We start from the raw sequence: 72,089 nt of genomic DNA, 5'->3' as shown, positions 1-72,089 counted from the left end.
ACCTATAATACTTTCTATCTGTTCTTCCCTTCTTTGGGGGATGGGGAATATTCATTAAAATAAGAATAAAAATACAATTTAAAAAGAATTGAAGGTAATGCAAATACAAAGAATATGAAGAAAATTTGGGAGAATATTTAAGTTGAGGGGTGAGGCTAGAAACCAAACTATAATGGTCTGAGAAATGAAGAAGAGGGGAAGTTGAGGTAAGAAAAAAAAAAGAAATCTTTTTGGGGGGAATTTCTGATAGGAACAAGACCTACAGAAGACAGCTTGGGGGTAATTCTAGAATGAAATGATGGTTCTTTAAGGTTGAAGAAGTGCTGAGAGTCTAAACTTATCTTCTCAGCAGTCCCATGCCATTTGATGTTTATGGGAGTTTTAGTGGACTGAGAGATCAATGTGTCAGTGCTGTGTTTCGAAAATCTTTTGACAAAAAAAAAATACCATACTATCCTTAGCTATACTAATAGAAGAAAAATGTTTTAATGAGGAAGACACTTGTCCAGCTGTTCTTAGACCTAGTCAGACAACATCTGGAGTTTTGTGGTGATTTCTGGGCACCCCACTGACAAATTAAACAACATCCAGAGATTACCATCAAAAGATGGTTAGAAAAAGATGAGATCACAGTCTTTAAATATTTAAAATACTTTTCCAAAAAGAGGAGGAATAAGACTTAATTTTTACTTTCCCTTAGAATGGGTAAACTGGAGTCATGAGAGGAAGCTCAAAATTGTGAAGAGCTTTATGGGTCTTAGTTTTCTCATCTGCAAGATGAGAGGGGTATAGCAATCTCATTACTTGGAGGAAAGGAAAGAGGGAAGGGGAGAGGAAAGAATGAAGAAAGCAAGATAAGAAAGAAATCCTAAGGATATTAGTTCAAGAAGGGGAAAAGATCTATTTATACAAAAATGGCTCTTAGTTGACTTGAAAAAACACCATAACAACAAAACCTTAGAAATAACCTTTAGATCCACGATTGAAATATACTTGAATTGTGTAACATCAAAGATGAGATGATACCATAAAAAAATAGAAATACAAAGAGTTCAAAGAGATAGAAAGATGTAGAAGTTTGAGCAGGCTCTTGAACTTCTCTATCTCACAAGGTTGCTGTGGAGAATTAAGGAAATGGGGGGGGGAGGAGTGTGGACTATCACTTATTCAGGGCATTCCTTATAGGGGCAGCTAGGTGGTGCAGTGGATAGAGCACTGGCCCTGGAGTCAAGAGGACCTGAGTTCAAATTCTACCTCACACACTAAATAATACATTGCTGTGTGACCTTGGGCAAGTCATTGAACCCCATTGCCTTGCAAAATCAAAAAAAAAAAAGAATCATAGTGATTTTGGTGAAGTGAGAAATGAGTTATGGGGCATCCATCTCCCAGAATTCTAGGATTTGGGTTTTTCTTTACCCTTGGAGAATATGACCCAGACTTTTTTATAGAGCAAGATGGACAAGAAGTGGAAAAAATGACAGAGTCCCTGAGTTTCTTGCCACACAGAAGTGGGCATAATAGCCCTACAACTGAAGTAAAATTTGTTCAAAGAAGTCTTTCTGTTCATGGAAATGAGTAGATGAGCAATGCATAACAAATTAGACCAAAAGTAGCAGCTTTCATTGATCAGATGGAGCAGAATTTTAGTCCCCAAATCTTTTGTCCTTTTTTTCATTAGAAACTTTGGAGAAATTCCCACAATTTAGGGAAAAAAACTCTTTGCCATCACAAAAGTGAGAAGAATGAGCTGGGGGAGGATGTTTGAGAGGACAGTGGTTATTATGTTGTTGCAGTCCCCTCTTGAATAATTATATTATTGTTTATTTGTATTTTATTACCTCTCTGACCAACTTAAAAAGTCACATAGTGATTAGCCAGTGGGTAGCCAATGCTAACTAATGAAAGAGAGAAAATTTTGAAAGTTGAGGTAAGTTTTTTTAAAGCAAGTACTAAACCCTATCTTCCCTCTTCCAACTACCTCCCACCATCTAGAGAGTTGTCTAGTGACCAAACAACAGTCTTCCCCTCCTGTTGACAAAATAATTAATAGATAAGTGATGTTAACTTTTTTCTAGAATGGCAACTAGCAAGAGAACAGACTATTGGTGGAAAGGGAGTCATATTTGTCACTATATGCAAATTTTAGGATCACATCTAGCACTAATCTGCTAAGCATACCCTGATTATATTTTCATTGCTATTATTATTGATAATTATGCAACAGGAAGTCAGAAGAGTAAAATATCTACATTAAAGTTATTTAACTATGGTAACCTCAGTTTCTTTATCTGTAAAATGAGATAGAGAAGGAAATGGCAAACCACTGCAGCATCTTTGCCAAGAAAACCCCAAATGTACTAATCAAGCTGGATGGGACCAACACTTCCTTCTCTCTCTGCCCTCACTCCACAAACTGAAGTCAAAAGGGACTTACGTTAAAGGTAGAGAGAAAAAGAGAAAGAGAGGCAGAGAAATGGAGAGATGGAGAAAGCCAGAACCAGAGATACAGGCAGAGAAAATGGGAAGCCATTATTAACTACATTAATTAGGGCTGCCATCACAGAAGGCTAAAATATGTGATCGCCTATAAGTTGTATTCTGAAAACTAAGGAAAGGGTCTTTCTATCCCCTAAATCTTCTGATAGCTTAAGATCGTGCCTAAAAATTTAATATTAGATCTTAATTCATTTAGCATAAGGTTTTTTCTCCTATTAACAAATTTCCCTTTAAGTAGTTGCACACTAAACCCTTACTGGCCATCAGCATCCCATTGTAATTCTATTTGTCAAGTCCTTTCCTGAAAGCCAAGCTTGACTGAGGGCAGAGCAGAAGAATATAACTTTTATTAGAGGGAGGAAGGGATAGAAAGGACATGGGTCCCACCCATTACTTGGGGATTAAGATTTAGAGAAAGGCAGACTACAGTGGCAAATATGACCAAATTCTTTTGGTTGAGACTGATGCAGGTGAGAACTGTGTGGCCCATATATGATCTCATTTGATCAACATAATCCTGGGAAGTAGGCACTAGGCTTATCCCCATTTTGTAGTTGAGGAAACAGGTTGAGTTGGTCAGTGACTTGGCATGGGTCCCACAGCAAATATTTGGGGAAGAACTTGAACTCAGATCATCCTAACTCCAAGTCTGGTACCTTTTCCACTTTGCAGCCTAACTGCTTGATGTGAACCTTTCCTAAAAGCTAATTACATTTTAGGAGTTGGGAGTGGAAGTATGTTCCAGACTAAAATTTTCAGATCTTAACAAGTGCCTGTTGGCAAGAGCTGTCCACCTAATGCAGTCCTTCAGCAATAAATGTCTTATGTTACAGATCAGCTTTAGCTGGACCCTTTTCAATGTTCCCAGGCATCTGAACAATGTTCCCAGCACCTGGACAGGACTCTGTTTGAACCTGTATAATGTAGTCTGGATAACTGAGTCCCAGAGGTTCCTTCATGCAGGAGGGTCAGGTCTCCAAAAGCCTGGTAGACTCTAACCTTAGAATAGCTGTAGTGATCATGGTAATGGGCCAGATTTCAGTCAGACTGTACTAAAAACTGAGGTCAGGTCTCCATTCCTAACCCCTCAAGATTTGTTCCTATCCCAGCAGATGAAATCATAGGAGCAACTTGGAGATTGGAATATGGGAAAGGTGGAGGGAGAAGAATCTCTCTAGTAGGGACCCAAAAGTTCTGAGCATAGTTAGCATGATCTTTAGACATTGATGAATCAGAGGAAGATGCAATTAAAAAGATTCTACATTAACAATAGAGTGAAACTTAGCTTGTGACTCAATCATTGAGAAACCTGATTCTGCAAAGGGTTCCCCAAAGTATCATCAAATAGTCAAAGGGTCCATGACACAAAAGGGGTCAAGAATCACTGGCTTAAGCTAAAAGGGTGAAGGTCCAATACTGAGATGTAAGGAGAAGGATTGGGAGAGAGAGGACAGGAGAAAATTTTCCTCATCTCTCATTGTCAGCTTTGGGAATGACTATTGGCAAAATGAAAAGTAGAGTAGCCTAATCAGTAGAGTGCAAGACTTGGAGTCAGAAAGACCTTCATTATGAAACTACTGGATGACCCTGAGCAAGTCAAAGGTTTAGCTTCCTCATTCCTTAATTGGGTGAAATACCATGGCTAGTACCTATCTCACAGAGTTGTTATAAGACTCAGATGAAATCATATATTCAAATGATATCACATATTTTAAAATTCTATGTAAATTGAATTCACTATCATTGATACCCTTAGCAATCTTATGACTACAGACAACACTGTTGGTTAGCCTTTTCACAAGATCCTTTGGTCTGAAGATGAGAATAAGATTGGATGGAGAAAGAAGAGATGGCCACATCTATCTGCATTGTGACATTGAGTTAAGCCACAGATACTTGCATTTCACCAAGGAACCCACTTAGGAAGCAAAGACACTGGCAAACACATTACCCCAGAACTTTGGCTGTTTGTATCCCAGGGAGCAGAACATCAGTTCACTCTCTGGCATGAGGAAGATCCCCAGGGCTATATAGAGTCAGCCCTCAGGGGTTCAATGGATTCTACCCCAGTCCTGAACTAAAGACCAGCTAAAGGCCAGAAACATTTCCTAGAATTAGAGATGGAAGAATTAGAAGGGAATCTGTTGTTCTGAGGATTTGAATCCTGGGCCTGGTACCAACTGAAACTGTATGAAACTGGTCAAGTTACTTAACCTACCTTGCCTTTAGTTTCTTAATCTCTTAATAAAATATAAATAAAAGCAGCTAAGTGGTGAAGTGAATAGAGTACCAAGCCCTGGAGAACCTGAGTTCAATTATGATCTCAGACACTCTACTTGCTGTGTGACCTTGGGCAAGTCACTTAACTCCATTGCTTCACACATATAGAAACCTCTCAACATAAAATATAATCATTATTATAATAATTACACTTAGTATTTCCTTAAAATAAGGGTACAAAAACTATAGCCTACATGTCAAGTCTAGCCAATGGCTATTTTTATATGGTCCTTGGGCTAAGAATGGCATTTATCTTTGTAAAATTCATTCATAGTTGGAAGGCCATAAAAAAGGACTGCCAGGATAGTTTGTTAACCTTGGTATTAGAACTTTATGGTCACAAAGTGCTTTCCATATATCATTTTATTTTCTCTCCAGCAGGGGATTAGTTGATGGGCAGCTGAAAGCAAGAATTGGAATTGGAAGAATTTACAAGTCTGACTTTAAGACCCTATATTTATTGAATTTTATTAGCAAACATATTAGAGAAGTTTGTTATTTCATTCTCTATGGTGCTCATTTTACAGTTAAGGAAACTGAAGCAAACAGAGGTTTAAGTGGCTTGCCCAGAATCACACAGCCAGAAAGCATCAAGTTGAATTTGAACTCAGATCCTCAGCACTCTACTGCATCACCTGATTAACCCAATCCTAAACTGATATTATTGCACAAAAAATGAATTTTTCTATGTGCCAAATCAATGGTCAAGTGTATGTTTGATAATGATTCCATTAAGAAGCTAGAAAAAATACCCAAATTTAACAGCATCAGATCTAACACTATCAAGTCTTAATAGATAAATGATATGTCCAATGATGTTGAATCAGTGACTGTAGAAACAATTTTTGAAAAGTGACATTTCTGCTCTACAATTTGATAAGATAATGATGTATATACAAACTAGCTATTTTATTATATTTTTAAGAAATCGACATGGAAGAGATTAAGCCATTTTGTCATCAGTGAATACCAATAGGAAGACATTTTTAATCTAATTAATTTAATGTAATTAATTTTAATCTAATTAATTTAATCTAATTAGTTCATGCTTTTTAGGAAAACAAATTATTTGATCCTCATATAGTAGAATTTGTATGGATGGAGCAAAAGGGATAAGTGGGAAATATTGGGGTCCTGTTTCATCCATTAGAAAAATGAATGTGTCTGCAGCATGGACAGACTGCAGCATACACAAACAAATTTAGCATCAAGAACATGCCTCAGCAACATAAAAGTCTATTATACTGTGCTGTCAAAATAATTGATTTTTTTCAAAATCAAGGACCACTAACTCTTGATTGCTTATATCTCAAGTAGAAAGACTATTCTTTGGCAATCCATTTGATTAAGAGAAATATCTTCTTCACTAATGTTTATACCTGAGTGAATGTACAAAGGATGTGATGTGGCTAATAAGATTAATATCTTTAGCAAACATCTTTTCAAAAATTAATAAACTCATCATATGCAGGTGCAAAGAAAAATTGACTGTTCTAGACAAACTATAAAGTATCATTAAGAAACTAAATTTGAAATAACAAAATTGAGAAGAGTTCTGTAGCCTTACACAATTTCTTGGTGACATTAGATAATTTCTTATTAGAAAATGAGCTATCTTTGGATCAGTATGTCAAGAAAGACATAGATGATCATCTGAAAATTTTAGAACTGTTTTTTAATTTATATTTTCTTGAAGTTTCCAGTAAATTAGATTGGATTTGTAAACTATTTGATGTCATTTATATCTCTGACTGAGGAATTGACAAAGGATGATAAAAGAAAACTAAATTAGCATATCCATTGATTCTGGACATTGATTCTGCCTTACAGGGCAGCTAGGTGGGGCAGTGGATAGAGTATGAGTTTGGAGAATCTGAATTCAAATGTGACCTCATACTTGATGCTTACTAGCTGTGTGACCTTGGTCAGTCACAATCCCATTGCCTCACAAAAACAAAAAAACAGTCAGTCTTAAATATTTTTAGCTAAAAATAAAGAATGAATATCCATAAAGAAAGTTCATAAAATTCTACCATTTTGCCCTACATATTTTGATAAACTGACTTAAGAATGAATTAGATTCTTAAATCAACTCAAGTTGAAGAGTGGTCAGTTTAAGGATTTTGAGCAGCTCTGCATCACTTAAATGCGATTCATGTGCAAGGCAAAATATAACTCTCTTCATGTCCTCATTAAGAATGAAGGACAATCTAAAAAAAACATAAAAAAATTTTAAAAAGGGGCAGCTAGGTGGCGCAGTGGATAGAACACCGGCCCTGGAGTCAGGAGTACCTGGGTTCAAATCCGACCTCAGACACTTAATAATGACCTAGCTGTGTGGCCTTGGGCAAGCCACTTAACCCCATTGCCTTCAAAAATCTAAAAAACATAAAAAAATAAAAAGAATGAAGGACAAGGGGCGGCTAGATGGCGTAGTGGATGAAGCACCAGCCCTGGAGTCAGGAGTACCCAGGTTCAAATACAGTCTCAGACACTTAATAGTTACCTAGCTGTGTGGCCTTGGGCAACCCATTTAACCCCGTCTGCCTTGCAAAAACCTAAAAAAAAAAAAAATGAAGGACAAACAGTTTAGATGGCAAAACATTTTCAATTTATTTTTGTTTTACTCAATCAAAATTCAGAAATAAAATCTATTGGCAACATTTGAAACCATATTTGTCCTGTGGGAAGCCTTAGTTTAAATAATAAAAAAAATCAAAGATCAATTGTGTTTACAGGCATTGCTATATTATATTAAATATGTTTCAAGTTGTAATTTATTTCATTAAAACTGCTACTGATATATGAAAAATTTTGTATAATGATAAAATTGAATATGAAATTTTACAAATAATAGTGAGCAAGTAATATGAAATCTTGTATCTTGGATACTTCTTTTAAAAATCTTGTAGAAGGTCTTCTATAAGATAATAATTTTTCTTCATTAGTTTCACTACTTTACATTTAAAATTTTCATAAATACGAGAAAAGAAAATTTCAGATTTTATTATTATAATTGTATAATATAAATTTTAATTTGGATCTTTAAGGAGAAAAAGGTATCATTGCAATTATTGTACTTAATGAATCTAAAATAATATTATGAGAAGTATGCTAAATGACCCTGAGGATTCACAATACATTTTTTGTTGTTTTTTACACAGGTACAAAGAACAAAAGATATTAGATCAAAAGGAAGAGAACGTCCATGGTCACACAGATTGGCAGAACTGAGAACAGGCCCCACGTAGATTTCCTGACCTCAAGTTCAGTGCCTTTTCCCCTTATATGTTACAAACTCTGTTCCTGCCTTCAATTATGTGGAGAAAGAAAAAACAGTTCATTGAATATCTTTGTGCGAAGAAGAGAAGCAAGGATCTTAAAAATGACCCACAAGATGGATCTGAGGTGACATTCCACCAGCTTACATTCACATTTATATGGTGGATCCCCAGAGGGCAGCTGGTACTCTGGGTTCTAGGATGCTTGTGAATCCTAAAACTATGATAGAATAATTTGTTAGGGGATGCAGAAGCACAGGATTATCTCCATAAATTTCAAGTCTTTGTTCAGTCCCCAAAGATAGATAAAATGTTTGTCCCTTTTTCAATCTTTCAGCAGGCCCTGTAACTCCATCAAGGTGAGAGGATTTGAGCAACTCAGGTTTTTGCAAAAGGTATCTTCTTCTACTTTGCCAAGGGATTATAAAGAAAGCCACAGATTAAAACACCTGACCTGCCCTTCCCCTCTGTCCTCCATGGCCCTATAAAGAACATCTTGGAAGGAAAGGAAGACATGGAGCCCCAGACTAGCTGAGAAAAGATGGCGAGTCTGGGGAGAAGCCTTCTGCTGCTATATGTGGCCTTGGCCATTACAGCACTTTCTGCTCAGCATAAGAAGAGATTGAGTGACAAAAAGCTATATCCAGATTAGTGAATCACTAGAACAAAAGGCATCTACAGGCTCGTTGATGCCAGAGCTGAAGATGGCAGGATGAATCCCCTTCCCACTTGTCTCCATCTCCTCAAGCACATAATTTGGGGTGATATATTCTAAGTTAAAGGTGCATGCTTCCATGCACACTTCCATGCTCCATCTCTAATCTTTAAGGTCATTCCTAAACCATGATGGAGCATCCTCTGAGTGCCTTTCAAAGAGGTTCATTTGGAAGTAATTCTGGTCATTGAAAGAGCAGGCCTCAGAATCTAGGGCAGAATAAGGTGGCTCTAGAGTCCCCTAGAAAAACTCCCTGGGAGAGGCAAGTCTTAAACTACAGGTTTTTGTTGTTGTTGTTTTATATCTTTGTTTTTAAATTAGTGCAGTTTCCAAATATATTCTTATCATCCTTCTCTACCCTTTGTCCTATGATAAAGAAAAGCAGTTCAGCAAAACCACTTGCTGACAGTTCTATCTACTAGTGTTTGCAAAATTCTGTGCCTCTACTTCTCCAGTAAAGGAGAGAAATGCATTTCTTTCTCCAAAACCAAGATTGTTCAATATTTTCATACAATAGTATGCTTCATTTTGGGATAATTTCCATTTAAAATTATTTTAATCATATTTGTTGTTCTCTGGTTCTGTTCATTTTATTCACCAAACATATCTTTGCTTTTCTGAATTTCTTTGAGTTAAATTTTTAAGAAGAATGTGACTTCACATAAGGGGAAGGGACTCAGGGATGAAGTGGGATTCTATTTTTCAAAGGGAATGATGGGTTACAAGGTGCAGGATCTGTTCAAAAGCGAGAATAAGGATAACTGTGAAAGACAGAATAGAGTGCCCAGAGCCCCAAAGAGCTCATTCTAACCTGGGAAAGCAATAGAGTCTAATAAATGCTGTAGAAGGGAGAGTGCTCCTGGACTACCATTGCCCACAGGGGCTGATCTTAGGCAGAGAAAATGGACTGACTACAAGTGATTTAAAAAAAAAGTTCCAGGGTGCCAAAATATTCCACCCTCATTTCCTATGCTATCTATGGTTTATTAGAATGACTCTTCTTAGTGGGGGTACAGTCTTCAGAGAGCTCCTGCTAAAACTCCCCAAGATCACATATTAGCTCAATTGTACCTGTTGCTCCATTGGAGAGGAAGAATTAAGGGACTTTCATATTTTCTAGCAAGAGACTGTTAGACAATGGATAGTTTTGATGGAGGAGGGGAGGAGCCTGAACAGTGGGTGCAAGGTCACAAAAGAATTAAATAGAAAAGCTAGGCTTCAAACCCAGGTCTTCTGACTCTAAAGCATATTGTTCGAATACTGGATCCTAGAAGCTGGGAGAGGGCAAAGTTTTGAATCCAAGGAGAGTCTTCAAGGACAGACTTTGTCTATGTTTCATTGTACGGTCTCATCCTCACTCCTCTCACCCTTATCCTTTATGCTTCCTTCAGCTCTCTCCCTTCCAGGATGGGAACCACATTCTGATTTTCACCATCCAAGAAACTAAGTGTCTTAATATGGAGAACCAGAACCCTCACCAATGTGAATTCAAGGAATATGGGGTGAGTACTCCTTCCTGTGAGATACCCAACCATATTTCCTCCAACTCCAAGTAAATATGCCAACCCCTAGGTATTCAGAAACAAGTTTTATTTTTTGGGTTTTTTTTATGTTTTTGCAAGGCAAATGGGGTTAAGTGGCTTGCCCAAGGCCACACAGCTAGGTAATTATTAAGTGTCTGAAGCCTCATTTGAACTCAGGTACTCCTGACTTCAGGGCCCGTGCTCTATCCACTGTGCCACCTAGCCACCCCCAGAAACAAGTTTTAACCCAGCCTTGTATATAAACTGCTAACCTCAAGCCCAAACATCCATATAGGCTTGAGCAAATATTAAGGTAGTTTACTAATCTTTTTACTTTGGGAAGGGAAGTTAGACTGGTACCACTTGTACTGACCAAGGATGGAATCTGATACACACTACCTCTTCACATTCCTTTTCCCAAAATGAATAGATTTTGAAGGGAACACAGCAAAGGAAAGGTCAACCTTGACTTTCATGCAATGCTTCTAGCTCCTAGAGTCTCAAAAAGAACTTATTAAAATGTAATCTGATCAACGAGAATGCCAGAACTCAGAGCCAGAGGACAATCTAGGATTTAGACCCTAGCTTTTGTACATTATTTGGCAAGAAAAACAGCAGGCCAAGACAATAGTAGCCCAAATTTGCAATCATTTAGAAATTTTTCAATTTCTACACAACAAACCTATGAGGAAGATGATGCAAACAGGATTTTCTCCTTAAAAAATTCTTTCCATTTTGTAGATGAGGAAATTAAGGGTCCTAGAGGAGAAATAACTTATTCAATAACTTATTCATCACTGATAAATATTCTGGTCAGGGTCTGAAGCCTACAGGATCTACTGACTCCACATCCAAGATTCCATTCACTGGATTGTTGTACTCTGCAAAGGGGCTAATGTGATACTTGTTTGTTTGGCTCATTTCATTGTAAGGGACAAAAATAGTCAGAGTTAAAATCTAGTCAAGAGGATGAGAATAATAATATGAGAACTCAGAATATAAATACTGGATTTAATAGGAGTTAGGGAAGATGAGACTTTGGGATTTAAAGGAAGCTGAACCCTTCATATCTGGATTGGAGGCCAATTGAAGCCTGAAAGTTATAGTAAGAATTTTTATTTTATTTTTGTTTCTAGCTTTCTATTTTCTACTGCAAGGTGGTTCTCTCTGGTGCACATAAGGCTTTCTGAATCCACATCCACCAGACCAACAACATGAAAAGGACAGGAAGTGAAGAATAAGAGGAACTTAAAACTCTCCTTATTTTATAATAAGGATAATATTAAGGAATGAGGAAACTATCACTACCCTCAATGTTATTTCCTGGGCACATTTCCCTGGACCAGGATACTCTCCCACTTCCAAACAGGTTCTCAGAACCTAGTCAATCTACTCATTAACTAAGATTGCCTTTGAAGAGTCTTTGGAACTCTTGTGTTAGAGAAAGCAGCCCAAGACAATAAAAAGAAAACAGGATTGGGAGTCTGAGGTTCTAGATTTGAATTTTGCCTCTATCACTTCCTACTTGTATGACTTCAGTTAAGTCACTTCACCATTTTGGTCTCTTCTCTTTCCCTATCCATATAAAATGAAAAAAGAAGTAGAGAGTGACAGAAGGCTAGCAATGGAGAGGACCTTAGAGGTAATCTAATCCAACTGTCCCATTGTAGAGATGGGAAAATAAAGACCCAGATAGAGGAAGTCTCTTGACTTATCTCTAAAGTAATTTCCATCTCTTAATCTCTTAAGACCCAACTGAGGGTCCTTAAACAAATCACCCTAGTCCTTCCTCTGTAAAATGAAAAACTAATATTTGCATTAACTATGTCCCAGGGTTGTGATGCTTTAAGATTTACAGAGTGCTATGCAAATATTACATCATTTTATCCTCTCAGCAACCCTGGAAGAGAGACTCTCTAATTATCCTTATTTTGCACATTAGAAAACCTGAGACTAAATGGCTAAGTGATTGGTCCAGGATCACATGACTCTACCCATGTCTGAGGCTGGATTTGAATTCAGATCTTTTTAATTCAGGACCAACACTGTAGCTGCTGTGTCATCTAACTCCACCTTTTGGATATGACAGACTAGAAAAGAATACTGAAAGCTTCAGTTTTGTTTCAAATGATTAAAGATTAAGGGTTTTCAGAGATTCAAGTTATTAAAGCTTAAAGATGCACTAGGGATTTGGGGATGCTCTAAATAATGTCAGCAAAGGTTTTGATGGTGATGGTCATTTTGATCAGTTGCTCATTTATCATATTTATTCTTATTATACATCTGTACTTGTAAAGAAAGAGAACAACAGGGTGATGATTGGTGGACTACTGGTGCCCCAACCCTGGTGAGCAGAAAGAGGTTATGCTCAGAATCCTTTTTTTCTGCTTCCCAAGTAGCTCAGTTCCCTATTGTACCTGGGGGAAACAGGCCTGAAAGTCAACAATCATGAGTCCCTCGGTGAGTGAAAGGGAACTTTCTTGTTACTTGTCTTTTTCTTTTTGGGGGGGGGGGGGGGGGCGTTGCAAGGCAATGGGGTTAAGTGATTTGCCGAGGTCACAGAGCTAGACAATTATTAAGTGTCTGAGGCTGGATTTGAATTTAGGTAATCCTGACTCCAGGGCCAGTGCTCTATCCACTGCACCACCTAGACACCCCCTTATCTTCTTCTTTGAAAAAATGTCTTTTATTCTTATATCTCCTTTGTTTCTCAATATATCCCTTCCCAATCCTCCACTTAGAGAACAACTCTTTTATAAGAGAAAGGGGGAAAAGTGTAGTTTTTCAGAATTTAGCAAAACTAAACAACTCCACCAGTCAAGGCAGTCTTCATTGTACATTCTTAGTTGTTCTTTACTTCAATGAAGGGAAGAAAGTTCATATAGTGTTTGGGCAAGTTTCATCCTTAGGATTTACTCAGCATTTTCTTTCCATTGTTGTAGTCCTGGTGTTTATTTTCCCTTTTTCCTGCTTACTTTCCTTCAGATGAGTTCATGTGTCTTCCCAGGCATCAATCCAAGTAAATTCTATAACCCAAATAGCTATTCAGTCTAAGAAAATATACCAAGAGACCAGATGGGAAAAGTCAGGAGCATCTGACTCCTGAGGGGGCAAAGACACTATTGCCTCAAGTATCACCTTATTTTGTTCTTTGTCTTTGTAGGAGGTGAGAGAACACATGGGATCGATTCCCTTTATGATGGAAGTGTAGTGATTGGAATAGTTTGTGACTCTAAGGCTTTACTGGCGAGTTTTTCAAAATAGGTTCTTTTGGATATAAAGGATGAATATGGACCTGAACTTGATCTTTCCACTTTCCTCTTATCCCAAACAACTTCTTTACCTGACAGGGTCCGGAAGGAGTCTTGGGAAGAATGTGCAGCTCTAAATTCCTAGGATATCATCCTATGACTCCCTGAAGTTCTACCACATAGAAAAGGGATTAAGTTTCTTTTGCTTCGTCCCAGGTAATGAGGTGAAGTTTCTAAGAATCAGCTTTAGACACCAGGAACAGTAACCCCCCAAAAGACAGAAGATTTTTTGCTTCAGGAAGCAGTGAGTTCCCCATCCCTGTTGCTGAAGAATATGTCTCTGACCCCTTCCAACACTGAGATTCAGTGTAATGAATTTTCACTACAAGAAAAAAGAAGAGGTGCAAGGTGAACAGAAGAGAAGAGATCTCTTAGGTAGTGGGACCTGTTGAAACCCCATCTCATAAGTGTTTGTCTATTCTGCCCGTGCTTAAGGCTAGGCCACCCCCTCAAAGTAAGGTGAAACCAAAAAAGGCAGTAAGTCCACAAAAATCTGCAACTCTGAACTCATCCTCCTGTTCCTCTGGGAATTTCCATCTAGGGTCCTGTGATCAGATCCCTCCTATCGGAGGAGTAAAGAAAGCCATCTAGTTCCTTCCTGATATAGAATAGGTACTGAAATTCCTCGTTGAGCTAAAGGTAATGAAGTTTTCGAATTGTCCTTGGCTGACCAGAGGCTTCTTGCTGACAACTGGAGCCTTTCTCCTCCTCTCTTCTTGACTGTTCTAGAGCTGACTGTTCTGCCTCAGGAGCTCCCCTAAGATCCTTCCTGGCTATAGGCCACCATGTTGACGCTTCCCTTAAAGGACTTGGATAGCAAACCCTTTCTACTCTTTCAGGTGATTTTCAGAATGTCCTAGGATACCCTCCCTTGACTTTAAGCCCCAGATTTTCACTCCTTTCCCTAACCCTTATTCAACAAGTATATAAAAACCACTCTTAGCAAAGTCTGCTATCAGTCCTCTTTCTTCTCATTTGGGTTTTTGGTTTCCTTTCTCTGTCATTGGCATTGCTAACCTGAGCTCCTGTTGGAGACTGAAGAATGTACCCCCTGTAAGGACCCCAAGACTCCAAAGATCAGGAGGAATATTTTAAGGGCAAGTATTTGAGGGGAAATCCTTCCTGGTGTCTTAAGTCTAGGAATTCCTCTGTTCTACCTAAGAGTAAGGAGAGCAGGGGCAGCTAGATGGCGCAGTGGATAGAGCACCAGCCCTGGAGTCAGGAGTACCTGAGTTCAAATCCGACCTCAGACATTTAATAATTACCTAGCCGTGTGGCCTTGGGCAAGCCACTTAACCCTATTGCCTTGCAAAAAAAAAAAAAAAAAGAGTAAGGAGAGCCCTAGGTATCCGGGATACTAGATCTGGCCCCAGCCATACACTGATTCTGCTCGGGAATTCCAGCAAGATCTCCAGGACATCTTAATAGTTCTACAGCATTCCTTGGTGGCCTTCTGTCCTCATGAAGACTTAACCATTATTTGTTGCTTCTTTCTGCCACGGTAGGTTCAAACTCAGGATGTGTCAGATGCTGAGGATATCACCTGCCCTGACAGAGAAGGAAGACAAGAAAGACTCCCCCAGTCTTGGTCTGGACCCTTCCCAAGCTCTCAGCCTGACCCCAGTTTCCCCAGACCATAGCTTGATCCTAATTAGACCCAGGCTGGGTCTGACCTCCCTGACTCTGACTTTTAACCTATGCTCATCTTTGCCTGTGCTCCCATTTAGATTCCTGTCTTGGGTTGAGAATTCCATATGTACGCTAGAGGAGCAGAAAATGTAGGAATGGGGATGAAATGCAGTAAGACATCCAAGAAATAAGAGAAGAGACTAAACTGTGAAGGGTCCAAGGGCAGGAACTATTAACCGTTTACCACAGCATCCTAGATGACAGCTTTTGAATAAAGACTTTGTGATTTCAATATCATTCTAACAAGCTCTTACCTGGTCTTCTTGTCTGCTGGCTCTTCCTGAGTCCAATCTATTCTAAGCACACAGAAAATCAATTGTTGTGGCATAGGAAGGAGGGGAGGGAGAGAAGGAGGGAGGGAGGGAGGAAAGGGAAAGGGGGAGAGAGAGAGAGAGAGAGAGAGACAGAGAGAGAGAGAGAGAGAGAGAGAGAGAGAGAGAGAGAGGAGAGAGAGAGAGAGCTGATAGGAAAGGAGAGAACAAACCTTTATAAAGGACCTACCCATGACCAGGTGCTATGCTAAGCACTTTACAAATATCATCTCATTTTATCCTTATAGGGAAATAGGGGCTTTCATTATACCCATTTTACAGTTAAGGAAACCAAGGCAAATAGGTTAAGTGACTTGTCTAGGACCACACAGCTAGTTAAGTTTCTGAAGCTGGATTAAAACACATGCTTTCCAGAATCAAAGGCCAAGGATTCAACCCACTGGTCCACCATAGGAGAAATGGAGATTGAATTTGAATCAAAAGATCTGGATTCTTATATCAGCTCTGCCCTTGTGCAACCTTAGACATGTCAATTAACCTTTGAGAGCTTTCATTTTGTAAAACCTAAGTTTTCTTGTAAAATCTGAAAGTTTATCACTAAATTCTGGAAAGTCATTTGTAACTATGCTAAAGAAGTGACCAAAATGTCCATTAACTTTGACCCAGTGACCCCACTATAAAGGTATATGTGACTAAGGATGTCAAAATGAGAAAGAAAAGTCTCACACACACCAAAATATTCACAGCAGCTCTTTTAGTGTTACCAAAGAATTGAAAATCAAGTAGATGCCCATCCATTGGGGAATAGTGGAATAAATTTAGGCAGCTGAGTGGCACAATGGATAGAGTGCCATGTCTGAAGTTAGAAAAACTCATTATTCTGAGCTCAAATATAATCTCAGACATTTATTAGTTTTGTAACCCTGGGAAAGTCATTTAACCATCTTTGCCTCAGTTTTTTCATCTATAAAATGAGCTGGAGAAGGAAATGGCAAATTCCAGTATCTTGGTCAAGAAAACCATACTTGGGGTCACAAAGAGTTGGCTACAACTTAAAAATGATGAACAATAATCCTTTGACCCAGTGTTATCACTTCAAAGCCTATTCACCAAGATGATCTAGGGAAAAGGGAAAAGGGTAAATTATACCGAAATATTTATAGTATGTCTTTATTTGAGGCTAAGAACTGGAAACAAAGGGCATTTCATGAGTTGAAGAATGCCTAACCATCCAAGGTACTTGAGCAGAACAGGGTTCCTTCTATTCATTTATAATAAATATCATAATTTATTATAATATATAATTTATAATATATAATTTACTATGCCATTCCATCTAAACCATTGTACATATACCTTAGTATTTCATTATAACCACTATAGTATATGAATGTAATGGAATACTACTGTGTCATAAGTGTCATAAGAAACAATGGAGTAACTAGATATAAAATCAATCCATGTAAATCATTAGTATTTCTATATATTACCAACAAAGCCCAGCAGCAAGAGATAAAAAGAGAAATTCAATTTAAAGTACCAGTAGACAGCATAAAATTCTTGGGCATCAACCTGGCAAAACAAACCCAGAAACTATATGAACACAATTACAAAACAATTTTCACAAAAATAAAATCAGATCTAAACAATTGAGAAATGTCAATTACTCATGGATAAGCTGACCTATAATGATAATTCTACCTAAACTAAATTACTCATTCAGTTCCATATCAATCAAACTAGTAAAAAAAATTATTTTATACAGCCAGAAAAAATAGTAACAAAATTCATCTGGAGAAGCAAAGGTCAAGAATATCTAGGGCACTCATGAAAAAAAATCGCAAAGGAAGGTGGCCTACCATGCCACATTTAAAAATATATCATAGGAGGCAAAGCCAAGATGGTGGCATGAAGGCAGCATTTCCTGAGAACTGCTACCCCCCAGACTCCAAAAAACAAACAAATGATGACTCTAGCCAAAATTTAGAGGGGCAGAACCCACAGAAAGACTGAGTGATACATTTTCCCAGTCTAAGATAACTTAGAAACTTTCACGGGAAAGGTGTGTTTCACCAGGACCAGGGATTGGGAAAAAAGCCTCAGCTATAGCACAGTCCAGCCCAGCCCAGCCCAGCCCAGTCCAGAGATCACCAGCAACAGCTTGAAGCTGGGGGGGGGGAAGAACACTGCTGCACCAGAATCAGTGTGGAGTGAGGAGCAAAGACAACAGAATCTGCAGTGACAATCAGGAGAAAGCAACCTGCACCCCCAGAGACAGTAAGGGAAGTCTGCAGAGATTTCTCTGCTCTCCCTGGGGTAGAACTCTGCTGTTTGCCTCCACCTCAGATCCAGCTTGCAGTTTGGGCTTACATACTAAGAAAGCAGGCTCCTCCTTATAGCCCCAGGGGAGAAGGAAGTGTGTGTGTGGGGGGGGGGCATCTACATATCAAAGCACAGGCAAGAGAGCATAAGACCACTCCCAGTGGAGTGTCCCCCTCAAAAAAAAAACCCCAAATCCTTGGCAGTGCTGTCTTGGGCTGAGGAAATGAGTAAACAACAGAAAAAGAAGAATCTGATCATAGAGAATTACTTGAAGAATATGATCATAGAGAATTACTTTAGTCCCATGGAAGATCAAAACACATACTCAGATGACAACAAAATCAAAGCTTCTGTACCCAAAACCTTCAAGAGAAATAGAAAATGGGCTCAGACTATGAATGAGCTCAAAAAAGATTTTGAAAAGCAATTAAGGGAGATGGAGGGAAAAAATGGGAGTAGAAATGAAAGTGATGCAGAAAAACCATGAAAATCAAATCAAAAGTTTGGTGAAAGATATACAAAAAAATACTGAAGAAAATAATATGTTAAAAACCAATTTAGGCCTAATGGAAAAAGCAAAACAAAAGGCAAATGAGGAGAAGAATGCCTTAAAAAGCAGAATTGGTCAGCTGGAAAAGGAGATAAAAAAGCTCTCTGAAGAAAATAACTCCTTCAAATGACTTTGCAAGAAAGCAGGAAGAAATAAAACTCTTCCAAAAAAGCAAAAATTAGAAAAAAATGTGAAATATCTCATTGGAAAAACAACCAACCTCAAAAACAGATCCAGAAGAAATAATTTAAAAATTATTGGGGCGAGGGATGGCTAGGTGGCACAGTGGATAAAGCACTGGCCCTGGAGTCAGGAGTACCTGGGATCAAATCCAGTCTCAGACACTTAATAATTACCTAGCTGTATGGCCTTGGGCAAGCCATTTAACCCCATTTGCCTTGGAAAAAAACTAAAAAAAAATTATTGGGCTATCTGAAAGCTACAATCACGAGAAGAGCCTAGACTTCATTTTTCAAGAAATAATACAGCAAAATTGCCCTGAGATCCTAGAAGCAGAGGGTAAAAATAGAAATCGGGAGAATTCACCAGTCACCTCCTGAAAGGGATCCCAAATGAAAAACTTCTAGGAATAGTATAGACCAATTCTAAAACTCCCAAATCAAAGAGAAAATTCTGAAAGCTGCCAGAAAATAACAATCCAACTACTGAGGCTCCATAGTCAGGATTACAAGGATCTGGCAGCATCTACATTAAGGGCTCATAGGGATTGGAATATGATATTGTGGAAGGCAAAAGATCTTGGTTTACAACTGATAATCAACTACCCAGCAAACTGAACATCCTCTTTCGGGGGGAAAAGATGGACTTTCAATGAAACAGGGGACTTTCAAACTTTCCTACTGAAACCACCAGAGCTGAATAGAAAGTTTGATCTTCAAGTACAGGACTCTGGTGAACCATAGAGGGAGTGGAAGAGAGGGACTAACTATGAGGAACTTAATGATGTTGGACTGTTTGTATTCCTGCACAGGAAGAAGATATTAATAACTCATATGAACTTTCTCATTTATAAGAGCTGTTAGAAGGAATATATTTATATATATATAGATATATAGATATGTATACATATATATATATATTATATATGGGGGGGTGTACATAGGACATAGGAATATATACATATCTATACATATATATACATATGTATACATATATATAGTAAAAAGATGGAGTCAGTGGGTGATAAAGGAAAGTACTGGGAGGAAGGAAAAGGAGATGAAGAATAAGCTAAGAAATTTCACATAAGAGTCAAGAAAAAGCTTTTTCAATGGCGTGTAAAGGGGGAAGGCAAAGGGGGAATGAGTGATCTTTCATTCTCATCAGAAATGGCTCAGAGAGGAAATAACACGCATTTAATAGGGTGAGGAAATCTATCTTACCCTAGAGAAAAATAAGAAGAAAGGGATGGGATAAGGGGGATGGGGGGGAAGGAAGGAGGGAATAGGTGACAGAAGAGAGGGAAGATCGAGGGAGAGGGTACTCAGATTCAACACACTTTTGGACAGGGCCAAGATGAAAGGAGAGAGAGAGAATAGAATAAATGAGAGTGGGGAGAAATAGAGTGGAGGTACAGCTAGTAATTGTAACTGTGGGAAAAATATTGAAACAACTTCTCTGGTGGAGTTATGATAAAGAAAGCAACTCACCTCAGAGACAGAGCCATTGATATCTGAACACAGACTGAAGTACAATTTCTCTCTCTCTCTCTCTCTCTCTCTCTCTTTTCTATTCTTGAGGTTTCTCATCTTCTTGGGGGGAGGGGGTTTATGTTTACTCATATTTACTCTTATTAAATTTACATCAATGTATAGCATGGAAATAATGTAGAGACTATCAGACAGCCTTTGGGGAGGAAGGGAGGGGAAGGAATTGTAAAATTCAAAACCTTACAAAAAATGATAGGTACATATTGCTATTGTATATAATTGGAAAACAAATAAAATGTTAAAAGATCAAAAAAACCTAGATTATAAAGTAGCAATCATCAAACTACCTGTTCTGGCTAAGAAATAGAAAAGTGGATCAGTGGAATAGATTTGGTTCAAAAGAAATAATAGTAAATGACTATGATAAACTGAAAGACAAAGATGAATCCAGCTTCTGGGACAAAAACTGCTGGGAAAACTGGAAAATAGGATGGTAGAAACTGGGTACAGTTTCTCACACCCTGAAATGGGTCAAGGATTTAGACACAAAAGGTAATACCATAAGCCAATTAGGAGAACAAGAAATAGTTTTTTGTGAGATCTATAAAGAGGAGAGTAGTTTATGACCAAAGAAGAGACAGAGAACATTGTAAAATGCAAAATGGATAACTTTGATTACAAGTTGAAAAGTTTTCTACAAACAAAACCAATGCAACCAAGATTAGAAGGAATGCAGAAAGCTAGGAAACAACCCTCACAGCTAATGTCTCTGATATAATTCATTTCTAAAATAAATAGAGAACTGAGTCAAATTTATAAGAATAAAAGTCATTCTCTAACAGATAGTCAAAGGAAATGAAAAGGCAGTTTTTAGATAAAGAAATTAATATAGTCAGATGAAAAAATGCTCCAAATCATCACTGATTAGAGAAGTGCAAATTAAAATAACTCTGAGGTACCACCTCATTCCTATCATATTAACTAAAATAAAAAAGGAAAATGAACAGTGTTGTAGAGGATGTGGGAAAACTGGAACTATGAAACTAATGTACAGTTGGTAGAATTGTGAACTGATCCAGCTATTCTGGACAGCAATTTAGAACTATACCCAAAAGGCAAAAATAACCACAACTATGCATACCCTTTTTTCCCATAAATATCACTACTTGATCTGTAAACCAAAGAGATCATAAAAAAATGGGAAAAGTCCCACATGTTCAAAAAATATTCCTAACAGCTCTTTTTTTGCAGTGGCAAAGAATTAGAAATCAAGGTATACCTATGAATTGGGGAACGGTTGAACAAATTATGATATATGAATGTTATAAAGTATGATTAATCATTCTATAAGAAATCATGAATGGACAGGCTTTAGAAAAGCCTGGAAAGTTTGCATGAACTGATGTTGAGTGAAGTAAACAGAACCAGGAGAACAGTGAACAAATTAATGGCAACATGGAGAGATGAATCAACTATGAAGGACATGGTTCCTCTCAGCAGATCAGGGATCATAGACAATCCTGAGAAACCTGTTATGGAAAATGACATACACATTCAGAAAAACAAAACAAAGCAGAAAGCTGTGGAGTTCTTTGTTCACTTTTTAGAATTTCTTTTATGTTTTTTCTATCTTTCTTATGATTTCCCCCCCTTAATTTTAACTCCTCTTTTACAACATGACTCATGAAAATATGTTAAACACAATTGTACATGTACAACTTATACTAGATTGTTTGCTGCCATGGTGGAGGGGGAAAGGGAAGGGAAGGTGGTAGAAAAATGTGGAATTCAAAAGCTTACAAAAAGATAAATGTTGAAAACTATCTTTGCAAGCAATTAAAAAATAAGAAAGAATGGTTAATCATAAAAAAGAAAAAACTAATAGAAAGAATAGTTTCAGGGAAATCTAGGAAGACTTGCATGATCTAATGTATAATGATGATATTTGTCCTTTGTTCTCAAAGAAGACCATGACATCAGGGAGATGACATCATGACAAACAACTGAATTGGATTGTGTGAGGGGGTGTTGCTGTGCTAAGTCACCAATCTCACGTTCTCCTCCACAGCCATTTGGGTTCAAAGACCAGATATGAATCAAGAGAAGAAGGGAAGGGGAGGGAAGGGAAGGGGAAGGGAAGGGGAGGGGATGGAAGGGAGGAAGGATTATTGATGGGGTTTTTAATGCACAGAAGAGAAGACAATTCAGAAGACAAACAGGAGGCATGCATAAAAACACACATATAATAGAAATTTGTGATTTTACCTATAATACTTTCTATCTGTTCTTCCCTTCTTTGGGGGATGGGGAATATTCATTAAAATAAGAATAAAAATACAATTTAAAAAGAATTGAAGGTAATGCAAATACAAAGAATATGAAGAAAATTTGGGAGAATATTTAAGTTGAGGGGTAAGGTTAGAAACCAAACTATAATGGTCTGAGAAATGAAGAAGAGGGGAAGTTGAGGTAAGAAAAAAAGAAATCTTTTTGGGGGGAATTTGTGATAGGAACAAGACATACAGAAGACAGCTTGGGGGTAATTCTAGAATGAAATGATGGTTCTTTAAGGTTGAAGAAGTGCTGAGAGTCTAAACTTATCTTCTCAGCAGTCCCATGCCATTTGATGTTTATGGGAGTTTTAGTGGACTGAGAGATCAATGTGTCAGTGCTGTGTTTCGAAAATCTTTTGACAAAAAAAAAAAATACCATACTATCCTTAGCTATACTAATAGAAGAAAAATGTTTTAATGAGGAAGACACTTGTCCAGCTGTTCTTAGACCTAGTCAGACAACATCTGGAGTTTTGTGGTGATTTCTGGGCACCCCACTGACAAATTAAACAACATCCAGAGATTACCATCAAAAGATGGTTAGAAAAAGATGAGATCACAGTCTTTAAATATTTAAAATACTTTTCCAAAAAGAGGAGGAATAAGACTTAATTTTTACTTTCCCTTAGAATGGGTAAACTGGAGTCATGAGAGGAAGCTCAAAATTGTGAAGAGCTTTATGGGTCTTAGTTTTCTCATCTGCAAGATGAGAGGGGTATAGCAATCTCATTACTTGGAGGAAAGGAAAGAGGGAAGGGGAGAGGAAAGAATGAAGAAAGCAAGATAAGAAAGAAATCCTAAGGATATTAGTTCAAGAAGGGGAAAAGATCTATTTATACAAAAATGGCTCTTAGTTGACTTGAAAAAACACCATAACAACAAAACCTTAGAAATAACCTTTAGATCCACGATTGAAATATACTTGAATTGTGTAACATCAAAGATGAGATGATACCATAAAAAAATAGAAATACAAAGAGTTCAAAGAGATAGAAAGATGTAGAAGTTTGAGCAGGCTCTTGAACTTCTCTATCTCACAAGGTTGCTGTGGAGAATTAAGGAAATGGGGGGGGAGAGTGTGGACTATCACTTATTCAGGGCATTCCTTATAGGGGCAGCTAGGTGGTGCAGTGGATAGAGCACTGGCCCTGGAGTCAAGAGGACCTGAGTTCAAATTCTACCTCACACACTAAATAATACATTGCTGTGTGACCTTGGGCAAGTCATTGAACCCCATTGCCTTGCAAAATCAAAAAAAAAAAAAGAATCATAGTGATTTTGGTGAAGTGAGAAATGAGTATGGGGCATCCATCTCCCAGAATTCTAGGATTTTGGTTTTTCTTTACCCTTGGAGAATATTACCCAGACTTTTTTATAGAGCAAGATGGACAAGAAGTGGAAAAAATGACAGAGTCCCTGAGTTTCTTGCCACACAGAAGTGGGCATAATAGCCCTACAACTGAAGTAAAATTTGTTCAAAGAAGTCTTTCTGTTCATGGAAATGAGTAGATGAGCAATGCATAACAAATTCGACCAAAAGTAGCAGCTTTCATTGATCAGATGGAGCAGAATTTTAGTCCCCAAATCTTTTGTCCTTTTTTTCATTAGAAACTTTGGAGAAACTCCCACAATTTAGAGAAAAAAACCCTTTGCCATCACAAAAGTGAGAAGAACGAGCTGGGGGAGGATGTTTGAGAGGACAGTGGTTATTATGTTGTTGCAGTCCCCTCTTGAATAATTATATTATTGATTATTTGTATTTTATTACCTCTCTGACCAACTTAAAAAGTCACATAGTGATTAGCCAGTGGGTAGCCAATGCTAACTAATGAAAGAGAGAAAATTTTGAAAGTTGAGGTAAGTTTTTTTAAAGCAAGTACTAAACCCTATCTTCCCTCTTCCAACTACCTCCCACCCTCTAGAGAGTTGTCTAGTGACCAAACAACAGTCTTCCCCTCCTGTTGACAAAATAATTGATAGATAAGTGATGTTAACTTTTTTCTAGAATGGCAACTAGCAAGAGAACAGACTATTGGTGGAAAGGGAGTCATAATTGTCACTATATGCAAATTTTAGGATCACATCTAGCACTAATCTGCTAAGCATACCCTGATTATATTTTCATTGCTATTATTATTGATAATTATGCAACAGGAAGTCAGAAGAGTAAAATATCTACATTAAAGTTATTTAACTATGGTAACCTCAGTTTCTTTATCTGTAAAATGAGATAGAGAAGGAAATGGCAAACCACTGCAGCATCTTTGCCAAGAAAACCCCAAATGTACTAATCAAGCTGGATGGGACCAACACTTCCTTCTCTCTCTGCCCTCACTCCACAAACTGAAGTCAAAAGGGACTTACGTTAAAGGTAGAGAGAAAAAGAGAAAGAGAGGCAGAGAATTGGAGAGATGGAGAAAGCCAGAACCAGAGATACAGGCAGAGAAAATGGGAAGCCATTATTAACTACATTAATTAGGGCTGCCATCACAGAAGGCTAAAATATGTGATCGCCTATAAGTTGTATTCTGAAAACTAAGGAAAGGGTCTTTCTATCCCCTAAATCTTCTGATAGCTTAAGATCGTGCCTAAAAATTTAATATTAGATCTTAATTCATTTAGCATAAGGTTTTTTCTCCTATTAACAAATTTCCCTTTAAGTAGTTGCACACTAAACCCTTACTGGCCATCAGCATCCCATTGTAATTCTATTTGTCAAGTCCTTTCCTGAAAGCCAAGCTTGACTGAGGGCAGAGCAGAAGAATATAACTTTTATTAGAGGGAGGAAGGGATAGAAAGGACATGGGTCCCACCCATTACTTGGGGATTAAGATTTAGAGAAAGGCAGACTACAGTGGCAAATATGACCAAATTCTTTTGGTTGAGACTGATGCAGGTGAGAACTGTGTGGCCTATATATGATCTCATTTGATCCTCATAATCCTGGGAAGTAGGCACTAGGCTTATCCCCATTTTGTAGTTGAGGAAACAGGTTGAGTTGGTCAGTGACTTGGCATGGGTCCTACAGCAAATATTTGGGGAAGAACTTGAACTCAGATCATCCTAACTCCAAGTCTGGTACCTTTTCCACTTTGCAGCCTAACTGCTTGATGTGAACCTTTCCTAAAAGCTAATTACATTTTAGGAGTTGGGAGTGGAAGTATGTTCCAGACTAAAATTTTCAGATCTTAACAAGTGCCTGTTGGCAAGAGCTGTCCACCTAATGCAGTCCTTCAGCAATAAATGTCTTATGTTACAGATCAGCTTTAGCTGGACCCTTTTCAATGTTCCCAGGCATCTGAACAATGTTCCCAGCACCTGGACAGGACTCTGTTTGAACCTGTATAATGTAGTCTGGATAACTGAGTCCCAGAGGTTCCTTCATGCAGGAGGGTCAGGTCTCCAAAAGCCTGGTAGACTCTAACCTTAGAATAGCTGTAGTGATCATGGTAATGGGCCAGATTTCAGTCAGACTGTACTAAAAACTGAGGTCAGGTCTCCATTCCTAACCCCTCAAGATTTGTTCCTATCCCAGCAGATGAAATCATAGGAGCAACTTGGAGATTGGAATATGGGAAAGGTGGAGGGAGAAGAATCTCTTTAGTAGGGACCCAAAAGTTCTGAGCATAGTTAGCATGATCTTTAGACATTGATGAATCAGAGGAAGATGCAATTAAAAAGATTCTACATTAACAATAGAGTGAAACTTAGCTTGTGACTCAATCACTGAGAAACCTGATTCTGCAAAGGGTTCCCCAAAGTATCATCAAATAGTCAAAGGGTCCATGACACAAAAGGGGTCAAGAATCACTGGCTTAAGCTAAAAGGGTGAAGGTCCAATACTGAGATGTAAGGAGAAGGATTGGGAGAGAGAGGACAGGAGAAAATTTTCCTCATCTCTCATTGTCAGCTTTGGGAATGACTATTGGCAAAATGAGAAGCAGAGTAGCCTAATCAGTAGAGTGCAAGACTTGGAGTCAGAAAGACCTTCATTATGAAACTACTGGATGACCCTGAGCAAGTCAAAGGTTTAGCTTCCTCATTCCTTAATTGGGTGAAATACCATGGCTAGTACCTATCTCACAGAGTTGTTATAAGACTCAGATGAAATCATATATTCAAATGATATCACATATTTTAAAATTCTATGTAAATTGAATTCACTATCATTGATACCCTTAGCAATCTTATGACTATAGACAACACTGTTGGTTAGCCTTTTCACAAGATCCTTTGGTCTGAAGATGAGAGTAAGATTAGATGGAGAAAGAAGAGATGGCCACATCTATCTGCATTGTGACATTGAGTTAAGCCACAGATACTTGCATTTCGCCGAGGAACCCACTTAGGAAGCAAAGACATTGGCAAACACATTACCCCAGAACTTTGGCTGTTTGTATCCCAGGGAGCAGAACATCAGTTCACTCTCTGGCATGAGGAAGATCCCCAGGGCTATATAGAGTCAGCCCTCAGGGGTTCAATGGATTCTACCCCAGTCCTGAACTAAAGACCAGCTAAAGGCCAGAAACATTTCCTAGAATTAGAGATGGAAGAATTAGAAGGGAATCTGTTGTTCTGAGGATTTGAATCCTGGGCCTGGTACCAACTGAAACTGTATGAAACTGGTCAAGTTACTTAACCTACCTTGCCTTTAGTTTCTTAATCTCTTAATAAAATATAAATAAAAGCAGCTAAGTGGTGAAGTGAATAGAGTACCAAGCCCTGGAGAACCTGAGTTCAATTATGATCTCAGACACTCTACTAGCTGTGTGACCTTGGGCAAGTCACTTAACTCCATTGCTTCACACATATAGAAACTTCTCAACATAAAATATAATCATTATTATAATAATTACACTTAGTATTTCCTTAAAATAAGGGTACAAAAACTATAGCCTACATGTCAAGTCTAGCCAATGGCTATTTTTATATGGTCCTTGGGCTAAGAATGGCATTTATCTTTGTAAAATTCATTCATAGTTGGAAGGCCATAAAAAAGGACTGCCAGGATAGTTTGTTAACCTTGGTATTAGAACTTTATGGTCACAAAGTGCTTTCCATATATCATTTTATTTTCTCTCCAGCAGGGATTAGTTGATGGGCAGCTGAAAGCAAGAATTGGACACAGGAGAGGCAGCTGGCTTGGGTGAGTTGCAAATGGGAGGGAGATTAAAAAAAGAAGCTAGGGAGTTAGCTAGGGTTGTAGTGAAATACTTGGGCCTACAATTGGCTGCATTTACTTCAGTCTCTCCTGGGCAAGCAAATCAGAATCTTTTCACATACCATGTTGGCACTATTTGCTAGAAGTTGTCAACACCAGGGGTATGACAAAGACACAGTTGTCTTTATCCACTATCAATGAACAAACAAGGCTAGAGGGTTCTGGGAGCAGACCCAAACTTCAGGCTCTCCATTCCCATCCATCCTTTGGAATTAGGTCAGTAGGAAATCTATTATCAGAGGGACTCAAATAACTGCAACAGTGGGGTGATTTTTTTTTTAAAAAAAGTCTTAGTCTAAAAAAAAGTCAGAATCTATAAATGAATCAAAAACTATTAAGTGTTAACTATTTAATGATGCTGAGTGATGCTTGTTGTGTCATATGTATTCCTGGCTAAGAGCTATGAAGGGTTAATACAGAAATAGTTATGTGCTTTAACAAGCAAGATGTGCTTCAGAGCTTAGACAAGGGAGGAGCTTCATGTCTGAGCTAAGGAGGTACATTCCCAGGCTCAGATAGATAGCGCATTCTGAGATAATTACCTTCTGCACTTTGTTTATCAAATCACTGTTTGGTTCTCAAAACAATATTCACTCTGTTTATCAAAACACTGTTTGGTTCTCAAAACAATCACCTAAGACATACACAAGGTATGCATGTGAAAAAAATGCTTGCTAAAATGCTTGTGTAATTGTTTACGGAAATGTAGAGTATAAAAGTATGTATCCTGTGATCAATAAACGAACCAGCTTATGCATCATATTGAGGTCGGCCTGAGTTCCCTCCTCCAGACTCAACAATGCTAAGTGCTAGGATACAAATACAAGGGAGAAACTGTTCCTACCCTGAAGGAACTTAAGTTCTAAGGGGAAAGAGGAGCAGTAGCCATATGATGGTGAAGCTTCGGGAAAGGTGAGTGGGACCTTACTAAAGTAATAGTAGTGGTGATGTGATTACTGTTCCCAGAGGAAGAGGTATGAGGAGAGAAGTGAAAAGGAAGAATAGTGGAGGGGAGATGTCATAGCAGCTGACAAGACTGGGACCAACTAGATACAGTGAGGTCTCACCAGGCAGCCGAATCCCAGAGAAGGAACTGTCAATGTAATGTGAAATGTGAATGACAGAAGGTAGGAGTGGCAGGGCAGTATGGACATGAGTTCAAACCCAATCTGTGCAACTTTAGAGAGGTGTATTTGTGAACAAGTTATTTTATTTCCCTGAGTCTTAGTTTCCTCTTTTAACGAAGAAAAAGAAAAAAGAAAAGGAAGAAGAAAATATTTGCAATAATTAACAATTATTAGCTTCTGACACTTACTGCTAAGTGACCATATAAGACTTAGAGTCAAAAAGACATGATTTCAAATTCTGTCTCTGCTACTACTAACTGTGTGAACATTATCAATTAAAAAGCTTTTAATTTTCTATGTGTCAGATGGCAGAGTGTATAGAAAGTTGGGCTGGGAGTCAGAAAGACTCATCTTCATGAGTTCAAAGCTGATCTCAGATATTTACTATCTGTATGACCCAGGGTAAGTCTCTTGACCCTGCTTGCCTCAGTTTCCTCATCTATCAAATGAGCCAAAGAAGGAAATGGCAAAGCCCAGGATCTATGTCAAGAAAATGTCAAATGGGATCATGAAGAATCATACACCACTGAAATGACTGCCCAATCAAAACACATCAGACACAGCATTCCTTGCTTAACTTACAAAATGAAAACAGTCCTGTTCTCAGGGAGCTTACATTCTATCTGGAGAGACAGCATGTGCATCTAAAAGTATATTGAGAACAGACAAAAGAAATGCAAAACTGTTTAGAGAGGGAGGGCCCTAGTAGTTGGACAGATCAGGAAAGAATTGATGGAGAAGGTGGTGTGTGAGCTGAAACTGGGAGATTGTAAAGGATTTAAAGAAACAGAAAATTTTTTAGCATAATGGGTGAAGAACAGGCAGAAGAGGGAGTGAGGGAAGAGCAATGATATATAATGAGGCAAAGAAAAAATGTAGATTGGAAGCAGATTGTGAAGTACTTTAAATCTAAACACACGAACTTGTCTTCTGTCCTAAAGACAATAGGGAATCCAACAGAACTTATTGACTAAGGAAATGACTTGGTCAGACATGTATGTAAGGAAAATTCCTTTGGCAGTTGTTTGAAGAAAGACTTAAGTCCCAGAGAGAATTACACCTAACACTCAGCAAAATGACAATGATGGACAAAGATCAGAGCAGTCAAATTTAAAAGTAGGCATATTTCGGCATTGTGAGTGGAGTTGTGACTTGGTCCAACCAAATTAGAATTATGTGGGGGGAAAAGTGACTAAAATGTTTGAATTCTTTGATATAGAGATCCCATAGCTAGATAAGAAGCTTAAAAAGGAGGAGGATGAAAAACTCAAGTGCTATATACTTAATAATGTTTATGCAGTACTTTTTTGTAGAAACAAATAACTGGAGGGGAACAGGTTGATGATCATCATCTCTTGAGGGAATGTATCAATTATGGTACATAGATATAATGGATTATGCAAAATATTATGAATCCTCCAGCATGAGGAGAATTATAAGAACTGATGTAGAATGAGATGGGAAGAAGCAAGAAAACAATAATATGCGAAGACTATAACAACACACATAGAAAAGAAAAGCTATTACAAAACAATTGAAACTGAATGCAATGAAATTAAGATTATCTAACTTCTCTCCAAAAAAAGAACTATAGTAAGTCAATATCCCTCCTTTTTTTCAGACTTGGAGTTTTATAGAACATTGCATAAAGCATCAGAATTTTGATATCTTACTTAGTTTTCATAAACTTCCCCTTTCTTTTAAATTCTTTATTATAGGGGCAGCTAAGTGGCACAGCAGATAGAGCACCAGCCCTAGAGTCAGGAAGACATGAGTTCAAATTCGACCTCAGGTACTTAATAAATTATCTAGCTATGTGACCTTAGGCAGGTCATTTAACCCTATTATCTTAAAAAATTTTAATTAATTCTTTATTATAAATAATGGTCCTCTGGAAGAGATTCAATGGGAAATATACATTATATAAAAACAAAACAAATCAATTCAATGTATCTTAAATAAAATTCATAATGTTGCTGAGGTTGTTAATCTAGAAGAATGAAAGGACAGGGATGCCTTCAAGAAACAAAGAGAAGTTTGGAAGAGTTATAGATTTAGAGAAAAGATGATTTTATTTTACCAAGTGAATAAGTCACTTAACTACTCTGGATATCAACCCCTGAGAAGGCTGGACTTGCTGATTCCTGAGGTCTCTTCCACAACTCTAAATTTATGAACCTATGTTATGATCCTAAAATCATTTAAACTCTCTGAGATTCAATTTCCCCCATCTGCAAAATGGCAATAATGGTACCAGTTGTACCTATCCCAGTTGCTATGAGGACGACATAAGATAAAGTTTTATCTAAGTATCTACTAATTTCCCAGAACTATTGTAAGAAAAGCATTTTGTACCTGTAGAGAGCTATTAAAATGTGTGTTCTTTTTTTTCATCCTATCTATTTAGTAATTGTTTAGGGAATGACTGCTAAGAAATCATCACTTTGATTACTGGTTCCCATTTAGGAATTTGCAAAGATGGCCTAGATTTGTGCTAAAATTTCTTCCAAAATGCTAAAAACATTAAATAATTGCCTAGTTATATTACAAACATATATTCCCTTTGTGTATTATTGAAACATTATAGATTTGCTTCTGCAACACTTCAAAAATTATAGACACAATAATTTTTGTCTTCTTACAATGATTTACAGCAATTTCTGAACACTTCTGTTTAAGTGAAATGTGCTATCCAATTGTTTCCAAACTGCTTTAAGGCCATGGCAGAAAGCAAACAGATTTCCAATGGATGATCAGCTAAATGCTCATGCCCTTATTTCTGTCTTGTATACCACTCTAGAGTAGCTCCCTCATTCCCCCTTTGTTACCTTGTATTTCTTCTTCTTCAGTTGTGTAATCATGTGATCAAGATGTTATGAACATTTTAATTCTTTTAAAGCAAAATGTAAGACTACTTGAAAACCATGCTCACTAAAAATTATGTTGTTCAGATGTGTCTGACTCATTGTTACCCCATTTGGGGTTTTCTTGGAAAAGATACTAGAGAAGGGGCAGCTAGGTGGCGTAGTGGATAAAGCACCAGCCCTGGAGTCAGGAGTACCTGGGTTCAAATCTGGTCTCAGACACTTAATAATTACCTAGCTGTGTGGCCTTGGGCAAGCCATTTAACCCCATTTGCCTTGCAAAAACCTAAAAAAAAATGAATCTTAACTTCAAACCTGGTCCCATCTAGCTGCTCCATGTACTTAGAATGATTTCTCAAAACCAGATGTTCTATAGAAACCAACTTTATTTTGCCTCACCTTGAAGTATTAGGGCTGTTTTCCCATTTGGATTTATCCTACACTTATTTTACTATTCTATCTGGCAGATTTTCAAATAACCTTGTTGGCAACACTGGACAGTCTTTGAGTAGAGTTTCAGTAGAAATATTCTGTAACAGTGTAGCCAGTGTGGTGATGCCAGAAGAGAAGAAAGTCACTTCCAGAGAGATTACTTTATTACAAATGTTAGTTTATTCATAAACATTGTTAAAAACTAAAGCTACATATGCAATTTGATTTGAGGTACATTTTTTATTTAACAGTCTTGACATTAGCCAGTAGGGAACAATATGGGGGGAAAGGGAGGAAATGGGAACAAGTGTTTATATAGCTTCTTCTATGTCTGAGGCACTATACTAAACATTTTTATAAATGTGAACTCATTTGATTCTGATAACAACCCAATGAGGTAGATACTATTATTATTCCCATTATATAGATGAGGAAACTGAGATAAACAAAGGTTGAGTAAAAAAGTATCCAGAGTCACATAGCCAGGAAGTGTCTGAGGTTGCATTTGAACTCAAGTTTTTCTGATTCCAGCCCCAAGGCTCTATCCACTATGCCAAAAGCTTCCTAATAATAATTTATATTTCAATAACAAAATTATACTTAATAAATGGTGGACATTTTGTAGCATAATCAACTTTTCCATCAATTGATTAGATAATCAGATCTTCCAGAATTTAAGTATATTGACAATGGCAATGTTTATGTTTGGAAAAGTATCACAATGTCTGCTTGTTTTTAAAAATAGTTTTTTTTAAAGAAAAGCACATTGGGGTGGCTAGGTGGCACAGTGGATAGAGCACCGGCCCTGGAGTCAGGAGTACCTGAGTTCAAATCTGAACTCAGACACTTAATAATTACCTAGCTGTGTGGCCTTGGGCAAGTCACTTAACCCCATTTGCCTTGCAAAAACCAAAAAAAAATGCACATTTAGGGCAGCTTGGTGGCACAGTGGATAGAGCACCAGTCATGGAGTCTGGACTTGAGTTCAAATCCAACCTCAGACACTTAATAATTACCTAACTGTATGACCTTGGCAAGTCACTTAATTTCATTGCCTTGCAAAAAAAAGCAAAAAGAAACAATTATATTGACACAGTATTGTTTTATATGCTTAAGGAGAATTGAATATAAAAATAGAAAACTAAATTATAGGAGTAGCAACAGATCATGGTATAAAGAATGGAAGTGTGAAAAAATAATGTTGAAACAATTGTTAAAAAATCTCAAAAATTTCATTCAGATTCAACATATTGCCACAAGAAAATTAGTAAAAAATCATTTACTCTGTCACAATTCTGAAATAATAAACAAAGATGTTCAGGATAAATTGAATGAGTGTAAAAAAAAGAGGTATAATGAAGAATACATTAAAATTACTTTTTGATTTCTTGGAGATATGATAATGACAATCCATGATTGCAATGTATAACATTTGGAGAAGTTCTTGAAAAATGGCAATTTTAAACTTCATTTTGTGTCTACAATTATAATCAAACATGAAAGTTATGAAGACAGGTCTGTTGGTTTTTTTTAAGTTGAAAGAGCAAGATTTGAAAACACACAATGTTGATTCATTTATTTCTTTTAAAACAAAAAATTAGAAAAGCAATTAAAATTTTCATGTAAACTATAAAATTTCAAAAAATAGGAGAGCTCACATTTTGTTATTGTCATTTAATCATGCCTAAATCTTCAAGGCAACATTATATGGGTTTTTCTTGGCAAAGATACTAGAGAGGTTTGCCATTTACTTCCACAGGATGCTCATTTTACAGTTAAGGAAACTGAGGCAAACAGACATTAAGTGACATCAAGTGAAGTCCTCCTGACTTCAAACTTCACACTCTATTTCACCACCTCCTTCACCCTAAGCTCATATCATTTCAGAAAAATTAATTTTCCCAAGTACCAAAGCAACGGTCATTTTTGGAGATGATTCCATTAAGAAGTTAGAGAAAATATCAAAGTCTAACAGCATCAAATTTTCACAGATATAAGATATGTCCAATGATGCTGAATCAGTGATTATAGAAAGTTTTTAAGTGACATTTATATTTTGAAATTAGATATACAACCTAGCCATTTTAATTATATTTGTAAGAAATCTATACAATGGTAAAATGAGAATATGCTATTTTGTCACACTGGGGAAGATACTTTTAATCTAATTAATTCATACATTCTAGGAAAATAAATTATTTTGACCTCATGTAGAATTCACACAGATAGAACAAAACAAATAAGAAATATTGGAATCCTGTTTCATCCATTAAAAAATGAACACATCTACAGCATGGACAGACTGCAGCATATATAAACAAGGTTAGCATCAAGAGCATGCCACAACAACCTAACAGGACATAATATGATGCTGTTAAAATAGTTCAATTTCTTTTTCCTGCTTCCCAGATAGTATGGCTGCAACAGCCAGGATGGCTACTTCAGGCTCTACACAGAAGTGGCTGCTAAAGGAGGAAGACATGACCAAAGTGGCATTTGAGACCAATGAAGAGGTGAACATGACCCTCACCTTTGACACGATGGGTTTGTGGGAGGACCTGCTGTGAGGCAGGTGTGAAAAACCATCAGCTATCCAACAGCATGCTATCAAATTATTAAAGGAAGAGGTGTCAATGCACATTCTCAGTCTGGTACAGACAAAACAGCAACATTTAGCATTTCAGTTCTTCAGTATTTGGATATTCAGGTTTGAGAAATCCAAGCTTTGATCTTAGCCCCAACCAGGGAATTAGCAGTACAAATTGAAAAGGGGCTTCTTACTCTTGGTAATGAATGTCATGCTTGTATTGGGGGGACAAATGTTGGTGAAGATATTAGGAAACCAGATTATGTATGGGCAGCATGTTGTTGCTGATACATGAGGTCGTGTATTTGATATGATTTGTTGAAGAAGTTTAAGAACCCATGCTATCAAGGTGTTGGTTTTGGATGAAGCTGATGAAATGCTTATAAAGGATTCAAGGAACAAATGTACAATGTGTACAGATACCTGCCTCCAGCTACCCAGGTGGTTTTTATCCAGTGCCACATTGCCTCATGAGATTTTAGAAATTACCAATAAATTCATGACTGATCCAATTTGCATCTTGATAAAATGTGATGAATTGACTCTCAAAAGAATCAAACAGTTTTTGTGGCAGTGGAAAAGGAAGAATGGAAATTTGACACTTTGTGTGATCTTTATCATACCTTGACCATCACTCAAGCAGTCATCTTTTGTAATACCAAGAGGAAGGTAGACTGGCTGACTGAGAAAATGAGAGAAGCCAACTTCATCAATGCATGGAGACATGCCCCAAAAAAGAGAGTCTATCATGAAAGCGTTTAGATGTGGTGCAAGCCGAGTACTTCATTTCCACAGATGTCTGGGCCAGAGGATTAGATGTTCCTCAAGTTTCTCTTACCATTAACTATGACTTACTGAATAACAGAGAATTATACATACACAAAATTAGGTGATCTGATCAATATGTCGAAAGGATGTAGCAATTAATTTTGTAAAGAATGATGGCATTCATATTCTCAGAGATATCGAACAATACTATTCAACTCAAATTGATGAAATGCCCATGAATGTTGCTGATCCTTTCTGAGGATGATAAAAGTTTTGAAGACTATTTGGACATATTTCCCTAGTTTTATACTACATTTGGAAGTTGGATAGTTTACTATATATCATATAAGTACAACTTTTATTTAATAAGAGAGTTTATTTGTATTAAACTCTCTTCTCCCAGCTCCTGCCCTATAACTTCTCTTTGTGGCTTCTGCTTATCTGCATGTAAATTATGCATTAAGCCTGTTTTTCATTAAAAAATGAAAAATTTTCACATAAACTCCAGTTGACTTCACTTCTTTTAAGGTTGTAGCAATTATTGTATTAGAGAAAGTGTATTATAAAAGTACACATTGTACTTGTTCCTAGAGTTGCTTCACATGCTATGGAATTCTTAAAAAACACTAAAAAGAAAGAACTTGGAACTACAATTCAGAAGACTGATCTTTCCATTAATTTGCAGTCATTGTAACCTCAGGTGAGGTTTTTAGACCTGAGTTTCCCCATTGGAGATCATGAAGATGATCATATTATCCTGAAGATAATAATTTGATTGCCCCACCTTTCCACCTTGCCCACACCCTTGAGTCATCTCTCTTAAGATCTTCCAATCTTCACCAGTGTGCCCCAATACTCTAATCCTGGGCCCTCTCTGCTGAGAAGATTCTCAGTTCCCTAAGCAGACAAGGAACTTTGCTGATGACCAATAAAAACTCCTTAAGAATAAAAATAAAATAAAATAAAATAGTTCAATTTTTTTGAAATTGAATACCACTAGCTCTTAATTGATTGCTATCTTAGAAAGATGGGCAACAAGCATGTTTCTTTTACTTGCTTCCCTTTGGCAGTTCATTTGATTAAGAGAAGAGTTCATTGTCTTCTTCACCAACTTTTCAGCTGAGTGAATGGACAAGTAAAGTGATGTGTCTACTAAGATTAATATGTTTAGATGACATTTTTTCAAAAATTCAAAAATTAACAAACTCAATACATCATTCCCAGGTGCAAAGAAAAACAAACTGACTTTTCAAGACAAAGTTTAAAATATTAGCAAGAAACTAAAGTTTGGAACTTCAAAATTGAGAATAGTTACATAGCTTTACATAATTTCTTGGTGACATTGTATAATTTCTTATTAGAAAATGAAGTATCTTTGGATCAGGTTATCAAGAAAGATATAATTGATCATCTGAAAATTTTAGAACTGACTTTCAATGAATTTTTTTCAAGCTTCTAATAAATTACACTGGATTTGTAAACTATTTGATATGTCTTTTATATCTCTGACTGACTTATTGACAAAGGATGAAAAAAGAATACAAATTGGCATATAAATGAGTTTTGGACATTGATTGACTTAAAAATTCTTAGCTAAGGGGAGGCTAGGTGGTGCAGTGGACAGAGCACTGGCCTTGGAGTCAGGAGTACCTGAGTTCAAACCGGGCCTCAGACACTTAATAATTACCTAGCCATGTGGCCTTGGGCAAGCCACTTAATCCCATTGCCTTGAAAAATCTAAACAAAACAAAACAAAAATTCTTAGCTAAAAATAATAAATGTCCATAAAAAGGACTTGTGAAATTCTCCTACCATTTTCTACCACATATTTGCATGTCCTGGCTATTGAGTGAATTGGATTTAAGAGTAACACAGAAAGTTATCTTGTTATGAAATTTTGCTATCTCTTACATTTTATTTTTTCCTTAAGGATATGATTTCTCTCTCAACACATTCAATTTTGATCAATTTATAGCATGGAAACGTAAAGACTATCAAACTGCCTTGGGGAGGGAAGCAAGATTGGGAGGTAAATTGTAAAATTCAAAAAACAATAAAAAAGAGTGGCATAGAGTTGTTAGTCTCATGACTTTGGGTAGCTCTGCCTCATTTAAATTCAGTTCACGAGCAATTCTACACGTTACCTTCCTGATGTCATTACTCTTCAAGAATGAAGGATGGGGGTGGCTAGGTGGCACTAGTGGATAGAGTACCCGCCCTAGAATCAGTAGTACCTGAGTTCAAATCTGGTTTCAGACACTTAATAATTACCTAGCTGTGTGGCCTTGGGCAAGCCACTTAACCCCATTTGCCTTGCAAAAAAACTAAAAAAAAAAAAAGAATGAAGGATGAACAAGCCATATGAGAAAGTATTTTCACTTATTTTTCCTTTACATCAAAAATACAGAAATAAAATCTATGTTAAATTATTTAAAATCTTATTTGCTTGGTGGTAAGCCAAATATTGCCAATCTCCTTTGTTTATATAAAAAAAGTCCCAAGGGGCGGCTAGGTGGCATAATGGATAAAGCACCAGCCCTGAAGTCAGGAGTACCTGGGTTCAAATCTGGTTTCAGACACTTAATAATTACCTAGCTATGTGGCCTTGAACAAGCCACTTAACCCCATTTGCCTTGCAAAAACCTAAACAAATAAATAAATAAAGCCCATATTGATATACATATAATTGATATAATATGCTGAATATCTTCCAAGTTGTAATTTATTTCATTAAAAATGCTACTTATATTTGTGAAATTTTGCATATTAAAGAAATTCAATATGAAATCTTGTGAATAATACTTAATAATTAATATGAAATCTTATAAATAATGAGATCTTGCTGGATTACTTTTTTTAAAAATCTTCCAGAATGTTTCCATAGGGTATTCACAATAATTTCATAACATTATATTTAAAATTTTCAGAAATAGAAGAGAATAAAATTTCAAATTTCAAAATTATAATTATGTAACATAAATTTTAATTTGGAGCCTTAATACATATATATATATATTATATATATATATATTACAATTACTGAGGTGGCTAGGTGGTGCAGTGGATAGAACACTGGCCCTGGAGTCAGGTAGTACTTGAGTTCAAATCTGGCCTCAGACACTTAATATAATTACCTAGCTGTGTGGCCTTGGGCAAGCCATTTAACCCCATTGCCTTGCAAAAAAAAAAAATCTAAAATATATATATATATATATATATATATATATTATGATTATTGTCTATATTATATCATAATTGTCTACATACTCATAACAATATTATGAGTAGTATGCTAAATTACCCTGAAGCTTCATAATTTGTTTTTTGTTGTTTTTGAAAAGGGTTCATAGAATAAAAGTTATTGAATATCAATATAAAGTTATCTCCATTGGACCAGGAGAGGGACCAGAGAAAAAGAGGGAATGTCTAAGACTGCATAGTCAGTGGAAGAACCAGGAAAAGAATTTAATGGGTTTCTTAATTTTGAGTTCAAAGCTTTTTCAGCATTTGATACTGACCCTGTCCCTGCCCCCAATTTTTGTGAGAAAGAAGTCAGTGCACTGTACATCTGTGAGAAGAGAAGCAAGGACATTAAAAATGACCTTCAAGATGTATCAGTCCCTCTGAGGTGACATTCTACCAGCTTACATTCTCACTTACCAGTTGGAACACCAGAAGACAACTGATACTTGTAAGAACCCTGCGAATCCTAAAACTATGGCAGAGTAATTCATTTGGGGACTCTGAAGCACAGGACTTTTTCCAGACTTCAAGATTTTTGCTTACCTCCCAGGCAAAGATAATAAATAAGCTTCTCTGCCCCTGTCTCAACCTCCCAGCAGCCCCTGTGACTCCATCAAGGTGAGAGGACTTGTGTCACTGAAGTTTTTGCAAAAGGTATCTCCTTCCTCATTGCCAGTAGATTAGGCAATGTGTTATGGAGAAAGAGAGCCACAGATTAAAACATATGACCTGCCCTCACCAGCCCTCCCAGGGCTTTTAAAAGAGCATCTTTGAAAGAGAGACAGACTTGAAACAAACTAAGGTGAGAAAACATGGGGAGCCTGGAGAGAGGCCTTCTGCTACTTTGTGTGGCCATGACCATTGCAATCCTTTCTGCTCAGCAAAGGAAGAGATTGAGCGATGATGATGCTGCAACCATATTACTGAATCGCTACAACCAAAGGAATGATATTAGTTACCTTTTCAAGATTGTGAAAACCACAGCTCACTCTGATCAGGTAAGCCCTTCCCCACTTATCTCCATCTTCCCAAGCAAAGAACTTTGGGGGATAGACTCTAAGTCAAAGTTTCTATGCACACCTGAGAGGTGCTTTAAAGTCATTCCTAAGCCATTACAGAGCACCCTTTCAAGAGGATTCATTTGGTTTCCCCCCAAGCCTCAGAACTAGGGCTAAATAATGTGGTTCTGTACTCCCCTAGAAAAGCCTCCTGGGAGAAGTTAGCTTCAACTGCAGTTGTTTTTTTTTTAAGTTTTATTTATTTCTTTATTTTTACATGACAGCAATTCCTGAGAAATATTTCCTTCATCCCTCTCCAACCTCTGCCTAGTGTAAGGGGAAAACAGTTATACAAAACCAATTGCTGGCAGTCTTATCTGCTAGTGTGTGCAAATTTATGTACCTCTACCTCTCCAGTGAAAGATGAGAAATGCATTTTCTCATCCCCTTTCCCAGGCCAAAATTGGTCATTACTATTATGCAATATTATTCTTCATGTTTTCCTGAATCTCTTTGAGTTGTGTTTAGGAAGACAAAAGGAAACATGATTTCACATAAGGACTGGAGGATGAGGTGGGGAATCTAGTTTTCAATCTATTTCAATCAATTTTTCAAAGGGAATGATGGGTGACAAGGTGTGGGGTCTGACCAAAAGAGAGAATGGGGATTACTGTGAAAAGTAGAATAGAATGCCCAGAGCCCCAAAGAGATCATTGTAGTTTGGGAATACAATAGAATCTAATAAATACTGGGAGAAGGGAAAATGTTCCTGGACTACCACTGTCCACAGGGGCAGGTCTTATCCATCGGCAGAGTATTTGACTACCTACATGAGATTTAAATAAAAAAATCCCTGCCCCCAAAATGTTTCCCTGTGACTTGTTGGGCTTGTGGAAGCCACAACCTATGGCAGTGTTGACTGTGGTTTTCATTAGAATCACTCTTTTTAGTGGAGTCAGTGTCTCCATGGAATTGCTGCTAAAACACACCTAGGTCACATATTAGCTCAATGGCATCTGTTGTCCCATTGCAGTAGAGGAATTAAGGAATTTTCATATTTCCTAGCAGGGGACTGTTAGACAATGAATGACTTAAATGGAGGAGGGGAGAAGCCTGAACAGCGCTTATACAAGAATTAAGTGGAAAAACTGCATTTCAAACCCAGGTCTTATTGTTTGAATACTGGATCCTGGAAGCTGGGAGAGGGCAAAATGGGTGGAGGGGAAGATCTGCATCCCAGGGAAGTCTTCAAAGGCAAACTTTCTCTATATCCCATTGTCCAGAATCATCTTCACTTCTCTCACCTTTGTCCTTGATGCTTCCTTCAATTCTCTCCCTCCTAGTCTGGGAACCGGTTGCTGAGCATCTCCATTGAGGAAACCAAGTGCCTTAAGTCAGAGAATCAGAACCCTGACCAGTGTGAAAGCAAAACTCTTCCTGTAAGTATTCCTTGCTGGGTCTGGTTACCCCCAAACCCAAATAAAAAATAATGCCAACACCCAAGGATTCAGGAGTTTTAGCCCAGTCTTGCAAATAGGCCAAATCATCCATGTAGGCTTGAGTAGATATCAAGGTAATTTATTAATCCTTCTACTTTGGGAAGGGAAAGCAGACAGGCTACTACCAATTGTGCTGACCAAGGATGGGATCTGATATTTCCTTTTCCCTTCCTAAAGTAGACTTTGAAGGGAACATAGCAAAGGAAAGGTCGACTTTGCCTTCCATGTCAGATTTCTAGCTCCTAGAGCCTCAAAAGGAACTTATTAAAATGTAATCTGATCAATGAGAATACCAGGTTCCCCAGAGCCAGTGAGTAATCTAGGATCTAGACTCTGACTATCTTAAATGATATAATAAGAAACCCATCAGCTATGAAAATAGAAGCCATAATTTTAATGATTTAGCAATTTCTTCACAACAAACCAATGAGGAAGGTGGTGCAAACAGGATTCTCTCCATTTAAAAAAAAATTATTTCCATTCTATAGATGAGGAATCTAAGGGTCCCAGAGCAGAAATAACTGACTTCAACAAAGTTCAATCACTGATAAATATCCTAGGTACAGTTGGAACCCCGCAGGGGTTATGGACTCCACATCAAAAAACTCTCTTCATTGGACTGTTGTACACTGCAACAGTACTAGTGTGACATTTGCTTGTTTTTCTCAGCCCGTTATACAGGGATTAAAATCTAATCAAGAGTTTGAGAATAACTCAGAATATAACAGTTAAATATAGTGACTCAAAACATAATGAATATATATAGATAAAACAAATACAAGAACTCAGAGCATAATCACTAAGTCAATTGTTGGGGGTGTTCATATTCAAATAATCAATCAATAATTAATGAAACACTTCATACTGAGACAAAAACAACACCACCACCAACTACCAGTCCTTGTCATGCTTACTATCTAAAGGGGGAGACAATGTGCCTACAAATATACACAAAGAGGAAAAGCACTGCATTTAAGAGAAGTTAGGGAAGGTTTACTGTAGAAGATGAGGCTTTAATTGGATCTCAAAAGAATCTGAGCCCTTCATGACAGGATTGGAGGCCAATCAAAGCCTGAAAGTTGTAGTAAGAAGGTTTTGCTTTGTTTATTTTTAACTTTTCATTTTCTACTGCAAGGCATTACACCTCGCTGCACATGATTCCTTTTTCTGAATTCATATCCACTGGACTTAAAATGTGGAGAAGAGAAGGAATGTAAAATTCTCCTTATTTACACTAAGGAATGAAGAAATTACTGGGACTGCCAATAATCCCTCAGAATTTCCCTGGACCCTTAGACACCCAGTCCCTTCCAATCAGGTTCTCATATCCTCATATCCAGTTAACTCAGATTCCCTTTGATGAGCTTTTGGGGCAGCCTAAGGCAATGGAAAGAACATAGGTTTGGGAGTCTGAGGTTCTATATTTGAAGCTTGCCTCTTTCACTTTCTACTAGTACGACTATGGCTAAGTCACTTTGCCATTTAAGATTTACAACACTATACAATTCTCACATTATATCATCCTCACAACAACCCTGAAAGGGAGGTGCTCTGATTATCCTCATTTTGCAGATGAGAAAACCTGAGGCTAAATGGCTAAGTGACTATCCCAGGGTCACAAAGCTCATTAGTGTCTGAGACTGAATTTGAATTCAGATCTTCTTGTACCAGATCTAACATTCTATCTGTTATGTCACCTAGCTCCACCCAATTGGGATATTAAGGACTGGAAAAGGGTTGCCAAAAGCCTCAATTTAGTTTCAAGCAATTAATGATTAATAAATAATGTTAGCAAAGATTTGATAGTAATGGTCATTAGTTATATTTATTATTATTGTGCATCTATACTTGTTAACAAAGGAGAAAACAGGATGATGATTGGTGCTCGCTAGTGCCCCAATCCTGGTGAGCAGAAAGAGATCATAGGAAGCATCATAAATAGCCCCACTCCCTAGCAAGCTCCATATCAAAGCCTGAAAGTCAATAGACCCTCAAAAAGACCTCATGACACCCTAGGGGAATCAGATGGAATTTTGTTGTTATTTTTCTTTTTCTTTTAAAAACTATATTGACCTCTTTGGTTCTTCCATCCCATTTATTTCCCAATATATTATTTCCCAATCCTCCATCTAGAGTGCAATCCTTTATAAGAGAGAAGGAAAAAGCAGAATTAACAAAACTAAGCAACTCCACCAAACCTGGCAGTCTAAGCCTCATTCCAAGTCCTTTGTTCTCCACTGTTGCTAAGAAGGGAAGGAAGGACATTCTTGTAGGGTCTGGTCAAGTGTGGTCATTAGAATTACTCAGTATTTGCTTTCCATTGTTAGAGACCTGGTGTATATTTTCCCCCTTTTCCTGCTTACTTCCCCTAGGATCAGTTCATATAAGTCTTCCTAGATTTCAGTCTGAAAACATTTTATAACCCAAACAGCTATCAGGCCTAAGGAAATGTACCAGCAGACCAAATGGAAAAATTCAGAAGCATCTGACTTCTGAGAGAACAGCAATACTACTGCCTGGTATCACCCTTTTTTTTTTTCCTTTGTTGCTATAAAAGGTGAAATTCTGCAGGGGAAAGATTCCTTTCCACAATGGTGGTGTGGTGTTTGGACCCCTTTGTGACTTACAAGATTTACCGGTGAGTTTTTCAAACCAGATGCTACTAGATATAAATGAAGAATGTGACCTTGAACTGGACCTATCCACTTTCCCCTTTTTCTCAAAGAACTTCCTTACCTGAGATTAGGAAGGAGTCTTGGGGAAGAGTATGCAGCTCTAAGTTCCAAGGATATGTTTCCATGACTCCCTGAAGTTCTATCACACAGAAAAAAGGGCTGAGTTTCTTTTACTTTGTTCTACAGTCAAAAATAGAAGTAATGAGTTGAAGATTCTAAGAACCAGCTTTAGACAGTAGCCCAGAAAACAGAGGAGGAGGTTTCAGGAAGCAATGAGTTCCCCATCCCTGGAGTTGTAGTATAATTTTCTGGTTCCATCCAACACTGAAATTCTGTGTAAGGAAGTATCACTTCAGAACAAAAGGGGGTGGCAATAATCTGACCTTGGTGAACAAAAGGGAAGAGAATCTGTTTAGTGGGGGATTGTTGAAATCCCATCTCTTAAGTGTTTGTCTATTTTATCTGTACTGCCTGTGCTTAAGGTCAGAACTTCCTCCTCAAGAATAGTTGAGACCAAAAAAGAAAGGTTACATCCACAAAAAGCTCCATCTCAGAACTCATCCTCCTATTCCTCTGATCCAATGTTCTGTGATCAGGTCTCTTCAAGGGAGTAAAGAAGGGAGTAAAGAAAGTTATCTAGGACCTTCTTGGTATAGAACAGGTACTGAAATTCCTTGTTCAACTGAAGATCCTGAAGGCTTTTACTTGTCCTTGGCTGATTCTTCCTGACATCTGGAGCTTTTCTCCTCCTTTCTTCTTGACTGTCCTAGAGCTGTTGTTCTGCCTCAGTTGCTCATCTGAGGTCCTTCCTGGATATGGGCTTTCATGTTGATGCTTTCCTTGGAGGACTTGGATTTTAAATCTAACCTACTCTTTCCTCTGTCATTTTCACTGCTTCCTAGGACCCTTCCCTTAAGACCAAGCCCCAGATTCTCATTCCTTCCCCTAATCCTCTCATTCATTCAACAAGCATATCTAAGCACATAAAACCCTCCTCTCATCAAAAAGTCTGCTCTGAGTCTTCAATCTGCTTATTGTGACTTTGATTTTCTTTCCCTGTCATTGGTATTGCTAATCTGAGCTCCTACTGAGACTCAAGAGTGTGCCCCCTGAAAGAATCCCAAGATCAGAAAAAGAATGTGTTCCCTGAAAGAACCCCTAAGATCAGGAGGAAATTTTATGGGGGAGGGGGAAGCCTTCCTGAAATTATACCTCCTAAGTCTGGAGAATTTACCTGTTCTGTGAATGAATGAGGAGAACCCCAGATATCCAGACCAATGGATCTGTCCTCAGCCATACACTGGTACCACTCAGAAATTCCAAAAAAATCTCCATGATATACTATTAGTCCTAAGAATCTGCATACTTGGAGGTATTCTACCTTCATGAAGAATTAACTATTGTTTCTGTACTTCTTTCTCCCACAGTTTGAAGACCATAAAGGGTTAGATGTTAAGATATCACCAGCCCATGGACGTGACGGTGGCAGAGGAGGAAGACGAGGAAGACGTGAGGTAGAGAGGAAACCATCAGATAACTTTCCACCCTATCCATGCATAGGCCCTACTGACCATGACCTTGGTCTAGACAGTTTTCCCCTCTGCATTGTTCTGGGCCTGGACCTTTAGTCCTTGCAATGCCCCTGGTCACAGCCTGTCTCTAATTTCCCTGGACCCCAGTCTGATCTTGATTAACCTTGACCCTACCCTGGGCAATGGGTAGAAGATTCCAAAACAGCTTAAGGCACCAGGAAAAGTCAAAGGTGAAAAATCAGGAACAATAGCCAAAAAAGCAGGGGGAGACTTCAGGAAACATGAGCCCTGCCCCCTCCAGCTGTAGATTATGTATAACACTGAAATTATGTATAATAATTATGTATAATAAATTTTCACTATATCAAAAACAAAAGGGGGGATGAGGGGAAGTAGAAAAATGAATACTTTGATCTAAGTAAACAGAAGGGAAGGTGTGCAGTGAGGGGATAGCACATTTTTTAAATCCATCTCATAAATATCTCCTCTTCTGCCTTTGCTTGAGGCCAGGTCTTCCCCTTCAAAGGAAGGGGAGATCAAAAAAGACAGGTAAGCCAACAAAAAGCAGCCCCTCCCCTTCAAACGAATTATTCTATTCTTCTGGGAATTCCCATCCAGGGTCCTATGACACTGTCCCTTTCTGGGAAGGAAAGAAAACCATCTAGGACTTTCCTGGTATAGAATAAGTGCTGAAATTCCTTGTTCAGTTGTAGATACTGAAGGCTTCCAATTGTCCTTGGCTGATAATTGGATACTTTCTCCTCCTTTCTTCTTGATTGTTCTAGAGCTGGCTGCTCTGCTTCAATTGTTCACCTGAGGTCCTTCCTGACTACAGGCTTTCATGCTGATGCTTCCCTTAAAGAGCTTGGATTACAAACCCAATCAACTCTTTCTGGGTCATTTTCACTACTTCCTAGGATCCCTCCCTTGATCCCTCCCTTGTCTTTAAATCCCAGATTCTCACTCCTTCCCCTAATCCTCTCATTCATTCAACAAGCATATCCAAGTATATAAAATCCTACTCTCATCAAAAAAGTCTGCTCTCAGTCTTTCTACTCACTGTGATTTTGGTTTTCTTTCCCTGTCATTAACATTGCTAACCTGAGCTCTACTAGAGACACATGAATATACCCCCTGAAACTCTTAAGATCAGGGTGAAATTTTATGGGGCAGGAGGTATTTGGGGGGAAACCTTCCTGAAATTATACCGCCTAAATCTAGAGAATTTACCTGTTCTGCCTATGAGTAAGGAGAGTACTGGATATCCAGGACGCTAGACCTGGCCCCAGCCATACACTGATACTGCCCAGGAATCCCAGCAAAGGCCTATGATATCCAATACTCCTACATATCTGCATACTTGGAGTTTTCTGCCTTCATGAAGTCTCAACCACTGTTTCTGTACTTCTTTCTTCTACAGGTTGATGAAAACCAGAAGGAGTTAGATACTGAGATATCACCAGCACATGGCTATGGGAACAATGGCCGTGGCAGTAGCAGAAGAGGAAGAAGGCATGAAGGACGTGAGGTAGAGAGGAAACCATCAGATAACATTCTACCCTATCCTATACATAGGTCCTACTGACCATGGCCTTGGTCTTTCTTCCCCTGGCATTGGTCTGGGCCTGGACCCTTCTTTCCTGGACCCTTTTCAACCTGGCTCCAAGATTCCAAAAGCAACTTTTAGACACCAGAAAAAATAAGAGGAAAAAATCAGGAGGAGTAGTCCCCCAAAAGCAGAAGGAGATAATCCAGGAAGCAGTGAGCTCTCCATCCCTGGAACTGTGGGGACACTTCTCTGGTCCTGTCCAAAACTGAGATTCTGTGTAATGAATTTTTACTATAGCAAAAACAAAGTGGAGACAATGAATAATCTATCCTAGATAAGCAGAAGGGAAGGGATTCTGATAAGGGATGGCACAGTTTAAAATCCTATTTCATTAATATTCCCTATTCTGCCTTTAAGGCCAGGCCTTTCCCCTCAAAGGAAGGGGAAACCAAAAAAAGAAAGTAAGCCCACAAAAATCCCCTCCCCTCCCCAACTCATCCTTCTCTTCTGGAAATTCCCATCTGGTGTCCTGCAATCAGACCCCTTTCTGGGGAGGAAAAAAAAAAAGATCTAGGATCTTCCTGATATAGAAAAGGTGTTAAAATTCCTTGTTTAGTTAAAAATAGTGAAGGCTTCTACTTGTCCTTGATAGACCAGAGGATTTCTTCCTGTAAGTTGGAGCCTTTCTCCTCCCCTCTTCTTGACTATACTAGAGCTAGCTGTTCTTCCTCAGGTGCTCTCTTTGAGTCCTCCCTGACTATGGGCATTTTATGCTGATGCTTTCCTTGAAGGACTTGGATTTTAAATTCAATCAACTCTTTCTCTGTGATTTTGATTTCCTTTACCTGTCATTGACATTGCTAACCTCAACTCTTATTATAGAGTTGAGAATGTACCCCCAAAACTCTAAGATCAGGAAGAATTTTTAAGGCAAGAGAGATAATTGAAGGGAAACCTTCCTGAAATTATACCCCTAAGTTTAGAGAACTTACCTGTTCTGTCTATGACTAAGGAGAGCCCTGGATATTCAGTATACTAGGGTTGGCCCCAGTCATACATTGATACTGCTCAGGAATCCCAGCAAGTTCTCCAAGACATCCTAATAGTCCTACATATTTGCAAACCTGGGAAGCCTTTTTGCCTTCATGAATATGTAATCACTATATGAATATTTCTTTCTCCCACAGGATGTTGAAGCCCAGGAAATTTCAGATGCTGAGACATTTCCAGCCCACCGTCCTGGTGGTGTCGGCCAAGGCCGCAGCGGCCGAGGTAGAGGTGGCCGAGGTCCCGGTGGCCGAGGTCCCGGTGGCCGAGGTCCAGGTGGCCGAGGTAGAGGTGGCCGAGGTAGAGGTGGCCGAGGTAGAGGTGGCCGAGGTAGAGGTGGCCGAGGTAGAGGTGGCCGAGGTAGAGGTGGCTGAGGTCCCGGTGGCCGAGGTCCCGGTGGCCAAGGTAGAGGAGGAAGGGGAGAAAGATTTCCCCAGCCTGGGCCTGGACAATTCCCTGACCATAGACCTAGTCCTGAAAATCCTACACCACTACCTGACCCTGATTATTTCTGACCCAAGACCAGACATGACTTCCCCACATCTGGATTTTACTTTGGCTAAGCTCTCCATTTAGATTCCTGTCTCATATCTAGAATTCCATCCTTAGTCTAGGCCCCCTAAACCTGTTTCTTTAGTGACTTTCAAGATTTGAACCCACAGATCCAGGAGTAGTAGGAAATGTAGAAATAGGGACCAAATGCAACAAGAAGTTCAAGAATCAAGAGAAGAGACTGGAAGTGAAGGGTCCAAGGGCAGGGAACTGGGAGCCCTTTACTGCAGCATCCAAGTAGACAGGAAAGGAATAAAGGTTTAATGATTCCAATGTTATTCTAAAAAGCTCTTACATGGTCTTCTAATCTCCTGCTTCTTCCTGAGTTCAATCTATCCTAATCACACAGAAAATCAATTTTCCTAAAGGGGCATGGGAAGGAAGGGAAGGTGGGAAGGAAGAAAAGATAGAGGAAGGAAATGAGGGAAGGGAAAAAAAGGAAGAAAGGAAGGAGGGAGGGAGGGAGGGAAGGAGTAAGTCTTTAAAAAGTAATCAAGAACTGTGCTAAGTACTTTACAAATATTCTCTAATTTAACCACTGGAGGAGGAGACTCACTTTACAATTGAGGAAACTGAGGCAAATAAACATAAAGTAACTTGTCTAGGGTCACACAACTAGTTCAAAATGTCTGAGGTTGGATGTAAACTCATGCCTTTCTGACTCCAAGATCCAACCCACCATAGACAGAATGGGATTGGACTTGAAATCAAAAGAATTAATACCATCTGTGTCTTTATGCAACCTTAGGCAAGTCAATTAATCTTTGAGGGCCTTTTTTTAAAAAGCATAAAGTTTCTTGTAAAAACAGAAAGTTTATCACTAAATTCTCTTCCAGATGTAAAACTTATGAACATACAGATCTGATCCTGTCTCTCCCCTGCTCAAACTCCTCTGTTAACTAGGCTATGTCAAATCCAAAGCCTTTATCCTGGATTGAAGACCCTCTTCACTTCATCTCTCTCACTAGACTTTTTCATATTTATGAATTTATTATTTATTTCCTTGAATGGAGTGTAAGTTCCTTGAGAGCAGAGACTATTTAATGTTTTGCCTTGCTCTGCCTAACACCTAGCAGAATGTCTGAAACATATTAGACATTTAAAATGATGATGTGTAATGAATTGGAAAGTCAGGAAGATCTTTCAGAGATTATTCCAGTAGTCCAGGCTAGAAAAAATGGCATTGGAGAAGGAAATAGATATAAAAGATGCTGTCAATAAGGTTTGAAAACAGGATGAATAAATAGAAGGGAGAGGAAGAAGTTGAGAATGACTCCAAGATTTCAACCCATGATGACAAGAAGGATGGTGATACTCATAACCAAAATAAGGGAAATTTGGAAGAGGGCTGTGTTTGGAGGGAAAGTATATTTTATGTTTCACATGTGGAATTGGAGATGCTTACACTTCAAATTGCCCAGCAAGTAATTGATGATGCACACCTGGCTTTCAGAAGAAAGAATAAGGTTAGTTAAATAGCTGTAGGAGGTAAGTGCCAAAGGATATGTTGATAATCCTGAGGGAGAATAAAGAAGGGAGTCCAGGACATAGCCTTGGAGTAAATCCATAGTTAGAGAACAGGAAATATGGTGATACAGCTAAGAAACCTGAAAAGGAGCAGTTAGACAGATAGAAAGAGAACCCAGAGAGAAGTATGCTATGAAAAAAAGAGGACAGAGGATCCAAGAGGAGGGCTCCCACAGTATCAAATCCTACAGAGAAGTCAAGAAGAAATTTGAGCAAAGATCACAAGGGAAGTGATGTTCAGTGGATAGAACAATGGCTATGGATTTAGGGAACTTGGTTAAATCTAGACCTTAAACATGTTATTCAAATGCCCAGGGCCTCAGTTTTTCCATATGTCAAATGAGGGAGTTAGACTAATGGCTTTTGAGGCCCCTTCCAGTCCTATATCTATAATTCTTTGATCATTGGTCATCTGATATACAGGGAATTGACAGAAGTATTTAAGACCAATAGTCATTCCCCAGTGCATAAATATATGCAAAGTGGAAAGTATATGAAGAAACAGTTCTCAAAAGAACTATTAATGACCTTAAAAGAGATGGCTTGATATCATTATAATCAAAATGCAATCAAAATAACCCTAAGGTTCTTCTTTATCCCAAGTAAATTGAGAAAATATGACATAAGATGTTAATAATCAATGTTGGAGGGACTGTGGAAAGTCAGGTGCACTAATTTGCTCTTGGTGAAATCTTGAACTGAGTCAGCCATTCTGGAAAGCAATTTGTAAAAAATTTTTAAAAAGTGACTAAAATGTCCATAAATGTTCATAAAATGTCCACTACATAGGTATATGACATTAAGGATGTCAAAGTGAGAAAGAAAACTCTCATTTATACCAAAATATTTATAGCAGTTTGGTGCTTTTGGTGAAAATTAAGTAGATGTCTATCCATTGGGGAATGGTGAAACAAATTTAGGCAGTTAGGTGGCACAGTGACCAGAATGTCAGACCTAAAGTCAGAAAGACTCATCTTCCTGAGTTCAAACATGATCTCAGATACTTATTCCCTATGTAACCCTGAGAAAGTCACTTAATGCTCATTTCCTCACCTCATCTATTAAAAAAATGAGCTGAAGAAGGAAATGGCAAAGCATTCCAGCATCTTTGTCAAGAAAACTCCACATGGATTCACAAAGAGTCTGAATGATTAAACAATATATGAAGGTAATATAATGTTGCTGACCTTTAAGGAATTATAAATATGGGGGACAGCTAGGTGACACAGTGGATAGAGCATCAGCTCTGGAGTCAGGAGGACTGAGATCAGATTCAGCCTCAGACACTTAATAATTGACTAACTGTGTAACCTTGGACAGGTTAGTCTTAGCCTCATTGCCTTAAATAAATAAAATTTTAAAGAAAATAAATTGTACAATGTGACGTATTCAGAAAAGGTTGAAAAGCTTACATGACTTGGTACAGACTGCAGAACCAAGAAAACAATATGCATAATGACTAAAACAATTTAAATGGAAAAAACAAAAAGAAGAAAAAGAAAATGAATTCCATGTAATTATAATGAACAAGATTGGCTCTGAAGAAGAATTAAAAAATATATTTCCTTCCCTTTCTTGAAAACTCTGGGGACAATTGAAAGGATATGAAATATTACATATTTTACAAGAATTTATTAATGTACTTATTGATTTATATAACCTATTTTCACCTCTTTCTCTTTTATTTATTATTGTGAGGGATAACTAGATTGATGGGGAGGAGGAAGGGATATATTCAGACATGAAAATGATGACTCCAGTAGATAAAAGGTCAAAGGATAGGAAAAGACAATTCTGAAAGCTATTTAAAAAATATTCCAAATCACTAGTAAATAGAGAAATGCACATTAAAGCAACTCTGAGATTCCAATTCAATCAAATTGGCAAGGATGTCAAAAAGAAAAATGACAAATATTTGAGGAGTTGTGATAGGCATATTACTGATATATTATAAATAGAACTATAGCATGGTTCAGGCATTCATCTTGGAGAATAATTTGGATATATGTGTCAAAAGTCATTAAACTGTATATATCCTTTGATCCTGGAAGCTACTAGGTAGATAAAAAAGGAAATGACAACCTTCCAGGATGGAGCCAAGATGGTGGCATGAAGATAACATGCTCCCAGAGCTTTTCCCTACCAAAGATAAATGAAACTTCTCTTCTGACATTCAAGCTACAGATCCCACCAAGAAAAAGAAAAGATTTAAAGAAGTTCTCAATGGTAAACATCATGGAGTATCCTCAGTGAAGGTCTGTCTCTTTGGCGGAAAAGGGGACATAAAGTCCAGGAGGTGGTAGAGCATGGAAAGTTAGAAGGAGGCTTGATCAGGACAGTAGACACAATGATGGAGAAGAGTATGAAGACTATCTGGGAGAAGGATGGTGTGAAAAGGATCCCATTCTCCACCTCTACCTTAACCTGTGTACTAAGAGCATGGGCTTGGAAGGGAGTGAGTCATCCCCAAGTTGTTCCCTTTCCAACTCTGGCCAAAGACTGACCAAACTGTCAAGTGCAATCCAGGTCCTGAGAGCTTAACAGCAGAGGTCACAGAAGCTAGATAGCAAGCCAGGAGGGAGGATCCCAAACCCAAACAAAGTCTGAACCCTAAAAACACCAGGATAAAAGGCAGGACTGGGTCAGGAACAAACCATGGCTAATTTAGAACCTGGACATACAGGAAACAAAACTCTACAAAAGCAAGTCCTGGATTACATAGGCAACATCTTGGCCAGTGACAAGCTTGGGATCAGCCCCAAGGGGGAAAAAAAGCTTGGATCTATACTTCCCATACCCCAGGAGAAGAGCTAAAACAATGAAGATGAACAGAAAAGCTAAAAAAGCACTCACTATAGAAAATTACAGACAATTTTCTTCTTCAGATATATGTCTGAAGAAGAAATCAGTGAAAAATCACTCACAGGAGAAGTATCAAAACCAGTCCATAAATTGGATTCAAATACAAATACTCATTGAAGAGCTTAAAATAAGAATTTAAAAACCAAAGAAGAGAGGAAGAAGAAAAAATGGAAAAAATATATGAGAGTCATGCAGGAAAATTATGAAAAATTGATCAAAGAAATCAACTCTGTTAAAAGTAAAAATAACCAACTGAAAAAGGAAACATGAAAGCAGTTGAAGAAAATAAAATTCTAAAAATTAGACTTAAACAAATAGAAACCAGTAAATCTATGAGACTACAAGATTCCATCAACCAAAATAAAAAGGCTGAAAAATTGAAGAAAATGTAAAGTATTTTTTAGAGAAAATGAATGCTCTGGAAACTAGATCCAGGGAAGACAATCCATAAATTATTGGACTACTAGAAAGACTAGATCAAAAAAAGAACCCGGGAAACATTTTGCAGGAAATTATAATGGAAAATTGTCCAAATCTACTAGAACAAGATAACAATATAACCATTGAAAGACTCTACAGAACCCCTCCAGAAAGAGATCCCAGAATAAAAACTCCAAGGGCCATAATAGCCAAATTCCAGAACCCTCAAATAAAGGAGAGAATTTTGCAAGCAGCAAACAGAAAACAATTCAAATACAAAGGAAATACAATCAGACTCACACAGGACTTAACAATCTCAACAGTGAAGGATCAGAAGACCTGGAATAGCACATATTGGAGAGCAAAGGTTCTGGGATTACAACACAGAATGTACTACACTGCAAAATTCAGCATATACTGTCAGGGGAAAAGATGGATGTTCAAGGAAATAGAGGACTTACAGAATTTCCTGACACAAAGACCAGAACTGAACAGAGAATTCAGTCACCAAATACATGACTCAAGATTTGCATAAAAAAGGGTAAATGAAAAAGGGAAGGAAAAAACCAAGATTAAACAAAACAGTGAAGTCCTCTCAGGTTAAAAATCATTAAAACAAAGACAGACTATTACCCTTAAACTATTCTTAGAAGAGGGAGAGAGGCCTTCCATTCCCAGTCAGACACCCTCCCTATTTTGCTAGGGAGTAAAACAGTGGACTATTTCCAGAAAGACCTTGCATTGATTCTTTTAGGGAGGGAAATAGTGGAATACTTCCTGGGAAGAGACCTTGAAGTCTTAGTTAGCCATCTATTTGATAATAGACTGGGAGAACAGTAGTCTGCCTTCTCTTGTTTGATAAGTGCTAAACTCAGAAGACATTGCATGCTCAGACATTAATTCATTTAACAGAAGGTCATTAGAAATGTTCTTCTGACACCCTCGCCATCTAGATGGTGAGGTATATTTTATGAAAACCTTTTATTCTTCTCTTTGTTGCTGGGTAGATTTTTCGCATAAGGATTGTAACTCTGAAAACCTTAACCAATCAGGTTGGAAGAGAGGGGGTTAGGGAGGAGGAATCTAATCTTACTTGACTGCCAGCTCAGGGCAGCTCCTTGATCTTCACTACCTTTGTGAGACTTAGGGGTGCCCTTTTCTTGAGAAAAGCCAAAATAAACTTTGCTCTTTTTTTGCTCAGAGGAGTCTCCATATTCTTTTTAAGTGGATTTTTATCCCACACTCCATCTATATGTATAGTAACACATATAATACAGTACTCCATTACAGTCACTGTGGTATATGAATGTAATGGAATATTACTATGGTGCCATAAGAAATAATGAAAAGAATAGTGGAAAAATCTGAGAAAACTTCTATGAACTAATGTATGGCTTAGCAAAACCAAGAGATTTTATATAAAAACATTTTCTTTTTAAAAGAACCCTGAAAAACTTGGGAATTTTGATCGATGTTGTGATCCTGCATAGCTCTAGAGGATAAAAATGAATCATGCTATGCATTTACTGACCTAGTAGGGTGCAGGGAATGGACCCAAGGAATAGAATAAGATACATTTTTGAAATGATAAATGAGTGGATTTATTTTGCTCCAATATGTTTATTTGGAAGGAGAATTGTGCTTTCCCTTTTTTCATGTAGAGGAAATAACAGCAAACATGGGAAAGAAAGGCAGAAAGCAAGGGAGAGGGAAAAAAGAATGAAGAAAGGGGAAAAATAAAGAGAAAAAGGGAGGAAGAAAGGATTACTATTTTAAAGCATTTTAATGCATAGAGGAGAAGAAAATTTGGGAAAAGAAAAACAATCAGGACAGTTTTGAAAGTATGTTAGAATTATGTCCTTTTTGGGGGCAGCTAGGTGGTGTAGTGAATAAGGCACCGGCCTTGGAGTCAGGAGTACCTGGGTTCAAATCCGGTCTCAGACACTTAATAATTACCTAGCTGTGTGGCCTTGGGCAAGCCACTTAACCCCATTTGCCTTGCAAAAACCTAAAAAAAAAAAGAATTATGTCCTTTTTTAAAAAAAAAAAGGTATATATATAATAGAGATTTGTGGTTTCAGTGATTTATTTGTTTTACTTTGTATATGGAAATGTTTTTTCATATGAGAAGTGGTATTTGTTAAAATCAGAATAAAAATACAATTTAAAAAGAAATGAAGGTCATACAAATACAAAGAATATCAACATAGAAAGTTTAAGATCTCATTAGTTACTTTGGAAGAGTAACTGAGGGATGAGACTGTAAGCAAAACTACAATACATTGAGAAGTAAAGGAGAAAAGGGTTAAATTGAGGTAAGAAAAAAAAGAAACCATTTTTAGAAGCTTGTGAAAGGGACAAGACACACAAGATGATATATGGGGGTTTTTAGTGGAATCCATGATCTATGTAATAGTGCTGTGCTTTGACAATTTTCTGACCAAAAAATAAAAAACCACCTCAGGTCATCTTTGGCTAACTACTTAAAGCACAATGAGGAAGGTGCTTGTCCTGCTGTCCTCATCCCTTGTCAGACAAATATCTGGAGTTTATGTTCATTTCTAGGCACCCCAATGACAAATCAAATGACATTCAGCGATGACTAGTAAGATAAAATATGGAAGAGATCCCTAAAGGAAGATATGGTCACAGTCTTTAAATTTCAAAGTACTTCCCCACAAAGGAAGAATTACACTTATTTTTCCCTTTACCTCGAGTGAGAAACTTGGAGAAATAAGAGGAAGCTCAAAACTATAAAGAGTGTTTCTGGGTCTCAGTTTTCTCAGTTGCAAGATGAGAGGACTGGGGGCAACTAGATGGCACAGTGGATAGAGCACAAGCCCTGGAGTCAGGAGTACCTGGGTTCAAATCCGGTCTCAGACACTTAATAATGACCTAGCTGTGTGGCATTGGGCAAGCCACTTAACCCCATTTGCCTTGCAAAAAAAAAAAAAAAAAAAAGATGAGAGGACTGAAGCAATCTCTATCCCAAGGATATTAGCCAATATGGAGAAAGACTTATTGTTACAAAAAAAATGGTTTTTGTAGACTTTTAAAAATAACCACAATAATAATAAACCCTAGAAATAACCTATAAGTCCAAGATGGGGGAAATGGAAGACTTCTGTCCTTTCATGTGCATATGGAAATGCAAGCATATCATAGAAAATAGAAATATAAAATGACAGAATGAAGGTAGGACTCCCCTGAGCTCTTCCCCACACCTCCCCAAATTCCTTTAAATAATAACTCCACACCAGCCCTGGAGTTGGAGGACCTGAGTTCCAATCCAGCCTCAGATACTTAATAATTACTTAGCTGTGCGATCTTTGGCAAGTCTCTTAACCCCATTGCCTTGCAAAAACCAAAAAAAAAAAATAATAATAATAACAATAACTCTAAACAAATTCTAGAGTGGCAGAACTCACCAAAAAAAATGAAACATTTTTTTCAGTCCAAGACAGCTTAGAAGGTCAACTGGAACATCCATTGCTCCAGTGTGTGAGAGAGGAGTACAGTCTAGCTTAACCCACTCCAGTAGAGACCAGGACCCAACAAACCAGGAGCAGGTCTTGGGGGTGACTGAATCACTGGTAACAGAGGCAGAATCTAAATCTCTAAGTCCACAGACAGCAAAGACAACTTAAAAGATTAGCAGGAAAAATCTGACCTAGGTGAAAGTGTAGTACAGTCCAACACAGACCCTGTCCCAGAAAACCAAGTGTAAGCCTTAATAGTCATTGAATCAGCTGATTCTGGAGTTCTCAGCCCACAGACAGTAAGGGGGGGGGGGGCGCAAACAACTGGTAAGAAGGAGATTACAGGGACTCTTTGCTGGCAGTGAGGCAGGATTCTGTAACTTTGCCCATACTCAGATCTGGTTCACAGTCTTGAGTCAGTCCCAGGACAAGGAGGAGCACTAATATCCCAGTGGAGAGGGGGCCTTCCTCACAGTTCCAGGGGAGAAAGGAATGCTGTTGGTCGCAGACCAGAGCACAGGTCAAAAGGGTGATAAACACCTCTCCTTAGATCATACTACCTTGGAAGAACTGAAAATTTACAAGTCTCTAGAATAATGTCTGAAAACAGCTGCACAAAACCCCAGAAGTTCAGGACAGTACACCCTCTACCCTGGAAGCAAAGCCCTCCTTTAACAGAGTTAAAAATCAAGTAATAGGATGGAAAAATGAGCAAACATAAAAAACATGATCAAAAAGTTGTTATGGTGACAGGATGATCAAAATACACCTCCTACATGCAAAGCCCCCAAGAAAAATATGAATTAGTCTCAGGCTATGGAAGACCTTGAAAGGGATTTTAAAAATCAAGTAAGAGAGGTAGAGGAAAAATTGGGAGAAGAAATGAGAGTTCTATAAGAAAAATCATGAAAAATGAGTCAACAGCTGGGTAAAGGAAACACTGAAGAAATATCACCTTTAAAATAATGAAAGAAGTACAAAAAAGTCAATGAGGAGAAGAATACCCTACAAAACAGAATTGAGCAAATGGAAAAGGAGGTACAACTGCTCACCAAAGAATAAAATTCCTTAAAAATTAGAATTGAGCAAATGGAAGCTAATGACCAAATGAGAAATCAAAAAATAATAAAATTAAACCAAAAAAACAAAAAAATAGAAGACAACGTGAATTATATTATTGAAAAAAAAAAACAACTGACCTGGAAAATAAATTAAGGAGAGATAATTTTTTAAATTATTGTACTAAGCCCAAAGAAGCATGGGACAGTGCCCCCCTGTGGGAGCACAGCTCACCTTTAAAAACCATAAACTAGGCTAAACAGGAGTAAGAATCAGAAAAAAGTATAATCATTGAAAGCTACTATGGTGATAATACTCTCTCAGAAGAGAACACTGGATAAAGGTCTATATGTGAAGTGCCAAAAGGAAATATGAGTCAGTCTCAAACCCAAAATGTGCATGTGGAAGAGATTAAAAAGGATTTTTAAAAGTCAAGTAGAAAAATTGTGAAAAAAGAAATGTGATATATTCAAGGGAGAGTCAACAGCTTGGAAAAGGAAGAACAAAAACTGACTGAAGACAATAACTCCTTTAAAAACACAATTGACTAAATGGACAAAGAAAACAACTCTTTAAAAACCCAAACTGGTCAAATATAAAAAGAAAATGACTGCTTCAAAAATAAGATTGGAGAAATGGAAAAGGAGATACAAAAACTAACTGAAGAAAATAATTCCTCAAAACTTAGAATTGAGCAAAGGGAAGCTAATGACTTTATAAAACATTAAAAATCAGTCAAGCAAAATCAAAAAAATTAAAAAATAGAAGCAAATACCTTATTGGAAAAGCAACTGACTTGAAAATAGATCCATGAGAGATCATTTAAGAATTACTGAACTATCAAGCAACTAGGTGGTGCAGTAGATAGAGCACCAGTCCTGGAATCAGAAGGATCTGAACTCAAATCCAGCTTCAGATACTTGATACATACTAGCTATGTGACCTTGAAACAAATCACTTAATCCCATTGCTCCATGAAAAAAAAAAAGAATTATTAAACTTGGAAGCCATGATCAAAAAAAGAGCTTAGACAACATTTATTTTAGGGTTTTTTTTTTTTGCAAGGTGAACGGGGTTAAGTGGCTTGCCCAAGGCCACACAGCTAGGTAACTATTAAGTGTCCAAAGCCGGATTTGAACCCAGGTACTCCTGACTCCAGGGCCAGAGCTTTATCAACTGTGCCACCTAGCCACGCCCCCCTGGACAACATTTTTCAAGAAAATCATCAAGGAAAACTGCACTTATATCCTAGAACCAGAGGATAAAATAGTCATTGAAAGAATCTATCAATCTCCTCCTGAAAGGGATCCCAAAATGAAATTATCTAGGATTGTTGTAGCCAAATTCCAGAATTATAAAGTCAAGGAGAAAATTCTGCAAGCATTGAGAGAGAAACAATTCAAATACAAGAAACCACAATCAGAATTATGCAGGACTTGGCAGTTTCAACATTAAAGCATCAGAGGACCTGGAATATAATATTCTGAAAGGCAAAGAAGCTTGGATTACAACCAAGAATCAACCACCCTGCAAAATTGAGCATACTCTTTCAGGGGGAAAAGATGGACATTCAACAAAATAGGGGACTTTCAAATTTTCCCTAATGAAAAGACCAGAACTGAAGAAAATTTGATTTTCAAATGTAAGACTCAAGAAACACATAAAAAAGTAGACAGGAAAGAAAAAATATACAATAAGATTAAACTGTTTATATCCCTAAGAGAGAAAAATGATATTCTTGAAATTTCTTGAAAATTGTATCTCTGTTAGATGGATATTCAGACAGAAGGTATGGGTTTAAGTTGATTTTGATGTGATGAAATAAAATAGTTAAGGCATGGGGAAAAAGGATTGTACTAAGAAAAGGGGGGAGGAGGGGCAGCTAGGTGGTGCAGTAGGGGCGGCTAGGTGGTGCAGTGGATAAAGCACAAGCCCTGGAGTCAGGAGTACCTGGGTTCAAATCCGGTCTCAGACACTTAATAATGACCTAGCTGTGTGGCATTGGGCAAGCCACTTAACCCCATTTGCCTTGCAAAAACCTAAAAAAAAAAAAAAGCCAAAAAAAAAAAAAGAAAAGGGGGAGGTAGAATAGAGTCAATTACCTCATATGAAAGGGCACAAAGGATCTATTATAGTAGAGGGTAAGAAAGGAGGGGGTGACATTTGCTTGAATCTTACTCTCATAGGATTTGACTCAAAGAGGGAATAACAAATACACAGTTTATTTTAGAAATTTATCTTACCCTACAGGAAATTAGGAGGGGAAAGGGGAAAGTAAAGTAAAGTAGGGACTAATAGAAGGGAGGTAAGATTGAGAAGAGAATGATTAGAAGCAAAACACTAGTGAGGAGGGATATAGTGAAAGAAGAAAGAAAAGTATAAAAGGGGGGCAGGAATAAGATAGCAGGATATATAGAGTTAGTTATCATAACTGTGAATGTGAATAGGATGAACCCTCCCATAAAATGAAAGTGATTAGCAGAGTGGTTTAAAGACCATTTTCCTGCAACATGTTGTTTACAAGAGTCACATTTAAAGCAGAGATACTCACAGAGTAAAGGTAAAAGACTGAAGCAGGCTATATTATGCTTTAGAGGAAATATAAAAAAAAAGAAAAGCATAAATTCTGATCTCAGGCAAAGCGAAAATATATCTAATTAAAAGGAATAAGGAAGGACACTACATCTTGTCAAAAGACTCTTTAGACAATGAAGTAATATCAGTGTTAAATGTATATATGCACCAAGGGGTATATAGAATACAAATTCTTGGGAAGTTAAATGAGGTCCAGGAGGGAAGAAGCAAGGTGGTGCAGGGGGCATTTAGGTGGTGCAATGGATAGAGCAGGAGGTTGTGGAGTCAGGAGGACCTAAGTTCAAATGTAGCCTCAGACATTAATAATTGTCTAGCTGCAAGTCACTTAACCCCACTGCCTTGCAAAAACCAAAAATAAAAAGTGAGGTACAGGATGATATAGAAAGCAAACTATAATAGTGAGGGATCTCAAACTACCTCTCTAAGAATTAGATAAATCTAGCCACAAAATAAACAAAAAAGAAGTTAAGGAAATGAATAGAATTTTAGAAAAGATAGATATTGTAGACCTCTGGAGAAAATTGAATGGAGTTAGAAAGAAATATACCTTTTTTTAGCTGTATATGGCACTTATATAAAAATAGACCATATATTACAGTTTAAAATCTTCACAATCAAATGCAGGGAGAAGTATTAAATGTTTCCTTTTCAGATCTTGATGCAATAAAAATTACATGTAACAAAGGACCATACAAAAACAGAATAAAAATAAATTGGAAACTAAGTAACATAATTTTAAATAATGCATGGATCACATCCACAGGAAAACAGAACAAACAAAAACAACCCATAGAATCTGAATGAATATCATGTTCACTTTTTTAAAACTTCTCTCATGTTTTTCCTTCCTATCCATGGTTTTTTTCTTTACCCTTATTCCTAGTTCCTCATATACAAAATGACTGATATGTAAACTTGTTAACACAAATGAACATGTACAACTTTTACTAGACTGTTCATTGGTAAGGGGAGGGGTGGAAAGGAATGTGGTAGAAAAATGTGTAACTTATGAATATGCAAGTGGAAGTTGAAAAACTTTCATAACATGTAATTAGAAAAAATAAAATATCAGTCAAAAGAAATAAAGAAGGGGCAGCTAGGTGGTGCAGTCGATAGAGCACTGGCTCTGGAGTCAGGAGGACCTGAGTTCAAATCCGCCTCAGACACTTAATACTTACTTAGCTGTGTGATCTTGAGCAAAGTCACTTAAGCCTATTGAGTTGAAAAAAAAGGCATCAACAAAAATGAGACCACATATCAAAACTTGTGGGATGCAGTCAGAGTAGTTATTAGGAGAAATTTTACCTCAATGCTTACATGAATAAAATAGAGAAAGAGGAAATCAATAAATTAGGTGTGCAACTAAAAAAGATAGAAAAAGATCAAATTAGAAGATCCCGATTTAATAGCAAATTAGAAATTCTGAAAATCAAAGGAGAGATTAATAAATTGAAATTTAAAAATTGGAACAATTGAACTAATAAATAAACCTAAGAGTTTGGTTTTTTTAAAAAAAATACACTAGATAAACCTTTGGTTAATTTGATTTTTAAAAAAGAAAGAAGAAAAACAAATTACCAGTATCAAAAATGAAAAGGGTGAATTCATCTCCAATAAAGAGAATATTAAAGTAATAAATCAGAGCTATTTTGCTCAACTGTATGCCAATAACTGACAATTTAAATGAAATGGATGAATATCTACAAAATTATTACTGACTCTAGGTAGTCTATGAGAATTTCAAACCTTTCCCTAATTTGGATGAAAGGAAAAGTATAGTCTCCCTTGTGCTCAACAGTGACACCTAATGGAATTGCATTCTCATGTGCATTTTACAGAAACAAAACTGAGGTTCAGTAATATTACAAAACTTAGCCAGACTTACATACTTATCTTGTAAGTATCAAGCAGGTTTTGAATCTAGGTTTGCCTTATTCTTTCCTGTTTCTTCCTGTCTTCCTATGGCACTACTACCCCAACTTTCTCTGCTGAAAATCTTGCCTCATACTTCACTGAAAAAAAATGGAGACCATTAACTCCTCTCCCTCTCTTCATTTCACATTTTTCAGACATCTTAATCCACTAACTCTTCCCTCATTCTTTTCTCAGATAAAGAAGTGACCTTTCTCTTGACAAGTCAAAGTCCTCTACATACAGCTAGGATCTTATGCTCTCCTGTTCCTCTAAGAAAGAACAAAACTTACAATATAAATCTTGAATGTGATTTGGTAGATGGATCTCCAGGTATTTAAAATATGCTCTGGTTATTTTCAAAGTATTTTTCTTTTTCTGTCTTTTTCTATCTCTTCCTGTTGAGTATTTTGGTAACTATACAGAAAGCTGATAAATTTGAGGTTTTGTTATTTTATATCTTATAGCTTATTAATTGGTTCAGTTAATTTTTGTCAAATTTCTAGGTTCCCTCAGTAAACCATCAAAATATCTGAAAATAGTAAAAATGTTTCTTTTTGCCCTATATATATTTTTCAATATGTTTTTGTTACTTTATTATAATAATTAACTTTTATAGAACTATATAAAATAATAGTGGCCACAATGGGTATACCTGCTTTATCCCTGATCTTACTGGAAAGATCACTAAGGTTTTAATCAGTTAGTTTACTTTACTTTGTTTTAAGAGAAAATGTGCTGGGGTGGGGCGGGGGGGGGGGCGAGTGAGAGATCCAGATAGGACTACTTTATAAAAAAAGAGGTAACAATAAAACTGAATAAACCCTAGAACCCAGGACCCTCCAAATCCTCAGTCATACATACTGAATTAATAACAGGGACTAACTGAAATGATTATTATTTCATATACTCCATCTTCACTCAGAGTTTATTCTGAAAAATTCGCAAATATATTTGCATCTGATATCCATAAATATGAATGTTCAATTCTCTGCTATTAAATGAGCACTCAAGGTAATACATGCATATTGAGGTAAGAACAATGTTTATTTCATTCCATAAAAATGCAAAAGATTCAAAAGCCTCACATGCATCCCTAAATAGATATGAGATTCATATCAATTGCTCACAGAAGTTCATAAACTCTCCTTTGAGGTTCCATCATAGCTACACTCTGACATAACAACCATACTCTGACTAAAACATCTCTATTCTATTAGATTTAACACAGTCCAGGCTCTTAGTGCCACCCTGTGGTTTGTCCTCCTGCTCAGAAAATAAACATCCTTTCCATTTGCTAGAAAATAAACAATCTTTCTGCAATGTCTGAGAATTCACTGTAATAGTAGGGAAGCAAAATCCCAAACTCTTTTTTTGAGTGCTATTTGTTCATTTTTAAATGACTAATAAAACCGATAAAAACATTAGCTAATGTCATTTTTAAAGGAAGAATGAACATTTTATTTATTTTTAATTGAAATTTTTTTTTCCAATTACATGCAAAGGTAGTTTTTCAACATTCATCCATTTGCTGATTTATGAGTTACATATTTTTCTATCATCTTCCCTTCCCACCCCCACCCCCATGGTGGTGAACAGTCCTGTAAAAATTATAAATGTACATCATATTTAACATATTTACTTATTAGTCATGTTGTGAAAGAGGATTTAGAACTAAGGGGAAAGAAAAAAACCCATGAGAAAGGAAGGAAAAGCACAAAAGTAGTTTTAAAAAGTGAACATGGTGAGCCTTTGCACTTTGTGGTCTTTTCTTTTGGATGTGAATGGCATTGTTCAAGGCAGGTCTCTCAGAGTTGTCCTTAATCTCTGAACTGCTGAGAGGATCTATAATCATCATAGTCGATTACCTCAATGTTGCTGTTACTGTGTACAATGTACTCTTGTTTCTATTCATTTCACTCAGCATCAGTTCATATAATTTTTTCCATGTTTTTTAATGTTCTATTACTCCTAATTTCTTAAAGAACAATCATACTCCATAACATTCATATACAATAACTTGTTCAGTCATTTCCCAGTTGATAGATATTCCCTTCTTTGCTACTATAAAAAGAACTGCTATAAATAGTTTTGAACATGTGAGACATTTCTTGTTTTATAAGATTTCTTTGGAATATGGACCTAATATTAGTATTGCTGAGTCAAAGGTTTTATCAGTTTTATCAGTTTTATCACTATTCGGGCAAACTTCCAGATTGCTCTCCAGAATGGTTGGATAAGTTCACAACTCCACCAACAATGCATTAATATCTCAATTTTCCCACATCCTCTCCCACATTGATCATTTTCCTTTTTTTGTCATCTTAGCCAATCTGATAGGCATGAGGTAGTATCTCTGAATTGTTTTAATTTGCATTTCTCTAATAAATAATGATTTAGAACATTTTTTTCATATGACTATATAGCTTTAATTTCTTCATCTAAAAACCTGCCTGTTCATAATCTTATAAATTTGATTCAATTCTTTATATTTTAGAAATGAGTCCTTCATCATGAGCACTAGCTGTGAAAATCATTTCCTAGCTTTCTGTTTTCCTTCTAATCTTGGCTATATTGGTTTTAATAGTACAAAAACATTTTAATTTAATATAGTCAAAGTCAACCATTTTGCAGTTTCTACTGTTCTCTTGTTAGGTCATAAACTTCTCCCATCTCCACAGACCCAACAGATAGAGTATTTCTTGTTCCCTTAATTGGTCTGTGGTATGACTCTTTATGAATAAATCCTGTATCCATTTTGATCTTATTTTTGTATAGGATATAGGATGTAGATCTATGGCTAATTTTTGCCATACTATTTTCCAGTTTTCCTAGCAGTTTTTGTTAAAAGGTGATCTCTTATCCCAGAAATTAATGTCAAAAAAAAGAACATTTTGAAAAAGATAAAATGAAGTTTAAACTAAAAGAAAAGAAACAAGCATTTATTAAGTGTCTGCTATCTCTCAGTGCTGTGCTGAACAGTTTACAAATATTATCTCATTTGATCCTCACAAAAAATCCTGGAGGGTGGGTGCTGTTATCCTTATTCTTTTTATACAGCTGAGGAAACTGAGATAGACAGACTAAGTAATTGCCACAGTCATACAGACAGTAAGCAGTTTATCTGAGATCAAATTTGAACTCAGGTCTTCTTGACTCTAAGCCCAGTGCTCTCAGTCCTCTCAGTACTACCATCTAGCTGCCTCTAAGGGAAATAGATAAAAGGATAAGAGTTTTACTGTATCTGATTTTAAGGCAACAAAGCTGAATTTTTAAATGAAATAGATGACTCTAAAAAATAAACTACTAAAAAGAACAAATTATGAAATACATAAGCTAATAATAAATTAATCTCAAACACATAAACATATTTTTAAAATATGATTGGGGGGGGGTGGGGCCAAGATGGCAGCATGAAGGCAGGAATTCCCAGAAACTCATTTCCCAAAAAACTCCAAAAGCCGTCAAATTATGATTCTAGCTAAAATTTAGAGGGGCAGAACCTACAGAAAGACTGCGTGATACAATTTCCCAGTGCAAGGCAACTTAGAAGTTCTGCAGGAAAGGTCTGTTTCACCTGAACCGGGGGGTTGGAAAAATTCACTGAGAGAACAGCCAGGCTGAGTGTCTATATCCCTGGGGGCACTTGGGACTGTGACAGAAGGGACAGTTTCCAAGACTTCCTGGCCCATGGATCACTGGAATAGCTTGAAGGGGTGGTAAGAGAACTCTGCCTCACCAGAGTGAGTGCAAAGCTAGTGCTGGCCTCAGAGCAGCCCTGCAGTGAGAACCTGCAGCAGGAATCAGGAGAGCCAGTCTGCACCTCCAGAGCACAACCCACAGAGGGTAAGGGGATCAGAGGGGAGACTGCAGAGGTGTCTCTGCTCTCCATGAGGTAAGACTCAGCTGTTTGACCTCACTCAGATCCAGGTGGTAGTCTGGGCCCTCACAACACTACAATAGCTGAGCAGGGACCCTCCTCACATCTCCAGGGCAGAGGGGAGGGCCTGTGATCATCCACATAGGGAAGCACGGACAAGAGAGCATTCAAAGGCTCTCATAAGATCTTGGAGGGATTAAGGTCTCTATGGGGTGTCCCAAAGTCTTGGAAATGTGGTAAATCAGTCATAGGCTGAGGAAATGAGCAAACAAAAGAAAAAGAATCTGACCATAGAAAATTATTTTGGTCCCATGGAAGATTCAGAAGGTGACGAAATAGAAGCTTCTGTACCCCAGACCTCCAAGAGAAATAGAAAATTGTCTCAGGCTAAAAAAAAAGACTTTGAAAAGCATTTGAGGGAGGTAGAGGAAAAATTGGGAGGAGAAATGAGAACAATGCAGATAAATCATGAAAACCAAATCACAGTTTGATGAAAGAAATAAAAAAAAATATACTGAAGAAACCAGTTTAGGCCAAATGGAAAAAACAACACAAAAGTCAAATGAAGGGAAGAATGCCTTTAAAAGCAGAATTGGCCAGATGGAAAAGGAATAAAAAAGTTCTCTGAAGAAAATAACTCCTTCAAATGCAGAATGGAACTAAAGGAAGCTAATGATTTTGCAAAACTATTCCAAAAAAAAACAAAAATTAGAAGAAAATACGAATATCTCATTGGAAAAACAATCAACCTTGAAAACAGATCCAGAAGAGATAATTTAAAAATTATTGGGCTACTTGAAAGTCACAACCAGGAAAAGAGCCTAGACTTCATTTCTCAAGAAATAATACAGCAAAATGGCCCTGAGATCCTAGAAGCAGAGGGTAAAAATATAAATTGAGAGAATTCACCAATCACCTCCTGAAAGAGATCCCAAAAGAAAAACTTCCAGGAGTTTTGTAGCCAAATTCCAAAATTTTCAAGTCAAAGAGAAAATACTAAAAGCTGTTAGATACAAACACTTTAACTACTGTGGCACCGTAGTCAGAATTACACAGGATCTGGCAGCATCTATATTAAGGGCTCATAGGACTTGGAATAGAATATTCTGGAAGGCAAAAGATCTTGGTTTACAACCAAGAATCAACTACCCACCAAAACTGAACATCCTCTTTCAGGGGAAAAGATGGACTTTCTCTACCTCCCTTAAACAAGGAACTTTCAAACTTTTCTATTGAAATAACCAGAGCTGAACAAGAAGTTTGATCTCCAAATACAGGACTCAGGTGAGCCAAAGAGTGAGTGGACAAGAAGGACTAACTATGAGGAACTTAATGATGTTGACCTGTTTATATTCCAACATGGGAAGAAGATAGTGAACTTTCTCATTTATAAGAGCAATTAGAAGGAGCACAGGAAGGAACTGAATATAATAGTATAATATAGTAAAAAAAGATGGAGTCAATGGGTGATAAAGGAAAGTACTGGGAGGAAGAAAAAGGAGAAGCAGGGGCCAAGATATTTCACATAAGAGTCAAGGAAAAAGCTTTTTCAATGGAATGGAATGGGGAAAGGCAAAGGGGAATGAATGAGCCTTCATTCTTATCAGAAATGGCTCAGAGAGGAAATAACATACACACTTAATAGGGTATAGAAATCCATCTTACCTTAGAGAAAAATGAGAGGAAAGGGATGGGATAAGGGGAAATGTGTGTGTGTGGGGGGGAATAGATGATAGAAGGGAGGAAAGATCATGAGAGAGGGTACTCAGATACAGCACACTTTTGAACAGGGACAGGGTGGAAAGAGAGAGAGAGAGAATAGAATAAATGAGAGAGGGAAGGAATAGAGTGGAGGGAAATATAGCTAGTAAGAGCAACTGTAGGGAAAATATGGAAGCAGCTTCTTTGGTGGACTCATGATAAAGAAGGCAACTCATCCCAGAGACAAAGCCATTGGAATCTGAACACAAACTGAAATACACATTTTTCCTCTCTTTTTTTGGGGGGGGAGGGATTTATGCTTACTGTCATAATAAGATTGTTGTAATAATATAAAGTAAATAAACCCCAAAATAAATAAAATTGTATCAATATTTCACAAAAATATATGATTTTGTTCTCCAAACCAGGGAGGACTTAAACATAAAGAAAGAACAGGACACCAATATCACTAACATAAATTGATATTTAAAGCATTAAATCAAATGTTGGTCAAAAGAATACAATAAATATATCAATAAATTATTCATATAACTAGTTGTAGTTCAATACATACTGTAAATTTGACTGAGGACTTTCACTTTCTTGAGTGGAACTGATTCTCCCCAACAATACCACTAAATGTGATTGATTCACAGAAGACCTTCATTTGAAGTCTTCATTTCTACTACTCCTCCCAACCTCTTTCATAGGGAAGAGAGAAAAACAAAAGAGCCCTTGTGCAGAATGACCTATCCTCTTGGAAATAATAAGATTAATTCATGAGTATTAGTTCATGACTTCAGCCTAAGCAAAGACTCCAATTCTATATTACTTCTTATCTCTATAGTGATAGAAAATTTAAAAATATAGATTATTAGTAGAATTCATAAATATCATCAGCTACCAGGTTATTCAAATATCACTGAGCTAGAAATGAGTCAATCAGTCAGTTAAATTATGTGTAATCAATTATCCACTGACTTTCCTTCTTATTCATGATCTTTACAGCAAAATCCTAATTCATGGCATATTTTTAATTAACATATTTTCATCTAGAAAAAATTATAAAAGTAAAACAAATAAACAAACTTAGAAGAGAAGAAAAATGCTTAGCAGAATAATGATGACTACATCTAAGCAAAAATAAAAACAAATGTCCTAAATGGATTCTATCTTCAGAAAAAGGAGTAAGTTAACCTTTGTTCTGGCAGCAGCACAAGGTAGGCATAATTCAATAGCTTTTTCAAAACTTATCTTAACAAGTAGATCAGTGAGCAAGGGAGAAAAGCCCTAGCCACTTCAATGCTTAGAGTCTTGATTGCAGCTATGCAACTGCTGCTCCTACTTGCTGTTGTTGCCTTTCTCCCTCTGCCTTCTCCATAATACTAGTTTTAAACCTTCCTAGCATGAGTTTTGCAAGCCACAAGCCATAAACTAGACTGCATAATAATTCCATCTCTTCCTGGGCTAGGAAAAGATAATAAATCTAATGGTCGTTAGTGATTTAGCTTCCCTTGTAAAGAAACACAAGTAGTGCAGTGATGGTTCAACATTAGGAAAATAACTACCATAGCAAATAACATTTATAACAAAACAATATAACCCAATCATTATATCACTAAACACTGAAAAAAGACTTTGTTAAATAGCACTCATTCATGTAAAAAAAAAAAATCACTCAGAAACATAGGAATGAAATACCATCCCTTAAGATGATCAAAATCACTAATCTGAAACCTAGGCAACACTCTTTGTAATGGAAAAATGCTGGAAGCTTTCCCAATAAGGGCAGAAGTAAAGCAAGGATGCCCATATTTCTATTATTATCTTAGTTATTACTAAAAAATATATAGCTATAGTGAAAAGGACAGGAACTGAAAATAGAGTTTAATTGGAATAGAGAATTCCCACACTTCCACTAGCAATGCAGCTTAGTACTTTCTTTTCAAGACTTAAACCTAAGTCTTCCTGGCTCTGAACCCCATTTTCGATATATTATGCCATTCTAATTTTTAAGTCAATAGCAATTAGACAAGACCCAATAAACAATTAGAAATAAAAAAAGAAATTAGACAAATATGCATTGACCAAAAAGGATGAAGTATCTCTATTTTAATATGCTGTGATGGTTTGCTTCAAAATAAGTAATAAAAATATAAAGGCAATTAATTGCTTAAGCAAAGTAAAAGGATACAAATTAGCCTCCAAAGTCACCAGCAATTCGGCACATTATTTACAAGAAGAAATAGAAATAAAAAGAATAATAACATTTTGAAAAACACACCTATCAAGACAGACAGCAGAAGTAATATATTTGCAACTAAAAAATAATTTTCACAGAAACAAAGGAAGACCTAGAAAAATGAAAGCTAAACCAAGATATCATGACTAAACCATGACAATAGATTATAAAAATTACTACTGATATTAATACCATCCAAATTAATTTATCTATTATTTCTCAATGAATTGAATTACTAAAGAACTACTTTATAGAATTAGTCAAAATAACCAAAATTAACAAAATTAATAATAATATAATTATTATATTATATTATATTATATTATATTATATTATATTATATTGTGTTGTGCTGTGCTGTGTTGTATTATTGTATAAATAATAAAATTAATATGAAGGAATCAAAAATCAATCATATCTTGGTAAACATGTGGGAAAGTAAAAATGAAGATAGGCTGGTTTTGATGAATCTCAAATTATACTGTAAAGCAGTAACCAAACTTATCTATCTTACTCTAAAGGAAAGTAGGAGAATAAAGGGATGGGAGGAAAGGGGGAGGATGGGGAGATGATAGAAGAAAGAGGAGGCTAATCACTTGCAAAACACTTCTGTAGAGGGAATGGGTGAAAGGAGAGAGAGAGAGAGAGAATAGAATAAATGGGGATGGGGGAAACAGGATGGAGGGAAATACAGTTAGCAATAGCAACCATGGGAAAAAATATTTAAACAAGTTTCTTGGATAAAGATATTATTTATCAAATATAGAGAACTGAGTCAAATTTAGAAAAATTAAGTCATTCTCTAATTGATAAATGATCAAGAGATATGAACACTTTTCAGATGAGGTCATTTTTAACAAGATGCCCTAGAATGCCATCTGTATCCTGAGAAAAAAATTGTGGAGTTTGAACAAAGACCAAAGACTATTATCTTTAATTTTTAAAAAATGTTATCTTATTATATAATTTTTCTGTATCTCATACTTTATGTTTCTTCCTTAAGGATATGATATCTCTCTCATCACATTCAAATTAGATCAATGTATACCATGGAAACAATGTAAAGACGAACAGCCTATCTTCTGTGGGGGGTAGGGGGAGGGAAGCAAGATTAGGGGGAAAATTGTAAAATACAAAATAAATAAAATCTTTCTTAAAAAAAAAAGATGTCCTAACTAAACTATTAACAGAAGAAATTTGGGTTGGAATAGTTTTGGAGCTCTATCTTATACCCACTGGATTGATCAATAGGATAGAAAGAGAAAATGACAAATATTGGAGAGAATGTGGGAAAAGGAAGAATTAATGCATTATTGGAGGAGTTGTGAAAGGATTCAATAATTCTGTGGAGCAGTTTGGAACTGTGTCCAAAGGGTTATAGGACCCTTTAACCTAGAAGTGCCATTTCCAAGTCTATATTCTAGAAGAGATGAAAAACAGGAAGGAAAAGGACCTATATGTATAAGGATATTTATAGCAGCTCTTTTCTCATGGCAGGGAACTGGAAATTGAGGGAATGCCTAACAGTTAGGGAATAACCAAACAAATTGTAGTATGTGATTTAAGATGAAATGTTGTTCTGTTACAAGAAATGATAAACAGGATGCATGAGCAGATGCAATGAGGAATGTATTATATACAAGGTAACAGCAATGTTACAGGATGATCAAGGGTGAATGACTTACCTTTACTCAGCAATGCCATGACCCAAGAGAACTCTGAAGAACTTTTGATAAAGAATACTAATGGGCAGCTAGGTGGTAGAGTGGATAGAGCACTGGCCCTGGAGTAAGAAGAACTTGAGTTCAAAATTGGCTTCAGATATTTAATAATTATTGTATTTCCCCATTTTTAAGATCCATTCTTTTGTGAAAAAT

General features: G+C 37.2%; 1 protein-coding gene and 1 pseudogene across 1 annotated transcript; both read left to right on the top strand.

The window, feature by feature from the left end:
* The first annotated feature begins 34,500 nt into the window (after positions 1–34,500).
* LOC141496513 (eukaryotic initiation factor 4A-III-like) lies at positions 34,501–35,700 on the top strand (annotated as a pseudogene).
* Positions 35,701–39,449: 3,749 nt separating this feature from the next.
* LOC141494904 (uncharacterized) lies at positions 39,450–48,444 on the top strand. Its single transcript, XM_074196033.1, has 6 exons — positions 39,450–39,682; positions 41,026–41,121; positions 43,739–43,819; positions 45,284–45,370; positions 46,809–46,916; positions 48,125–48,444. The coding sequence occupies exons 1-6, from the start codon at positions 39,497–39,499 to the stop codon at positions 48,356–48,358; spliced, it is 792 nt and encodes a 263-aa protein (XP_074052134.1). The 5' UTR covers positions 39,450–39,496; the 3' UTR covers positions 48,359–48,444.
* The last annotated feature ends 23,645 nt before the right edge of the window (positions 48,445–72,089 follow it).

This window comes from Macrotis lagotis, chromosome 8 (assembly GCF_037893015.1).
Source record: "Macrotis lagotis isolate mMagLag1 chromosome 8, bilby.v1.9.chrom.fasta, whole genome shotgun sequence".
NCBI classification, from domain to species: Eukaryota; Metazoa; Chordata; class Mammalia; order Peramelemorphia; family Peramelidae; genus Macrotis; species Macrotis lagotis.
This window is presented reverse-complemented; position numbering and strand designations above follow the sequence as displayed.

Excerpts from the sequence above, each read along its gene's own strand:
- LOC141494904 (XM_074196033.1), top strand. The coding sequence starts at position 39,497 with ATGGGGAGCCTGGAGAGAGGCCTTCTGCTACTTTGTGTGGCCATGACC. Across the intron at positions 39,683-41,025 it reads CCACAGCTCACTCTGATCAG|TCTGGGAACCGGTTGCTGAG; the intron begins GTAAGCCCTTCC and ends TCTCCCTCCTAG. Across the intron at positions 45,371-46,808 it reads GAAGACGAGGAAGACGTGAG|GTTGATGAAAACCAGAAGGA; the intron begins GTAGAGAGGAAA and ends TTTCTTCTACAG.